Consider the following 72,089-nt stretch of genomic DNA (forward strand, 5'->3'; position numbering starts at 1 on the left):
TAGTCATAGAATTTTTATTATCTTAATGTAATAAAGAGAAAGTACACTTCATATTGCTTTTGTTTCAATATTATAAGATATTTTATATATGTGTGTTGTACGAACTCCGTTTTTATTATAAAATGTGTATATTCTGCTGAATGTTGACATTGTTTTATAATTTTATTGTATATTCGATCTCCCTTTCAATCTTGTATAACAGCAGAATTCATTTTGAACTAAATTATTTACTCGTACATTATGAACATAAAATTTTCGGTAATACAAAGTAATTGAATTTTGTATGAAAATCCAAATAAAAATCTCATTTTATTCAGACCAGAAAACGAAATTGCTTACAGCTTATTACGGTCAAGTGACCCCCGGAACTCAGATTCGTTACTAAAATTTTTTCAAATATCATTTGAATAAAAATTTAACGTTATAAAAATATGTTTTGAAAACTAATTAATATTAGAATACTTATTCTGAATATTAATGCAATTAAATTTATAGGGCATACATAAAACTACTAATGATTTATTATGTAAAGGAATCGAAAAAAAGAATGTGAAGAAATTTTTTTTTTTTTTACTTTTTCGAGAAATTTTATTATTTTGATTTTTGTTTCTACTGCCACTATTCCAGAATACATTTATGTTATGTTTTGATCGCAATTATATCATTTACCAGATATTAAGTCTATAATAAAATATAGTAAATATTAATGAGATATGTTAACAAAACTAAACGTAAATAAGAACAATAAATTACCAAGAAACGAGTGTATGTAACACTCATACTCATAGCAGATATCGGATATACATTTCCGTTGAAAAAACATAAACGATGTTCATTTATAGGGAACGCTAAAATTGCTAGTTAGAAATTCAAAATTCTCCCGAATGAAATAGTAATGTCCATTTATCCTGAATAATAAATCTTAAACATTGAATTGAATTCTCTCTTACAATTGTTTCTCAACGTTATCCAATGCATTACCTAATGTATAATTCCGAAAATTACTTATTAATTATTATTCTCAACTACAACAACTCATGAAAAACTAATACTGTTATGTTAAAATTGTTCAAAACAAAAAAACATGGAATTTTCAAATAAAATAATATATTATTGGAGACCAAAAGTGTTTATCATTAAAAATCACTTAAAAGTAAAAATTATAGCGACAATTCCGAACATTAAATTACTCACAACATTTTATGACGGTTACATTAAGAAAAGAGTACATTAGTTTTATATCAGGATAGAAAACAAAATTATATTGGTGTATTTTAATAAATATTCACTTGACCTTTCTTCTTTGCGTCCCTTTTAAGTCCTTGCATTCATACATTTACATATTTCCTTTATTTAGATTTGTTCCATTATATGTTTTTGAACTTGAACCGGGGAATGCTAACTGGAGTTGAAATATTATATAAAGCGTCATAGACAGAACTATTTTAGTCACGATTGCCATATTCATATTATACATTCCGTAGATAGAGTATTGTGCGTCCCGATATTTTATCACATTAAAAACTGCGTCCATGACTTCAAATGTTTCTTCTAGAAGACAAAATAAAAGAGCTATATAGTTTTAATAAAACTAGTATTTTCCGGATGAACTACACGTTATTTATTTTTGTATAAAACTACATACCCCCGACGTTTCGGTTACTTTTCAGTAACCGTGATCACGGGCAGACGAGATGTCTCATCTACCGTAACCGAAACGTCGGGAGTATGTAGTTTTTTACAAAAATAAATAACGCGTAGTTCATCCGGAAAATACTAGTTTCATTTAAATGAATACTCGCGAAAATCTTAGATCTCATTAGAGCTATATAGTGTTTATAATTCACACTTCGTCATTTTAATGTATAATCATTTGCTATGAGCAAGTTTTATTATTACTCAGCCATGAAAAAGATTTTAAGAAATTTTAATGTAGTGGGAATATCTCTCAAAATTAACAGATTGTTTATTTAAAAGCCATCCAATAATTCACTAACACTTGACGGCTGTTTCCAAATACCATAATATTCCGTTTCATTCTTTTGACTCACAAATATTTAATGACTATTCTATAATTATTATAATCAGAAGTACTTACCAGATACATCAATATTAAGTTTGACATAAGTACAAATAAGCTTGGTTAATTTTATTTGTTCATAGAATGTACCTGTCATTATAGCAACTCCTACCATGAAGGCCCATCCTAGAAAAACCCAGCTAGTAACACCGAAAATGCGAAGTGGGTCAACGTCCTGGAATAATAAATTACCATAGTAATCAAAGAAATTGTGTTTCAGTATGTTTCACGGTAAATTTAATTGCACCAAACGTTAATACAACGACAAGTAAATTAAAAAATAATCAAAAAATTATATAAACCTATAAATTACAGTAAGCAATTTATTAAATTAACATTAACATACTTAAATACATTATTTTTTATTAAACACTCACTGGAGATTTAATGAAATTTATAATGCTCTGTACCATTACAAAAGTAGAAATTAGAACGCTGGAAGCTCCAGTAATCATCTGAAATGTAGAATTCGTATTAAATCATATTTAAATGGATTGTTTCATTTCCAAAATGAAAAAGATTCACTAGAAAAACTTTTTAACAAGCGATTTCGTAAGTACCTACCAGAAATCTGAAACTTTTTGTCACTTGTCTGTGCTGATATAATATCATCAAGAAAGCTTTTTTAAATTCCATATGTCCTGATCTCTTATGAAAACTAACCAAATCATTGAATTTGTCCCTCCATAATGTTGTATGGAGTATAAAATCTTTGGGAAAGATTTCAGGTTTCAAATTAGCATATTTAATAAGTGCCACATTAAGATATCTGACTCTTAACGTTAAAAATGTCCAAAAAGTAAAAAAGAAACAAAAGTCGTAATACACGAAGAGAAACATTATGAATACGTTGCAGTAAATAATGATGCCTAAGTATGGGGGACTAGATATCATGATTCCAAAAACAGAAAATAACTTGAAAAACAAAATAAGCATAATTGTAGAAATCAAAACTCTCCCAGATATCACACGCATAAACTTGGTTTCTTTCGATCCGAGTAGGACATCAATGTCAATACAGTTGTTTAACATTTTTATTCCTGAATTACGGTTAAAAGTAACAATATTTATGAAATTTAAGTTCTGAACCGCATTCAGTGTGAAGAGGATTATAGCTTCAGTCGCCAAAACATAATGATGTATGTAAGACAAATTATAGTACATAAAGAATGTACAAATGTTATAAACACACGCCATGGAAAGATTTATCCACAAATATGATAGCGACTTTTTCACGATAGTCTCATTCTTAATTTCAAATCTCAGGAACCCTGACAAGCGTAATGGCAAAAGAAATCGACTGCCTAATATCTTTGCATATTCCCTTAAAAGTTTGCCTCGATTGACACACATTATTACGTTGACTGATGTAGAAAAAACCTATACCTAAATTTATTAAAGGTTTCAGGTTAGTATTTTAATATCTTTATCTGATAAAATACCAATCCATTAATGAAAAATTTTAAAACGTTTACCGTGTATTATAGTAAAGATAAGCTTCTAATAATAAACTTTGAAGTGATTTATTTATTGGGAAAAATACAGGTTATTTTACAATAACTTATTTCGTAAGACTAACATATTTCCCAGAACATTTTCCACAGTTATTTTATTATAGAATGAATAAGTTATAAATACCTTAAATGAGGAAAAATCCAAAATAAAGGGCATCTCAGCGCCGATTTTAAACTTTAAGTATTTATAAAAAGAAAACAAATTGTATCCAGAACTCTTGCTTTAAGATAACCCCATAAAAAAAGGCACCTGGGGATAAATCGGGTGACCTGGGTGGCCATAATGTGTCTCCAAAGCGGCTTATGATTTTGTCCGGAAAAAACGCTCTAACTGTGTCCATGGAGATCTAAGCTGTGTGAGCTGTGGCCCAATCTTGCTGAAACCATGCATTACAAAAAAGTTTTTTATCATGTCAATATACCGCTCGCTAGTCACTGTAACTGTTGCACCTCGCTTATTCTCAAAGAAAAATGGACCGTTGATTTAGTTTGCCGATATTGCACAGCATACAGTAACTTTCGGGCTGTGTAATGCTTTCTGGTGTTTTTTTATTTGGATTACTGGATGACCAGTAACAACAATTTTGACGATTGACGTAACCTTCGAGGTGAAAATGTAACTCATCACTAAAATAAACATTACCCAAACCTTTTTCCTCTGAAAAAATCTGTAACATCCTCTGGCAGAAATTTTTTCGCTTGTTGTAGTCTCGGTTTGATTTTTTGAACAATTTGAATTTTATATGGATGTAATTTTAAATCGAAGGTCAGAATTTGTTGAATACTTAAACGATGGAAGTTTAATGGGGTAGCATGTTTTCTAATTGATCGTCGTGGGTGCTGCGTTACCACAGCGATGTTTTCAATCGATCGCACAGGTCTATTTTAAGGGCCAATAGAATGTTTAGTAAACATTCTGTCGCTCTGAACTTTTCTACCCACGACTTCATTATCTGAATACTCGAGGCATCACTTACACGGCGGATTTCAAAGCGATTATAAAACTTGCGCTGTGCTTCACTTAACGAATACCCGATGCAAAAATAAGCATCTACTGCGTACACGCGGTGCGCACCAGACCACTGCTCATGGCGACTACATAATCCGCTCTTGTCACCAACTGAATGCTACTACTCCTCTCCCGCTAGCCCCGCGGGTTGCCGAGAAATTCATGTTTAAAGTTTAAAATCGGCGTTAAGACACCCTATATAACAAAGAAATTAGCAGTGACTTGAGCATATATTGTCGCAATATGTGAGGATAGGAGAGGAGAAAACCACATATAAGCAATTGCTATCAGAGAATAGGGTTTTCTTTTCATTTGTAGCGCTTGTTGGTGCGATAGATTGTCGGAGTGCGTTTTATATCTTTCTTTTTGTCTTATATTCAGATTCAATATCAAGATTGATAAGTTATCACGATAAATATCTGTTACTTTGTTCATACGATTAGTTCTAAAATAGTATGAAAGATATGGTACAAAACGTCCCATGCTTTTTTCATAACAATACTAATATTATGAGATATGAGACTTTTGCGAGTTTTATTCATTTAAATGAAACGAATATATTTCGGATATACTACGCGGATTTTATTATTTTAAAACTACATAATCATAATAGTTTTAAAATAATAAAATCTGCGTAGTATATCCGAAATATATTAGTTTCATCTAAAATCCTAATATTTTCCACCCACTATTATTGTTAATGTTAAAGATTATTTTTTACTTTTTAGTTGGGTTAATTAGAAAAGCATGTTTTTTAGTTTTTTTATACTACATTTTTTTTGTAAATTACTTCAATTTAGTGGTAAGTAGACTTTTATTGTGATATCTTTCGATCACATCCAAATATTTTTTTTGTTACCTTTCACTAAAATGTCTGAACTCCAACAAAATTGTTGTCGCAGTGAACGTGATAGCAAACCTTGTCCCACGACCAAAGTTTGGATGAATATAGCATATTGACACTTGAAATGAAGGCAATGATATCCCCTTCTTAAGGCGTCAGAGACGTAAACAAGAGATTAACCTATGCAGCGTCCACCGACGTGTCCGATGTCCGGTTTCTTCGTCGCGTGTGGCTCGAAGTGACCATTCATGATTTTGACCATCACCACGGTTTGCCATCTCGCTTGATCACACAGCTGTTACTGTGAAAATGTATGTCAGTTGGTCTTGTTATTTATCATCTACTTCCAACAATTTCTTTATTTCCTAGCTTATAGATCTGGATGCCTGCAGAATGCCCTACTGTGTCTCGAGGTGATGTGGTGTTAACAAACAAGAGATTTAATATGTTTTTTTAAGGGCGTCCCAGGTGTTAAATAGATTCCACCCATTCTTTTGAAATATGGATTATTTTTTAAATTTCAATAGCTTCGCGGATTAGTCTCGGTATGTACGAGTATCTGTCTTGACGAGCGAGGAATTGTGGTTTATGAAATCGAATGTAGCGCCCTTGTTTGTCCATTGTGTATTTACTCACCGCTGACTTCGACGTGCGCCTATTTTAATGTCCGAAACATGTTATTTTATCCCTATACCGAAAATATTCGTTTTATTTAAATGAATACTCGCGAAAGTCTTAGAAAACATTGATTATTCAACTTGTTTTCGCGACATTTATACGATTTTTGATATTGAAATACATATTTTGTCTTTATTACAATGACTGTTGCTTTGACGAACCAACACCAAAAGTTAGTTAATTCAGTGGAAGATACTCAAGAATTACAACGTAAGATTCAAAGTTAGGTAAAAAAAATGTCCTAGACAAAGATTGCCACGAGGTTATATTAAAACAAAATTACAGACAGTACATCGAAGGATATCGAAGGATATGGGAGACGTTTAAAACAACGCATCAAGATTTAGTGAGGCGTACACCTAAATGTAACCGTAATATTTTTGGTTATCCAAAAATTAGATTTTGTTACAATTGTTTTATTTCTGGACATTCAGCATCAAAATGTTGTGCTCCAGTGTCCTGCCGAATCTGTAATCGTCGTTATCATACTTTATAACCCCAATCAAATTACCACGGCCATCAAGAAAATGTTAAAATATATTATAGTGAAATGGAGGAATAAAGAAGCATTACAAAAGGAGACAAAAGTCAGAAAGAGTTATATCTACGCATTACATCTGAGAACTTCACAATATTGTTGGTCATGGCTATGGTCATACTTAGAGAGGAGAAGAGTCATAATACGGCATTGAGCGCTTTAGTGGATCAAGACTCTCAAACTTATCTCATTAGTGAACGAGCAGCACAAATGTTGAAGACAAGAAGTATACCCGTGAGAGTAACGATTACAGGTGTTGGAAATACACAAGTGTAAAAAGACGTAATATCAATAGAAATCGAGTGCTTAATGTCTGTGCATATTGTTTAAAAATTTGTCTCGATTACCACACATTATTAAGTTGACTAATATAATAAAAATATATACCTAGCATGAAACGTATAATAGTATTTTAATCTTTATCTGATAAAACTACAATCAATTAATGAACAATAACAATAAAACACTTTCTACGTATTAAAGTAGCGATTATCTTGAAATATTAAACTTTTAATTTATTAGCTTTATGTAAATACGAGCACTTTGATTTTTTAAACGATAACACAATACTCGTATACTTTAAAATTAGTCGGGAGTTAACTAAGTTTCGTTTCAAATTAGCCTTCCTGACGTTGCTTTTTTTTAACGAAATGAAACGTTGAAGCAAATTCAAGTTTTACATTCTTGAAAGTAGATGTAAACAAATTAGAAAATTTTTGAAAAACGTCAAAATTACGCTATATATATATTTTTTAAGCTGGTTCACTCTCACTGGAATCGTGGAATATTTTGCCAATGTCAACTTTTTATTTGATAGACAAATTATTATGTGGAGTACTGCGTTAAGAAAGCTAGAAGGAATTTATACAACGTTATATAGATATATTCAATTAAAATTGTAATGTTATGAAATAATTTAGATGAAAAACTTAGTTTCATTCAGATGAGTACATTCGAAAATCGTAGATTACATTAAAAAATGATCTTCTAAATTTTGTATGCCAAAGTATATATATATATATATACAGGAGATAATATATATAAATATACTTTTACGCGCTTCATATGTGCTCTTAAAATGGTCGTAAATTTGTTCGTTGGTCAAAAGAAGCTCTCAGCGTTCTTTCTTAAAAATGGTTTTCGAATACTCAAAAGGGTTTTTATCAAAATATATTTCATGTTTTGCCCGGTCAAATTTATCGCGATATTCTGCGGTTTGCGCCGATACGCCTTGAGTTAGTTTTAGAATGGACCTTAACGCCCTTGCTGGTTGATGACTAAGGTGATAGACGCCTAGGGCTTGAGCTATACGTAGATCTTTTATTAATTCCCGTTTTTCCCTAATTATTTTATTTTGAAAGAATTGTCTTTGTTTTTGCAAGCGTAACGATTTTGTGGTGAATATTGCTAGTTAAAGTAGTCGAAAACAATAGGTTGGAAAGTTTCTACTTGCGACTTCAATTCCTGCTTCCAGTCCGGATGCTTTAACAAGACTTTCCAAGTCGATTGCTATAATACTATGAGTATGAACTTTTCGAGTCGATCAAGTCGAGTGATACTTCATTTTCCGTTATTTATCAAAACCTTACGAGACGTTGTTGACTTCTGACAACTACTACTTATTATGTGTCCGTATTAAGTGCCTGTCAGGAGAGTATTGTCGAGCGAGAACTGTGACGTGAAGCCAACCCTCATTAAATCATTGTTGTAATAATAAAGTACCTGTATTATTATATTTTTAACATTATTCAATTTTAAAACTGTTTCTTAAAATACATGTTACAATAATATTTTAAAATAAAAACATCTTTTAGATAAATACTATAACTATAATCTTTATCTGAACTCGTAGTACTTACTTTTTCTCTATGTACAATCTCAATTTTTCCGGTGTTGATTCTCAGAAACAAATATATTTGCTACTAATGTATTTTTAAGGAGCATAGAAGCCCAACTTACCTTTAAAGTTAAAGGATGTTTAAAACCTTTTAACATAAACTAAAAACATTTTTATGATATATTTTTTTTATTCTTACAATGTTCCACTGTAATTATAACATTTTAATATCTATTCAATTTTGAAACACAAATAATAAAAGAGGTCGAAACAGTGACATTAGTATGTGTTCATAAAAATCCTAAAAAGCCAAAAGTTGTTGAACCCTATCTTAATTCCTTGTTAACACACTTGTTTTATTTAATAACTTAGTTTAACTAATTTTAAGCAAAGATAATAAAAAAATATCAAAACCTATGCAATCAAAATCAGTGTGATAAAGTAATAGTACGTCAAAATGTGACAAGCAATAATTACTTGAAGGAATTTTAATATTATTGAAGAAGATTCATAACTGTAATATAGTATTTAAAATTTCCATTTCACATAACAGGTATGACACATTTCCAGGATGTTGTCCTCACATGCTTGAAGAATTAGCTCAAGAAATTATGTATTTCCATCGGTGAATTTTGTTTTATTTTGCATTGCAACATATGATGTACCAGAAAATGCTAGCTGAAGTTGAAATGTTATGTAGACCATCATAGATAGTGTTACCTTAGTAATCAGTTGTGCATTCAAATTGTAAATACCGTAGATAGAGATTTCTGTATTCGAATATTTTATGATGTTAAACACTCCGCTCATGAGTTTCGAAGTTTCTTCTGGAAGAAAAAACAGATAAATATAATATTATTTGTATAACGGTTGTCCCGTATTATGAGAAACTTTTAAAAAGTGATGATTTAGGTTGCAAAGATAACTATTTCTTTGAAACAAAAAATCTCAAATGTTGTTCAAAAACTATTATAATACCCGCCGATATTAGTCTAGCCTTAGTTAATCTATTGGTAATCCATATATAATCTTGAGATATTAGAATAAGTAAAAGAAATATGATTTGCCAAAAATCATGTGTTATTTATAGATGATTAAAAAAACATAAATTTAGACGAAATAAATATTAAACCTTGTTTGAAATTAAAACAATCGTTTCGGTGTTTTCAGGAATTAGAAATAACAAAAGGACCTACTAGCTTATTACACTAAAAAAATTGTGTACCTACTATACTTTTTTTTTCATTGCTTTCGTTAACTTTTTTAGCAATTTTATATGTAGGAAACATAGATTGGCTTGACAAAATTTTATAGGTCTGTGTTATCTTTTATAATATCAGTTTTCCGAAAAAAACCTCAACCTCATTTATAAATTAAAAAAACTATACTTTTTTTTAATTTAAGAACTCGACTAATTAGGAAATTGATTTAAATATAATATCACATCCAAAATTATATTCTTATACATAAGAAATGTTTTTTCTGGTTCTAAATCCCATTAAAATATAACTCCGTATAGAACAAACAATAATTTAATGCAAATGATATATATGTGCAGTAATAATGTCAAAATTTAAAAGATAAATATATGAAAAACTTACCCGGTGCTTCAATATTTAATTTAACATAAGTACAAATAAGTTTAGTTAATTTTATCTGTTCATAGAATGTACTCGTCATAGCAACAATACCAATCACAAATGCCCATCCTAGAAACACCCAGCTGGTTACAGAAATAATACGAAGTGGGTGAATGTTCTGAAATTAAGAGGAATGAATAGTTACGAGGTAATGGTGGTGTCAATTTGTTAATTCTGCAAAAAATATTACTATTATATACATATGTAGTGGTAATCCGTGGCCTGTTTTAATATGAATAAAACACTAAAGAATAAGATTAATAAGATTGGAAAGTTCCGTGAGATGCAATTGATGAATGGAGATGGAGTAAATAATAAAATTTAAATTGTAGGTAAATTTCTGTAAGCCGAGTTATGTGGGAGGTTGACCTTGCACTACCCTACTTCTGGATAATCAATCTAGAATAGCTAACTAGAGCAATAGTACATTTTCCTAGTAAACAAAATATTTGAAGTTTAAAAATTCCTTCTAAAGGTATAAAATAATACGTTAATATTTGGTCTTTTTACTGTCACATGTATAAAATTTTAAAATTCAATAAACCCAAACCAGTTATAATATCAGTGTAATAGTAATACCAAGGAATAATATAACAAATGTAGTACCAACAAAGCAAAGAACGACTTTATAGACTAGTCCTGAAGGAAAGAGCCCGCTTATAAGCCCTTTAACCCAAAAGAAACTTGAATTTTCAAAAGACCCATACAAAATAAAACACTTGATTTGCATTTTGTAAAGGTATTAGGAAAAAGCCATTCATTAGTGAATATCCCACAATAAGAAAGGGACTTTTTTATAGAAATATTATACCGTTGTCTTATTAATATTCTTATTATATGGTTTTGTTCCCGTTTAGAAAAAGAAACATTCATATTAAAAAAGTGAATTTATAAACAAGCTTTTTCTTAATGCAATATCTTAGGGGAAACAAATATCTTGCCACGTTTTTCTATTATACATATGTATATATTTAATTTAAAAAAAAAATCTATTAAAGATAATATTTTTATAGGTATAGTTTGCTACCCATGCTAAATAGTCAGTTAAACTAGAAAGAGAAAATAGCAAAAAATTGTAAGCTTATAAAAACTATGAATATAGTTAACCTATTAATATAAAATTAAATGTTATGTTAAATATTAATTCAATGGTACTTACAGTAGACTTTAAATATATTATAACTGCTTGTACCATTGCGAAAGTGGATATCAGAACGACGATAAGACCGGTGATCATCTGAAAAAAACAAATAAAAAATAAGAGTTAGTCGAACTTATTCACAATACACTATAATAAGTCACCATTATATTAGCTGATATTCTTCATATGAAACAGAAGTTAATAGATATATATTACAAAATTATAATATCACATAGGCTTCACAGGATACCTACTATGAATCTGAAACTTTTCTGGACCTGACGGTGTTGATGGAATATCATTTTGAAAGCTTTCTGAAATTGTTCGAGTCCCGATCTATCTTGAAAAGTAACAAAGTCATTGAAGTCGTCTCGCCACAGCAATGTGTGGAATATAAAGTCTTTAGGAAATATTTCAGGTTGTAAATTAGCGTATTTCATTAACGCTACATTAAGATACTTCACTCTCAATGTTAAAAATGTCCAGAATGTGAAGAAGAAACAAAAGTCATAAAAGACAAAAAGGAATGTAATGAATATATTGCAGTAAATAATGATCCCTAAGTGTGATGGGCTAGAAATATTTATTCCCAAAATAGAAATTACTTTAAAAGCCATAACAAGCATACTGGTTATAACCAGAACCTTTCCAGAAATCACACGCATAAAACTAGTCTCTTTGGGTCCAAGAACAACATCAATTTCAATACAGTTGTTCAATAATTTTATTCCTGAATTACGGTTTAAAGTAAATATATTTATGAAGTTTAGGTTTTGAAACCCATTTAATGTGAGTAGTATCATGGCTTCAGTTAACAAAAGATACTGATGTACGTACACTAGATCATAGAAGATGAAGCATGTACAAATATTAAACAGAAGTATAGTAGTAAGATTTATCCACAAAAGGGATAGTGACTTTTTAACTATGGTCCCATCTTTCATTTCAAACCGAAGGAATCCTGATATACGAAAAGGCAAAAGAAATCTACTATTAAATCTCTCAGTATATTCTTTTAAAAGTTTGTCTCTTCGAGTACACATTATCTCTCCAACTGATAAAATAACAATGAAAGAATACAAGGAGTCGTGCGTCCTGGTCTTCAGTTTTACCCAAGAGAATACATTTTCTTTTAAAACATACATGATTTTTATCGGTTACTTTCATTTCATTACATATAAGTTAATTTCATTTAAGAAATATTTCTACATTGGGGCCTATTAAAAAGCGGTTATAAATCACTTTATGCTTTTAATAAGTCTTTAAAAATTTATTAAAACAATATTTCATTTCCATACAGTTTAAAATCTATTTTATAAATTGTTACATCTGTTTATTGTACTCAAATCTTTGCAGATTTGTACTTAAAATACGATCCAGCTATTGATTCAAGGTCTCCTCTGGGTTTTATTTTCTTATATTTGAGAGTCTCTTCTATTTCAATAAATTTTTATAGGAATTTTCGATTAATTCATTTTTGATAAAAAATTCAAACAAATATTCATTTCTTATTTGAAATAGTTTTTTACCACCTTTGATTTGTCAATCAGTTAACTCATTTACTTTCATTTTATTGTACTGTAGTATTATTTACAAATAGTTCTTCAGAACAATTTAAGAATGGACACAAGGAGATTTCAATTGAATCGATGATCTTTCACTGTGAAATATAGTTTTCACAAATTTAATCAAATCAAATTCAAATTATCTCCTTTAATAATTTAAGTCTTAGTAAACTCTATATAGTTGCTAATTCACCTGTATGTGGATTAGTAACTAAGGCTAGTCGCTTCCTAAGGCTTGTGAGCAGTGAGACCGGAAACAACGAGACTGAATTATCCATCACTTGAAGCACACGACATATCTAAGGACAAATGTATCTCCGGATAAACAACTTAGGATCTACCTCAATAAATGTAATGGATAAAATTTTACATTCATAAATTTACGAACTCAATTACTATAAATACACGTTTAAAAGTTTTGGAAATATATATTTACAAATTAGTATTAATACTTTTAAAACCTAACTGTGAATACCTAACGACGTAGCAAGCATAGATATTAATAATTAAAGTTGTTGTAATATCTCTCCTTACAAACATGCTACAATTAAATGATTTTTCCAAAATAATCTACAAATTATAATTACATAATTACATAATTATAGTGATTATTTTGTTACTTATTGCTATTTAAATACATTATATAATAAAATAAAAATATAAAAAGCGAGAAATAAATTTGAAATATTGAACCACTATTCAGAAAATTCCAAACTGTGAATAGGTTACGATAACCTATATGATACACAAGAAAACTGAAAAGACGTTACGATTACTCAAAATTTAACTCGCATACTAAATAATATACCCATTTAGAAGATTGCTTTAAAACTAAGCTATTTCAATATTCACATATTAAAATATTTATTTGCTTTAACAAAATTATAAAATCAGGAGCAGTCGTTAATGCTTTCAACAGATTCTTTCAGAAGATGTTATGCTAATCTGCTAAACAAATAATCTGGGTATAATATTACGGGGCAATAATATCGAGAATAATGAATAATTATAAGGGACTTAAGTTATATTTATTAAAACGCTTTGAATTCTAAGCGAAACGTTCTCGACGTTAAAATTGCTGCTCCTAATTACAGATAATTAATACAATTTGTAAGATGAATTTGCAGAAAACTTTTGTTTCCCGATTATATTGAAATTGTGTTAAGGATGTTAAGTAATTATTTTTTTATATAACTACATGAAATGTAACTTTTGAATCATTTCGCAATATATTTTGCTTTAATAGAATTAACATTTATGAACACTGCTTCGTCACAATCTGTTGCAAAAAGTTAACGAGGAACTTAATAGTCGCTCATTTCAGCACGAATTGTAAGGTTAGTCACAACATTAAAACTTTCATATGAATGAGTATATCAAATTAAATCATTCGTAATCATAATATTATTAACATAAATTTGAATTTACATATTAAATTGGTTAGAATTCTTTGTAACAAATATGCAGATGACTTACATGCTGGAAAGTGGCCACAATCAAAACACCTTAAATTTGCATGTTAGCGACCTAAATAACAAAGTCACAGAAAGAAAAAGTTAATGGGTTTTATAAACAAAAGCTAGATCTAGAACTAAGGGTAATGGAGTTAATACAAATGTAATTTTTCAAAACAATCCGAAAATTATTCCTCAGGCATTCACTCATATAAAAGTGAACCTTCATAAAAGAACAGAGGATCTTTTAAATATATTTAAAGCTAAAAAACGAAGCAAATAAAAATTATACAAAGTAGTTTTTCTTAGTGGGTTAAATATATAAATAACATTTAATCCGGGGCATATTTCTCTCATTTCAAATAAATTCACTGCATTAAAAGAAATGTATAAAAGCTTTCAGTACACAAGGAATTTAATTCTGGCGTAACTTGGCCGTCGGGATTGTGACGAGGATAAATTAAGAGATCACTTAAGTGAATTTTTTCAAAGCTCAATAAAGTATATGTTTTACAGCCTTTGAAACTTTTACTTTTTAGATAATTACCTAAAATTTAATTTCTTATCATCTCTCTGTTAAAATTAATTAAGAATATCAAAATTTAGACTAAAATTAATTAAATAAAAGTAATTAATAATGTGATATTAAAAAATAACTATATTCGCATATAGAAATAATTGAAAATAAATCTCGAAAATTTGTTCCTGAAACACTAAAATGCGACATGTCATTGATTACCATAGTCTCTTGTAACTATCCGGACTATGTAATGTAATTTAGTATGCATGTGTTACAAAACTGATATTTTGTAAATTCAATAATCTATCAAATCATAAAAGACCGTTAGGATATTCTGAATGTGTTATACTTTTAATAAAGAAAAACATTGAATGTACACAAAAACAATTTATTATGGAACAATTTTTCGGAAAAGTATTATAATTTTAAAACTCACTCGAGCTAAATACGTTATCAAAACAGTCAACGGTCAACCGAATATGAAAACTAAATGAATAAGCTTAAGGAATATAGTAACAAAACATATACGTTAATTAGCAAAAGAGCTTTTTATTATTCTTTTTTTAATAATAAATAAGTAAGGCATTATAACAGGACAACGGATTCGATCTCTATATCGTATGAAAATTCAAAATCATTTAAACATTTCATCCTTTAAAAGAAAATACTATAAACATAAAAGCGTCACGAAAAGTTAAAAAAGGAGCAGAAATTCCAGCTTCTTTTTCTATGAAGATACTCAGTTCGCCAAATCTTATGTAAGGACTTTTAAAGTAACAAAGGACGTCAAGTAGGAAAGAGTAATTATGGACTAGAAAATTCTTTATTTCACACGAAAAGAAAAACCTTTGTTTGTTTCCAACGTATGGAGCTATTCCGTATAATTATCTTTCTTTTTTAAGCTCGCTTTGAAGGTATTCCCATTATAACTTTACCGTACAATATTTTTAAACATAATAAAATTTTCTTTTGCAACTTATTTTTCACTGGGATGTTACATGTTTTTTTTTTCTAGTTATTAACTTATTACATTCATGTCATTATTTAGAAAACTTAAAAGATGATAAAAGAAATACTTTCATAACTTTAATAACAAGAATACTTTGACAAAATAGAAAAAAATATAACGGATGTTGTTACAAACGTTTGTTTCGAATTTCCAATGGCAAACAGATTTTTTTTATCACATTTTAAAACAATAATTTTTAAAAATTTAAAACAATTGCTGAGGTTTGAGATCTAGTTCTCTTTTTATGAATGCCAAACGGTAAGTTAAAATTATTCATAAATTTTATTACTAATCTTTTAATCAACCCTTTTGGTCTTACCTAAGCCTATATACAATCGACCGCAGCTTATAGTCCGGCTATACAACGTTATTTATTAATAAATATAAAAAAAAGATAGGTTTTAGAGATTATATGTTACTATCAAAAATAAATTTAAAAAAGACATACATCTTTTTACAGATCTTGTACTCAGACCAAAATAAAGCTGAACATTAAGAATAAAACAAAAAAAGTCCTATTTTGATAACATCCTTCTCAGATTAATATTAAATGGGCCAACCAAATAAATGTTGCCCTTTCCCAAAAGTCGTTAGTGATTTTTTAATTGACTAATATTGAGTGTAGAATCAAAACTACAAATTTCTTCTTTATGATCAACAGTTGTAAAATCTCTTTAATATCTCCCCAATTTTGTAATTTTTCCCAATAAGGAGAATGGCTATCTATACGATAATCACTTTTTTAATTTTTAAGCTGCAGTAATTGTTTGTTTATTTCTTTGTTTGTGTGAACGCTCCAATCTCAGGACCGTTGAAACACAGAGGATGATAAGATTTAAAAAATTTTTACAGTGTTGGATAGTCTATTTATTAAGAAAGGCTATAGGCTATTTTTTTTTACAAAAAAATTTTAAACCCGTAAGAAAATTGTTACGTTGTAACCCAAGGGGTATAATCGAAAATCTATTTATGCGTGCGCCGTAAAAAATATTGTTAATACAATGAAATAATGTACTACAAGTTTGTAGGTCCCATCAATATCTAGAAAAATATCTCCAGGAGCGTATCTCTAACTATCATAGTTTAGTCACAATATCCGCTTTTGTGTTCAAAAAAATTTCTAAATCATCTGAAGAAAAAAAATACGTTAAATGTGTGTCGTAATTTTAATCCCTATCCAAATCGAGAACTATTTTATCAAGGACATTTACGTAGAAGTAAAACACTTTTTATTTCATCCCAATTGCACATTTCGTTTAGAAGTTATCACGTGTATAAGACGCTTAGAATTGGTACCTAATAATAAATTATTTGAAAAAGGGTTTTATGAACATAACATACCGTATATTAATCTTTAGTATTTCATTGTGAACAAAACTTTCATTGAAATCGTCAAAATACTTAATTTCAATTAATAAGATCTTAGAATAGTATCTCTACTAATATTATAAATGAGATAGTAACTTTGTCTGTCTGTTACGTTTCCACGCCTAAACCGCTGAACCGATTTTGATGAGTTTTAATATAGAGATAGACGCAACCCTGAAAAAAAATATATAGGTTATCTTTTATCCCGGTCCCGAATTTCGAATCGCGACTCCTATCCCAAAACGACACTCGTGAAAGCATGAAGTGCACTTCGGATACAGTGGCCGTAGTGGCAGAAATCAACTTTGATGTTCACACAGATGGAGTCCCGGTCAAAAGCTATTTATTAAATAAATGTGATACATATTTAACAAGAAACATTTTTGAATAAAAATTTTATTCGGATTTACTACGAGATTTTACATTTTACGTTTTGGTTACTTTACAAAAACAGTACGTTTTGGTTACTTTACAGAAACAGTGATCGCGGGTAGACGAGATGAAAGTAGCTTTATTCAAATGTTTACTCGTGAAAATTTTAGATATCATTAACTCGATACATTAAAGAAGTTTCTTTTTAATAAATTCATTTATTTTCGCAACAATTTTTTTTTATTTCAACGTCAATAAAACATTTTTGTCCACAACATTATAGTAATTAGAAATAAGACACTCATATCTTAATGTTATCCAATCTTTAATTTTGAGATTTTTACATTAATTATTTCTCTCTCTTTGTGACTGACCACATTACTATTTTACACTTCTTTAAAATCAATATTAACAGCAAGTAACTTGCACATGTAATCAATTTATTAATTGCACAAAACTATAGAATTGAAGTTTTCTCTCCAGTAGATTTCCTTAACGTTCAGAATTTTCTATAATTACACTCATAGTTAGTTCAAAGAAACTCCATTAAGAAAGTGCTTCACGTTTAAGCATTCCATACAACCGACATATAAAACTAATATTATAATATGACTTCATTCATTTTACACAAATTATTATAAAATATATATAAATTACTTTCTAAGAAGTACAAATTGTGTAAATAGGAAAAATTACATAACAATACAAAGTCCAAAACAGAGTAGAGAAAATTATTGTCACCAAATCTAAGAACAAATTTTTATCAAAATTGGGTTCTACATTTCTTTATTCTAGGCATATAATTAAGGGTGAAACCAAGTAAGGATAATCTGTTTCTTAAAAAGGTCCCATCGTCTGTTTAATACATACAAGAAGATAAAAGCATCAACAATGCCATAGGAAATATAATTAGTATTTCAACTACATACCCTTTGTATACAGGGTCCAACAATTTAGTAAACGTATTTTTAATTCAATATAGAAAAACGGTTGAACAATACTTTCCTATCAATACATTAGCCAGAACTATTTTATTTTTACACTTGAACTTAAGTTCCGGTGTTGATTGTGTAACAAGAGTTGCGGTCAAGAAAGATAAGTCTGAAAATAAATCTCACTATATAACTTTGACATTGCAAGCACGTTTCAAAGAAGAATGAGATTTTTTCATCTTTAAGAAGGTTATAAAATCTTATAGCAAATAAACTGGTTATTGGCTGACAGTAATAATGCAATATGTGTCAAAAACCACCTCTCCAGTCACAGAGAGGCTTCTGAGAATGAAACAGGTCAAAACCAAAGAGTAAGGTTATTTATTTTGTGAAATGTTAACAGCATTGATAAAATGTTTAATTTTACTAAGAATGCACCTGTGATTAATATTACATTCAAAGTTAAGATTAAAATTAATGTGTATGAATGATGGCTTGTATGTATGTTGTTTTTCATATTGCATAAATATGTTTCTTTATTGGATTTTCAAAATATTAGACAATTTATAAAAAAAAGATATCGTTAATGATTTAATCGGATTTAATCGTATACTAAACAATATTGGTATTATTTACTTACGGCGTATTTCGGTGCTTATTAGGGGTAAAGATACACTTACAGCAAGTCATACTTGTTATAATCTTGTGTAAACTCTCTATAATACTCATAATTCTCTATAATACTCTTGTCTATATCATATAAAGGCCTTTCAAATATATATGAATTTCTTTCTCTCAAAATAATACCACACTTTTATTATTAAAGAATGAATTATATATATTGGTGTAGGAGATCTTCCCTTACGATAAATATAAAATCTATTTAATTATATAAGTAATTACTTTCTTTCATCTGCTTTCATCAGGAATACAAAGGAATTATATTTTGTCTAAATGTAGTTGTTCAGAATTTTGCTAACATGCTATTCATATTACTTGTTTATAAGCTTGAAATTACAGATTTTTTTGGAAACGTATTGAACGATTCTTCGATACATGAAAATTTTCAAAAAAAAAAAGCAAATAAAAGTGACAATTGGAGGATATATTCACAGATTATGTATACGAAAGTAGTGTAAAGATATCTACATATATGTCTGAATGTCTTACTCTAAATATTTCAATTTTGTGTTCATAGATTACTGCATTCTAAACACCACTTAACTGCCACGAACGATACGTCTTACCTTGCCATTGAGCTAAAACATACGCAATGTTTAAGATTTTATACAGATCGAAAGAAAAATATCATTTACACATGTTTGTGATTGTGTATTTTTTTTTATGAAAACTTAGTAAGGTGCTTGTGTCGTTTTTGAGAGGTGAAAGAAATTCCTGTCATTACAAAAAAACGAGATCTAAGACATGCGCGAGTATTCATTTAAATGAAACTAATATTTTTCTGATTATACTACGCGTATTTTATTATTTTTAAAAACTACATACTCCCGGCTTTTCGGTTGCTTTGGAGCAGCCGTGTTCACGGGCAGAGGAGAAGCGAATGATTCATCATACACATTCACGCGTAGTAAGATCCGAAAAAGATTAGTTTCATTCCTGTTATTACTTTAAATTTATGTTTAAAACTAACGATTCCAATTTTTCTATGCCAAACATTTTTTTTTTCATTTAAAAAAACTCTTTTCGAAGACATTTAGTAATATACACGTAATTGTTCAAATTTTTACTCCTATTGTCAGTTTAAGTGTATATTCCATTGAAAAGAATTAATAATATCGTTTTTGATTACATTTTTATCTACTTAATGGTTTTTCGTTAATTATAAGTAATAGACTGATATTGTCACAAACATTTTGAAAATATAATACATAATTAGAGATTAATATCATAGATAATTTTCTAAAAAGAAATATTGAATATAACCTCATCTTCATTTAATTAATATTATGTTAAATTAAAGTCAGAGCTGTACACATTAACCAAAAACAAATATAAATGTCTGACACATTTTTTCCAATATTTTATTATATTAATATTTACACTTCTTTCCCCCTATACTGTTATTTGATCTGAAATAATCTTATATTTTAGACGAAAATTCAAATCTGGTGTTTAATTTTGTAATTAAATATTTACTTCAATATAAGTTAAACTAATTCTTTATAAATTTGCTTATATTCCAGGTCTGTAAACTGTAATTTGTTTGTAATACGGTTTGTTGTTTTTTTTTCACAATTTTTTCCATCGCTTTTTCCCATAATTCAAATTGTTCTTTAGCCCAAACATCGTCTAGTCATAATTACTACTAGGAAATAAGGACGCCTTTTTCAAATATTGTTATTTTTTTCTTATTATTTTGTTTTCAGCGTATTGTTCTGTAACAAACAATAACGCTCATTACACAGCTGCTTGAATCTCAAACGAAATTTATATATTGAATTTAAGCTTTCAAGAATTAAAAAATAAAATAACAGTAACAAACCTTTATAAGGCTTATTTATAATTAACAGAAGCGTAAAGGCTTTATAAATTGCAAATATTTTTCGAACAAAACATCTTTTGTAGTGTAATTTATTTATTTATTGTTCGTTATTGTAAATATTGGTCCTATTTAGAAGTGTTTTGATATAATGTGAAGATAGTCTATACAAATAAGATGACTAGACAGAAATCGATATATCAGTTACATAGGTGACAATTTAAAAAACTTAAAAAGTTTACGTATATTATTCTTAATATAATTAAAGGAGTCATATAAACGACAGCAAATTTCAAACCTATTTGTTATTAAAGCATTAAAATTTAAAAAATATTCATATTTTCTTTTCTGTTTTCTTCACAGCTACTTAAATAATGTCTTAAGAGAAATATTAATGTTTTCCAGTTTCAATATTGTACGAGACTATTTGATTTATTGAACTGTTTTCGTCGAAGTTTTAAACGAATCCAATATCAAAGGCTTCACTTTTAACGTCAAAGGCTTTTCTTGTATTAAAATCAATTATAATAATCTTCGTTTGTTGTATAAAATATTTTGTACAAAATTCACGATTAGAAAAGTAGAAAACAAATAGTTATGCCGCGAGACAATTTTACAAACAGTTCTAACACAAAATCTATTAAATTGAAAGTCGACCAAATTTCTTGATATAAAATAAAAAAAAACTTAGTAAGATTAAAATAAAACTATACATAAAAGTTGTGACATGCATTGCAGACACTTTTATCTCATCTTCTAACGAGTAAGGTTAACATAAAAAAACGCAATTCCTATCCCTAAAATAGCTTTGTATATAATGAAATAAAAATGATGAACAAAGAACATTCAAGTACGTTCAGTTATTTGCACTTTAAGAAAGGAAAGGAAGCGATGTGGAGCTGTACGGAACGGGGATAATGTGTATAAGGATTTCTTCTCTCAGAAAAGTATAGCTAATAGTATTACAGTTTTATCTGTCGACGCTTCGCTTCCAAAGAATTTTTGTGCCCATAAAATTTTTACTCGGCTATTACGTTGCACGTCAAATAATCAACGTATTTTAATATGATATGTACGTAACTTAGATAAGAAAATTAAAATTTTAGAACTTATGCAATAACTGCTTTGAAATATTTATTTTAGTCATTTAGTTAGTTACATTTATAAATTCCCTGTCTTCTAAGAGTATTCGCTTTTTATTATGAAATATTGTATGCAAATAAAAAATTGACATTATTTGGCAAGTAGCCTTGAAGTCTAGTAGTACTCTTAACTCTTGTTAGTTATATTTATAATTTTTGATATCAACACAGACGACCGAGTTTTTTTTAAAAGAAATTATTATTGTATTTTACCATATAAATTTATTTGATTTACTATTACAAATAAATAAAGTAAAAATTTATTCTATATGGAATTTAGAATTCATTTCTGTGTAGGAATTGTTGAACATGAGACAGAGATTTTTTAAATTATAAAATTCTTACATATGAATAAAAATATTGATACTTAGACCTTCCTCATTAATAAAAAGTTCATTACATTAATATTTATTTAAAACTGCTCACATACAAGTAAATCCTAAATTGTTCAACGCACACTTCAATTCTTTAATTTCTGTATTTACTCAGACATGTTATTTATATATAATGCCTACAACAGCGTAAACGTGAGAATTCAGTTTACAATAGCCTTTATTTACAAAGATAATATTTACTTGAGGGAAATTTTCTATTAGAAAAGGGTTGTTTTAGTTAACATAATATCGAGAATTTTCAAGCTCAAAATGTAGCTCCCAATATACTGTTTTCCTCAATAGAAATCGGTTATCGTTTTCATCTTACCGAGGTTACGATAAGGCTGAGGTATTAAAAGTATATAGTTTTACAAGTAACAAACTATATACACATATATTCGTCCACCAGAACTATCATAATATAGTATTTTTTTGAATAAAAGAGACTTTTCTCCATTTAATTTAACCACTTAATTGCATAATTATTGACAAAAAATGCCTGCAATCATTAAAAAGCAGAGAACTTGTAATCTTACACTGGTGGACCGCCCTTAACCAAAAAACAGATAATAAACATAAATACCTATAAAAGCTGGTATATAATTCACATGGCTAACGTCATATACATACCCTAAATGAAATTAATGAAATCAAAGTTACCTATAATATTACATTGTTCTTAAAGTACAACTAAAAAGAAATGTGAATATAATGAGTTATTTTGCTTCATATTGACGTAATACCGAGAAAGAATTATAAATAAAATTAATTAATTAGTTTCCACTTTTCAAAAATATTTAAATATTGCCGAGATTAAGTATGCTTTAAAATTCAAACCAGCTCTTATCAACAAATTAGAACTCTGCTGTTAATGAAAGTATATTATAATGTCCTCATTTAATCTAACTATGATTTTATAATAATTAAATCACTTAAAATTTAATTAAACCTTTCAGCAAAATTATAATTGTTTGCTATCGGGCTAACTTCGAACTTGAGAATATCGAAGTAACAGATTCAACGTTGTATTCTGTGCTTAAATACGTAACTAAAATTTATTAGAAGATTTATTGTAATTAGTTTAAAATATATTGTGGGGTTTTTTAAAACACGAAAGAGATATTGCTATCACCGAAATCCATGAAACTAGTACATGCGTTTTAATATTTATGCCTAGATTTTAATCTATAATACGAAGAATTTCATTTTAATTCTACTTATTTTAAAGATAACTCCCGATTATTAATATCTCGTGCAAAGATTTATCGGTTAAAAACGGAATTATTAATTTTGCATGTTGTTAGAATATGTTCATTATATTATATTAATATCTGCTATTGTTTTATTGATGATTTAAAATTAATTAAATCTCTAGTGTTAAATTTAAGATATCAGTTAGCAAACATGTTATTTTATAATTAATTATGACTTTTTTATCGTTAGTAAATAAGCATGTGATGCTTTAAAAACAAGATAGTATGTTTTTTTTTTTATTTTAACCCCCCACGCAAAAAAGGAATGTTGTTAGTTTGCCATCGAAGTCTGTATATATGAGTAGGTAGGTAGGTAGGTATATATGTGACATCGTTTCTTGCAAGCGGATCGACCGATTTTGATACGGTCTTTGTCATTGGAAAGTCAGCTCCCGTGCGGTAGTTCTTAGCTACATTTGGTTAATATCGGCCCAATAGCGTAAGTGTATCAGTTCTTCTTCAAAATGATGTTAGGTATTTCTGGCGAAGGATCACTCAACTAAGTGCTTCGCACTTGCTAGTATACATGAGTTTGTTTTGTTTTGTTTTTGCTAGTATACTTGCTAGTATATATGAGTTATTCATTAATACTTCATGAAATGTATCAATATATTCAACATAAATGAGTATAATCGCTAAAATGACAAAATCCACGGTTTTAATTAATAATATTTAGTTATTTCACATAACAGTGACAAAACGCAGTACGCTCCCTGATACGTTTTTGAATGGGAGGCCACTTTCAAAACATGTGTATAAAGTACCGCTTGAAAAACTCGTATAGATTTATTATTTATATAATATATTTGTTGCTTATATTAAAAATACAAATTTAATTTAGGAAATATAACAAAATTCGGATTAAAATTAAAACATCAGTATAAAAAGATATACTATTTTATTTTATTATATTTTATTTCATTATTCCATTCCAATCCATTAAATTCCATTCCATTCTATTCCATTTTATTTTATTTATAACTAGAAAAGATTGAATCCGGATTGAAATAAATTAATATATGTATATTTAATGATATCTAAGATTTTAGCGAGTACTCATTTAAATAAAACTAAGATTTTCGCATGTAATCAACAAAGAACACGTAGTACACCCAAAAATAATAGTTTTATTTTATTATATATTTAGTTGTTTCATACTTTCAATAAAATTAAAAATATCAATATTAATTGGGTCTACGATAAAAATCTACATGCTTTAATATTGTCTAAAACTGTCTCTTTTTTAATTACATTTTTATATTGTATTTTCATGAGGGATAAATATAAATCTTGTTTTTATTTATAAATAACTTGAATAGATAATTTTAAAACTTATATGTATCATAACTAATACATTACAGAAAAATTAAGTTTTTTTTTTTTAATTCTCTCTAGAGATTTAAACTTGTTAACTTGTATCGTCTAGACAAACAACAATTATAGTTACTGAGAGATTTTATTTTAAAATCTTCTCTTCAAATGACAAAGGTCACGACTACAAATTAAATTCAATTATTTTTTTAATTAAAAACTACCAAAAACCTCATTTCATTTTGATGTTAAAATCAAATCACAAGTATAAAAGAAAAGAGATCTCAGTTTTGGGAGAAGTGGTCTTAATTAATTCCTTTCTAATTCTGTAATTTCGTGAATGAGTAAAAAGTATTGAATTATTTATAAAAAAAACTATCTGGGATTATATCTCTTTATTAAAAATAAGCATTTGAAAAAACATAGTTATCAAAATTTTATTTAAATTATATTTTTAAAAAGAAATGCCTCAGCTGAAAAGGGAAAGAAACTTTGAAATATTAGAGAAAAGTATGAAAGAAATTAAAATTTAAAATATTTTTTATGTTATTGATAAGAATTATATTATAATAACGATCTCATAATACTTTCAAACGACCATTAAATTATTTAATAAATAGTAATAAAAACTGGTACTGCAAATTAAAAAAAAACTAATCATAAACGTCCCATTCCCTTAAAGTATATGAAGTGAAAATAAATCCAACACCACAAATAAAATAAACTGAGTTTGGAAGTTTTATTAGTTATTAAGACGATATTTTTTACTACATATCTTTCTCATTTTATTATCCATTCACGCGATCTATCTGTAGTTAAAATAAACCTTAATAACGTGAAATCTTCCAACAGACCGAAACATTTATTTACACTTTAACGACTTACAACATGGAAGCCAATTTCGTGGTATTTGATAAATCGCTAAATTTCCGGCTTTTGAGAGGACACTGAATACCTTTGAAAAAGGTCGCTACAACAATTACCTGTCCAAATGATACCCGTGTCAAAAACAACCGTTAACACTTCAAATATATTATAAGAATAGCCTTTAAAAGACTAAATTGGCCGGTGTATTTTATATTACACGTGTTGTGATACACCATGTTCTGAAAGGAATTCAGAGATATTTGAATCGAAGGCTGCATGAATATTCAAGAGTATACGTAGAGTTTACGTCTGTTTTGCACCCGATTTGGCTCGAAATACCCAAATATGATCCGAGGCTAAAGCCTACCCTATGTCCCATTTATATATTGTTCTCAACATCAATGGTATACTATCTTCTATATCTTCCTTAAATATTCTGTTATTTAACACATCGTTAAATGATTATAATATTATATTCTTCAATCCTATTGTATTTAGAGTTATGATGCTGTTCATATCTTCAACAACACAATCAAAGCTCAGTCTAGATTTCTTTCGGGAGAGTCTCTAAAGAGCGTGGAACACGCTATAAACCTATTATCAAGATCTGTTCCACTAGAAATCTCAAAAGATTCAAATCGCTTACCACCTTTTGATGAAAAATATTTCTCTATGGTTTTGTTTTATAGTTATTTGATTTCGTCAAAATTATAAAATGTATGGAAAAAGTGCAATTTAATATGATAAATTTTAACTTCTAATCAGTGGATTTAGTAATTATCGTGAAAACAGAGACAGACAGAGGCAGAAAAATTACATTCATAATTTCCCCTTTATTAATACTTCTTATGCCACCCTAATTTGGTTTGTGTTTATACAAACATATAATTTAGACTACCAATTTTATAAATATTTTGCAATTATTTTTAAATGCATAGTAACAGCCCGGAAAAAATCGGATCCTTATTCCCTAGACTACTGGCAATAAATACCCAGACAAAAAATAAGAGGCCTCGTTGTTTTATAAAACTTTGTTCCCAAAAATTTGGTAAATCATTGACACAATAGTTTTTGTGCTTTTAAAGTATGTATAGTGCATAATTCACAATACATTTATCTTTTTCTTCTTGAATTTAATAAATTTAGATTTTAATAAAGATCCAATTTTTTTGTCACCTTACGTTATTAAAATTCATACATATTATTTGGAAATGGGTACCTGCCTTTGTTTCTAAAAACATATTTTGTAACTGTTTGCTGGTGCTGAATATTTACATGACAAGGTGTTTAAATATATTTTTTTATCCTATAAATTTAATTTTCTACTAAAAAGAGTCATTTGATACTCATTTCTCGACAGTGAAACCAAAAACTCCGCCTTCTTTAATAACTAATATTAAATTCAGTTGCAAGGTTTGATCCTAAAATGTAACAAAAAAAAATTTTTTCCAGAAAGGAGGTTTTGAAATTGATCTGATAATAAAAATTTATGTTATGACACTTTCTGAATTTTACGGCGTGTACACTTTGGACATACGTTGTAAAAGATGAAATGTATGAACACAGCAGTCACCGTAATTGTATTTTGTAAACTGGCACTTATGTTTAAGAAATAATCAATGAATTTTAGTATAAAGTGTTTTTAGTAAAAATCTGTTCTGAAAGAATTACATGAACAATATATTTATTAAAATCACATTTTAAGTATAAAAGGTTTATGCATTTTAAAACAAAAATTAATTTGTCAATGTAGTAAGTCAATCAATACTTCATTATTATTATTATGAAGGAAATGACCTGTTCTAAAAGACATTTTCATGTAATGAGATCTAAGATTTTCGCGAGTATTCATTTAAATGAAACTAGTATTATTCGGATTTACTACGCGGATTTTATTATTTAAAATTTATACATTTTCATGTATCGTTTTCAATTAAATAACGAATTTCACTAGATGTTGTAGTTGTTTTTAACGTGTCGTATTTTGTAAAAACAAAGATATATATTAAGCTTTGCAATGGCAAAGTACATATATCTTCTTCGCTTATCTGTTAATCGACGACATAATTTGACTTTACCCTTTATTTGAGTTCAAATATAATCGAAAATATGTAATAATCGACAATTGTTTGAAGTAAAGATTTAAATTCAATTACAGGACATATCTTGTGCTTTAATTATTACGCAATTCTGTTATTTTTTTACATCCAATCTTTTAGCAATCCCAGTATATAAAAGTTACATAGCTTTCTACATATTAAACCAGTTAATTATATAAAAGAGCCTACAAATACATCTCCTGCCATTAAAAAGCTATAACAATAGGAGTTGATTGTATCCAAATTGAACGGTCAACGCAATTTCGACGAATGCTATCCCTTAATTGGAGTGATTTTCTCTACATAATATGCTTTATTTAAATTTTATCTTCATTGCAAATGTATGCTTGAAATGAAGCAAACATTTTAATTTACGAATACAAGATATTTGGTATAATAGCAAGTTATTTGCCCACAAAGTAACATTAATAAATTTATTTTCTTTTCGGTAATATTTTAAAATCTAGAGCGCGGTTTTTAAATTTTTGTTATATATTTTTCTAGTTATAATTATTTATATCAAAGCCTTCACTACCTAGCCGATTTTTATTGCAGTCACAAGAATAAGTGCACCCTTATTCACATTAAATTTTTTTTATGAATGAGCTACAAATATTTATAAGTTTAATATAACATGGAGAAATCCACCCTTTTTTAAAGTGAGTTATTAAAAACGTACTAAAAACAAATAAAAATGAGAGTAGCTTTAATTACTAGTGCTGAACTCAATTACGTTGTATATAAATTAGGACATAATACAAATCTTTATATATAAACTAAAAATAAAAGATAATTTTTAGTAAATTCCGTGCTTTGACGAACTCCCTCATATTTGATATATGCATGTATGTATATGCAAATTTAAAATTGAAGTGGTTTGGTTACGTTTATGATAAACACCTTTTCAACCAAGTTTACATTCAATGGCAGAAAATAATAATCAAAGTTTCTTTATCAATAACATATATTTATATTAAAAATCAAAGTAAGCTTAACCTACCAAGTTCTTACTATATATAATTAGTAAAATCTTAATTTAAATAAATATTATCATACAACTTTTGTGCTTTTTTCTCTTTAAATAACATGAAAAAACGTGACATTTTTATTCAAAGAATATGCTCGCCTACAAACTCTTCTAAAGGCAGACACTGGTGACTAGATGAATAAAACCTAGCCTTTGTTTACAAAGTAAAATTTCAAAGTGAAGTCGAAATGGCATACACAGATAATAAAGCACATCTACAAAACATTTCCACTATGGAAATCAGATAATCGGATTCTATTTTATGTATATTTACAAACTTAACATTTCTACAAACTAAATAGATTACAAAGTTCTCATCGATAAATTTTATCGTCATGAGGTGGCAAGCTTATAAAGTAAGGGGCTGGAGGTGGAGCTGCCATATAACGTACTGAACCAGGCCCGGATTGCACTTTATGAGGTAATGTTGCTGTAGACAATGATGGTGGGGGTAAAGTCGCTGCATATCCAGGCCAAGCTGCACCCCATAATTGAGCTGCCCCAGCACCGGGACTATTCGCTAAGGGCCCTCCACGATAAGATGTCGAAGTCATACGTAAACGCACAATACATATAGCAACAATAAGTATTGCTATAAAAGCAACAACACCACCTACTATCCCTATTATCAAATTGTCATCATTATTAGAAGTGGCAATTCCGATAACAGGCGCTCCTTTAGGCTCTCCTGTTGCTTTTGGTCGATCATGCGAGGGTGCCACTGACCAGATAATATCCGGCTCCACTGACGTTTTATGTACAAGTCTTGGAGGTGATGTTGTAGCAATACTACTGGAAGAAGTAGCTGTAGTTCTCTTTCTAGAATCACATGAGAGCTCGTCGTCCCCTATTTCAACTATTAAATATCCTGATAAATGGTCGGGTGAGTGACATCTCACACCTTGAATACCTACGGTAGGTAACCATCTCCTTAAAGCTCTGGCGTTACAATCACAACGTATTGGATTAGCATCTAGCCCAAACATAGACAAATCTGCACGACGATCATCAAGAGCTACCAATAATTGTGGCTGCAGTGTTGTCAATGAACTACCTCCTACGTCGATTGTAATTTGTGAGGAACGTGGCAAAGGAAACAATAGTGCTGGAGGCAAATTAGTAATGGATGTATTACGGAATCGTACAGTGATTGAAGGTGCTTTTAAACCTGCAAGTACCCCAGAGGAGATTGTCTTTAGTCTACTTCCTCTTAAACCCAATTCTTCGAGACGGGGATGTAATGTTGAATGTAATTGGTCTGGGCCAACATTAGTATCTTTTACTTCGACATCTAATTTTTCCATTGCTAGTACATACTGTAGAGCTCCTTGAACATCGAAATAACCCAATCTTGGATATCCATATGCGCGAAGTTCTACAAGATTTGATAGGGGTCTGAAAGCATTCTTTTCTATTTTGGTACATTTTTCTAGATTTTCCATATTTAAAAATCGAAGTGAAATTAGTCCTTCAAAATTACCTTCCAATACCATTATTATAGGATTATTCGAAATGTTTAACTTTTGAAGATTTTTTAATTTAGGCCAGGATATAGAAAGGGAATTAGACACATCACCGATCTGATTAAAGGAGAGATCTAAAGATTCAAGCATAGTGGTTCTTGCGAAGGTCTTTTCGGGTAATTTAGTAATGTTGTTATGAGATAGATTTAATCGATATAAAAACGGTGTCTCCAATTGTTTAACATATTTTATCCCGGTGCCAGCTAGATTTAATTCTCTTACTGTTTTTGGTTCTGTTAGGACATTATCTATTGTTTTCTCTGATAATGGGTTGAAGGAGAGGTCAAGTTTCTTAATATTGACCATTACGCTATCTTCTGCGGGAATATCTACGATTTCATTATAGGATAAATCTACTGATGACACAAAGAAATATTGTTTTTGCAACGCTTTTAACGGCGCATGTTCAAATAAATTGTGACTGAGAACTATTGATTCCAGCATATGGAGCCTTGATCTGTCAAATATATTATCTGGTAGTTCATATAGAAGATTTCCTGCTAAATTCAAAAGTTCTAATCTAATGAGACCCTCGAATAACCGATCACCTAAACGATCTATTCTATTGTAAGACAAATCTAAACGCTGAATCTGTGTAGAATTATGGAAAGCCATTTCACTTACGGATTCGAGTTCATTTCTTGCTAGTAAGATCGTACGTAATTTAGGCAGTCGAGCAAAATCTAATTCATCGACATTTTTCAAAACATTGCCCGACAAATCTACTTTTTCCAAATATTGCAGGGTACTAATAAGTTCTGCGGGGAAGAAATTGAACTGATTATTAGCAAGCATTATTTCTCTTAATCTAGGATGAATCTTAAAAGAGGATGGAAATAAGTAGCTCAGCTGATTATCTGATACATCTAAAACCTCTAAGCTGGTCCCAGTATTAAAGAATTCACCTTTAAACGCATTCAGTTGATTTCCTTTCAGAGATAAATATTGTATTGACATGACATTTACAAAGGCAGGTGTTCTTATTGTAACTATGTTATTGTACGAAAGGTCGAGATGAGTTAGGTTCTTAAGATTCTTAAAAGTACCTTCCGATACTTCTTGTAACAAATTATGTGATAAATATATGTATTCCAAATTATGAGTCTTTGAAAACAAATTAACCGGCAATGCTTTGAGTCCAACATGGCTTATATCTACGGATAGAAGTCCTTCATTATAATCGAAAAGATTCTGTGGCAACACATTAATATGTAAGTTATGACTCATATTAAGGTGCGTTAAACTCTTTATTGATTCGAATGCGTTAACTGGTATCTCTGATATTTGATTTCCAGATATATCGAGAAACCACAGGTTCACAAATTTTAAATATTCTCCAGTGAATCCTAATATTCTGTTTTGGCTGAGAGACAAAAATTCAAGCGTAGTCTCTAGACCGCTGAATACGTCTGCTGTTATCGAATTTAAGAGATTTCCAGATAGATCTAAATGACGTATATATTTAAAATGTTCAAAAGCAGCCGGGGGCAATTCCCTGATAACGTTTCTAGATAGAACCAACGAATTTATGCCTTCGGAGACTGCCCGTAAAATATCGCTAGAGAGCGCTGTTACTCTATTAAATCCTAAATGAATAGACGTCAGACTAGGCAATCGAGACAATGCAGCTGCAGGAATAAGTAAAATGTTATTGTCCCTCAATAACAATGTTTCTAAACTAGTAAGGCCATCGAATGCATCGTCCTCCACCTGAAATAAGATTGATCGAAATTATTACAAATATTACTAATTCAGTCAATATATTTCATTATTATACTTTTCTATTTAACCTACATATTTTACAATATACTTACAGTACGTAAAGAATTCACACCAATATCAAGATATTTCAATTCAGTTAAACCAACGAAAGTTCCTGGTGAGAGTTTTACTAAATTGTTTCTGCTCAGATCCAAAACTACCAATGCTGATAGAGCATTAAGGTGACTGTGATCCATGTTCTGCGAATAATAAATATAAAAAAAGTTATTATATTTGAATATAAGAACATAAGTTTAATAACTGTCGAGCTTCACAAATTAGAAACATATACTTCAAAGTAAATTTCAATATTTTTAAAGTCTTTCAAAAACAGATATTTAACTATTAATGATATTTTTTAATTAAAACAATAACTATATTAAATAAATATAATTAAAAGTGGATAATCGAATCAATGAAATCAGGTTTATTTAATCCATTGAATGCTAAGAGGTTTCGTCTCATTTAAAACGACTGCCCGGAGAGTCGGGCTGACGCTGGAAAGACAGTTGACGCTGGAAAGACAGATGGCGCTGGAAAGACAGATGACTGCTGGAAAGACAGCCGAGGGCAACGGCCTAGCAAGCCCAGCCCGGGATTTACTAAGCTAAAAGTCCTATTAAGAAAAATACCCCTAGGACAGTCCGAGAGGGGGGGCGAAAGATCTGTCCACCGGTCGATGTAAACGGCGAAAACGGCGCGAATACGGATTTGAAATGCCCTACGTGCGGGAAAAATTACAAGAGACGAGCCTGGTACATTAAACATCTAAAAACACATAATGGTGTTGAAGCACGACAATCGTCGGTAAGTTCTTCAACTTTCACTGCGGATAGAGTTGACCCTCATGTATCCCATGGTGAACCATTAACTGGAAACTACCAGGAGTCCATTGACATCCGGACACGTCTTAGCATTCCAAACATGAAACAATCGACTTGGAAAGTTCACGACGACAATTTAGCGGACCTGTTAGAGCATCCGGGCTCGAAGCAGGATTTCAACTCGCGAGTAGAAACTTTCCAAAATACTATTTACGACTACTTTAACGAGCAATATCCACCTCGAAATCATTACGCTCGCAAAAATAAAGACAATTCTTTCAAGATAAAAATGAGGAGGAAAAAACGGGAATTAATAAAAAATCTACGTATAGCCAAAGCCCTAGGCGACAATCACCTTAGTCATCAACTAGCTAGGGCGTTAAGATCAATTCTAAAATTAATTCAAGGAATATCGGCGCAAACCGCAAAAAATCGCGATATTTTTGACCGGGCAAAACAGGAAGTAGATTTTGATAAAAACCCTTTTGAGTATTCGAAAACCATTTTTAAGAAAGAACGCGGACAGCTTCTCTTGACCAATGAACAAATTTACGATCATTTTAAGAGCACATACGAAGTGCCTAAAAGTGTAAGACTCTATGCGGATCCCAACGATCAAAAACCTGGAATTCCTCGTTTCGATTTCCACGGCATCCCTCCAACGCTAGATGAGATAAGTATTCAGATAAAGAAAAAATCGTCTAAATCTGCGCCGGGACCCGATGGTATCCCATATATAGTCTTTAAAAAATGTCCATCGGTTCGTAAACATCTCATAAATATATACGATAAAATCTGGTCAAGGAAGCAAATCCCGGAGTGCTTCGGGAAAGCAATTTTTGTCCTCATTCCCAAAAAAGATCGAGTCACAGATCCGAAAGATACTAGACCGATAGCCTTAACAAATACTATATCCAAAATCTTTTTCTCAGTTCTACAAACGAGAATGACGCGATTCATGCTCAGCAACAGGTATTTTAGGCCAAATCACCAGAAAGGGTTTTTACCCGGAATTTCTGGCTGCCTAGAACACAACACTTTGCTGTCGGAGAGTTTAAAAGATGCTAGGAAAAGCGAGAGGCAAATTACAGTTTGTTGGATAGACTTAGAGAACGCGTTCGGGTCGATACAACACGAATTGATGCTATTCGCGCTAAGATGGTACAACTTTCCGCCCCTAGTTACCGATATGATCGCGTCGTACTACTCAAAATTAAAGTTTTCTATAACAACTAAAGAAGGCCATTCAAAAACTTTTAGTTACAATGTAGGACTATTTCAAGGTTGCTGTTTGTCTCCAATTGTATTTAATATTGTAATTAACATCTTAGTAGATAAATTAACCAGCAACGAGAAAAAATGGGGGTATCGGTTCAAGTTTAATAATAAATACACGGAATCCATTTTAGCCTTCGCTGACGATCTCGCAATACTGACACGTAACCCCAAACACTGTCAAGTACTATTAGATGAAGTGGATAGATTCTGTGAGTGGACCGATGGATTGAGGACAAAACCAAGTAAATGCCACTGTCTGTGTCTCGGTAGGCGGAGTACAAGATACACCTCATACGATCCGGGATTATCGTTAGGCGGTCAATGCATTTCTACGGTTACAGAAAATGCACCATTTAAATTTCTCGGTCGGAAGATTGATAATATAGGTCGTACTCCATCTTTAGAAGGTATAGTAGATAGCTTTTTAAACGATCTCAACAAGGTAGATAGCCAACAGATCAGTAACGTTAAAAAAGCTTGGATCTATGATAATTATCTGACTTCACGTTTAAATTGGCCTTTCCTCGTTTATGATTTCAATAAAACCCTTTTGTCAAAGTTAGATGCAGGCGTCATAAAGATGTTGAAGTTGTGGCTCGGGCTCGCGCTAACGGCTGATTCATCGGCTTTATTTAGGGATCGCAATAGTTTTGGGATGAGTCTAAAAAGGCCATCGGAGCTCTACAAACACCTAAGAGTTTCCAAGAGATATATCCTGGGGAAATCCCAGGATGACGTCGTTACATCGCTCCCAAAAGACAAAGATGCCCCAGAGCTAGAGTCAAGGCTTCAATTCCACAAGCAGTTTATGATAGGAGCGCAAAGTAACAGAGTAGGGTTAGGATCAAGTAGGAAGGTCCAAGATACGGATATATTGAAGTCTTTTATTCGGCAAGACGAGAATGATAAATATAAGATCCATGCAATAAGTTTAGAAATGCAGAACGAGTGGTTAGACATAGGAGATTTTTGCATCCCATTAGCACTAAAATGGCGCACCTTAATCCATGATTGGTCGCCAGCATTGCTAAAATTCTATCTCAATGCGTTCCAGATGACTCTCCCAGATCAAAGTAATTTAGTAAGATGGGGTAAAGGTACCGAAAAGACTTGCTATATCTGTGGGAGGGCAGTTGGAACTGCTAGGCACTTGTTAGTGGGATGTAAGGTACTCCTCGATAGCGGTCAATACTCGCGTCGTCACGATAGGGTTCTAGAAATCATACGTGAAGCGGTTAGTCTTTCGGTAGCCAGAGCGCAAAAGGAAATAACCACAAACGAGCGATCAGTAGGTTTTGTGAGAGAGGGCACTAGGGCTATAAAAACAAATGTCAAGCCTTACTCCATCCTTAAAGCGGCTACTGATTGGACTATAATGATGGATACGTATGAAAAACAATACAAAATCCCCGAGGATATTTGTGCGTCGGCCTCCAGACCAGACATATTTATGTATTCGCGAATCTTAAAGCGCGTTGTGATGATAGAGCTTACGGTTCCTTGGGAAACCAACATCCCCAAAGACCATACCATCAAGGTCAACAAATATTACGAGCTCACAAACGAACTCACTCGAAATAGGTTCGTCGTGGATTTGTACGCGGTAGAAGTGGGAGCGAGAGGTATAACGGCTAAATCTCTCTACAACCTGCTAAAAGACTTGGGCCTGTCCAGAACTCACATCAATTCGTTCTTGGAACGTATTTCGAAGGCAGCCCTAGTAGGTTCTTTTCAAATATGGTTAGGTAGGGAGAGGAGCTTGGACAGTGGAGGTGAGCGTTTAACGCGCGTTAGTTAGGGGCCCCTTAAACCTACACCTGGGTCGCAAGTCCCAGGCACTGTTGAAGCTCCACTCCCTGCAACGCAATGGACCCGGCACCCGCACGGTGAATCCATTGAATGCTAAGAGGTTTCGTCTCTGTAATATAACGAGTTTATATTTACCGTTATCATATTGCTGGACATATTCAAATGCTTTAATCCGGCGAACAATTTAAGTGCAACTGTCGGAAAATCGCCTATAAAGTTTTCCGACAAATCCAATTTCTCCAAGTTCTCTATTCCTTGAAATACGTCACTGTTGAATTTGGACAGTCTGTTCCGTCCAAGATCCAGACTCTCTAAACCTTTCAAGCCTATAAATGCTCCTCCTTCAATCGTAGATATCATGTTCCCATGCAAATCTATTTCTTGTAACGACTTTTGAGATATGAAAGTTGCTTGTCGTATTATGCCTAAAATGAACAATATTATTTATTTAACTCAATGTCGAATTAATAATATTACATTTTAGATGATATTGCACGAAAATTAATCGTTATCTGATACATGTAAATTAATCAAGTAACAAAGTAATTGGTATCCTAAATGGAAAAATAACTTACCTATTCTATTTTCTCTAAGCGAAAGAACTTTTAATGACTGTGGCCCGTTGAGAGAAGAGGATGGGACGAAATTCATATTGTTACGGTTCAAGCGTAAAACCTGAAAAAAATAATTTATTAATTTAAATTTTAAAAGATGTTTTTAGAAATTCAAAGGTAATTTTCACGTTTTTCTTTGAGGGCATCATATACTGCGACTTATATCAATAAAGTTGTTTATTTGTCTTCTTATTATCTAATCATTCATCATTCTTCAAAAATTTATTCTTTATTAAAGAAATATTTTAAAAATGATAAAGCTTTATACCTTGAGCACATCGCAACCAATTAGGAGACCTTCTTCAAGTCCTCTTATATTATTTCCGCTTAAATCCAATTCTTCCAACGCTGGAAGATTGTGAAACTCGGCGGTCGAGAAGATTGGATTCAAATTGTCACCGAGGAGATTATCTTCTAAAACTACTTTGGTAATATTGCCTTTGATTCCCGCTAACAAACGGTCAGGCAACCGACGGAGACTGTTATGAGAAAAGTCCAGCTCTTTTAACGGAAGACCGTAAGATGAGAAAATCTGCAAAAATATGTTACATTATTAACTTTTATAATTATAAGAAAATTTCTCTTTCTTAACTTTATCGTAATTTAAGGATATTATAGATACTATGTGTATTTAATTATTTTTTTTACCGACGTGTGATATTTTAAAGTCCTAGTTTTTGTTATTTATGAAAAAAAAAGCAGCAAAGACCTATGTCGTTAAAAATTTTATACAAATACATATATTCTATGTTTTAATTAATTTGAATTTATTTATCCAACTCTTTACAATTTCTATAAAAATAATAAAAAAAATCAAGGCACATTACTATGTTGGAAGCTAAATTATTCGCCATAGGCTCTGTTATTGTAGCTAGCTTTATATAACAGCATTTTTAAAATTTAATACGTATCTGATAAAAGCGATCACCATAAAATTACGTAAAACCCTGTTTCCCAATATTCGATAAACGTATAAACCTCAAATCTATCTGTCGTTTATATAACACCTGAACGAACGATTCCACTTCGATGCACGTAATACGTCCCCAATACGAATGAGCGTATGGAAACGAAATAGGATATGAAAATTTTATAATACAAAAGAGCCGTACCCATTACGAGTAAATGTAAAAGCAATTGTTTAAATTTTAACTTACTATAATTTTACAATTGAAATAAAATACCTTTTTAAAAAAAAAATAAAGAAAAAAGTATAGTTTCAAATAGCTTTTCCGTGGTAGCTTTTAAATATTGTACTACTAAAGGTTTTATATTACTACTAATTGATTAATGATTTTTCTTATTTCTAATTTGAAACTTCACATTAAATAAGAATTATGATTTAAGGAACGATTGCAATTTTCGTATAGAGTTTTTAAAACAATAATTTATAATAATAAAAATTCGGAGTGTTTAAATTGTCACACAAAAAAGTAAAGTTACATGCAAGTGTTAAATTACCTTTATCATAATTTAAACCTAAAATTGGCTTACCGTCGACATTAATAACATAATACATTTATATCATAAAACCACATGCAACGGCCATATTTATTATTTCAATATATTTACTACAAGTATTAATTTTTGTTGAAATAACTCATCGACGGGTTCCGTATATACGAGACGAAACGACGCCGATGTTCTGTGGTAATCAGATCATGAATCGCGTGACATCTATGATAGAAATCTGATCACCGTTTCAGCGGATATTTCTTAATTGTCAGTAGCGAGACCGTCAATGTTACACGGAAGAAACAAGAGGCTATATAATATTGTATAAACATAAGATATTATACACTAAATACTTTCTTATTTTCGTTGACTTCTTTTCGTCAACACAGAGTTTAATTTATTAAAATATAATTTATATCGTAAAACTCTAATTAACACGTAAATAAAAATTGCAATTCAAACATTTTCGTGTTTACAGCAAATCGTTGAAGTCGCAGCGGTTGCTGATCCAAATGACTAATTATTATTTAGTTGTTTCTACATTAGCGAACAAACCTGTGTTGGTAATGACTGTTGTCCAGCCCAACGTTGACTGAACGAAACTATGGGGGCGCCGTAAGGAAGTGGTGGAAAGTCACCCGCGAATACCACGTGGTCACAGTTCATCAATATTCGTAACTGCAATGCTCTGTCGACTTGAACCCTGCACCGACAAGGGTACCGAAGGTCATCGTTCAACTCTGAACACGGTACCCATGGTTGCTGACTGATGACGTACGGCATGAAGAGTAATAGAAGAAACCACATTGTAACCTAGAAGAAAAAACAAATATTATTAGCACTGATTCTCAACATTCACCTTATATTGCTGAAATAAATTAATTTTATAGAGTATATTATAATTTATGTACCATTTTACCCGTTGAATATAATACCAAGGAGTATGTATGTGTATATAAAATTGGATGTTAACTTTTACGCATTTTAATAACAACAAAATCTTATGGATATATCAATTTGCATTTTATTGTACGAAATTGCTATACTTATACGCTTTATGGGCCTTTGATGTCTTATCAAAGCAATTCAAACGAAATTCTACAAATCCTCAGTCAAAGGCAATTTATTCAAATTGATGAATAATATAATATTGTATTAATTTCCTGATTATAAAAATATTGGCAAGGGAATTACTTAAATTATGTCATTGGGGCCCAGACGGGTAATTATATCTTTAATTGTATTTGATTGAATTGTTTATAAATTACTATCAATAATTACTTTTTAATTGTTTTTACTAAAAGCATTGTATATTTAAAAACTCCTTTAAAAATGGACTAGTGACAGGCTTCAACTAAAAGTAATCAAAAATACAGTAAAATATTTATCCGAGTTTTAAAAATTGCTTTTACAGGCACCTTATTGGTTGTTAAAGCGAAATAAATTTAATGACAAACTGAAAATTATTAAATTCTTTCGAATAAGGCACTAAATTAAAAATATTAAATGTTAACGTCAGTATTATTTTTAAAAGGAAATAAAAAATTCGTATCACGTTCCACCGATCGTAATGAAATTATTTCAACGTCAATTACAAATGAATACTTTTACAAATAACAATTATTTAAACTGTAAGAGTCTTTTTGATGACGCTCTTTGGTGAAACAAAAAAAAATTAAATGTTTATTTTTATATAATAATGAAAATTATATATTTTTAAATAATCATTAATTTTGAATACATTTTTTTTATTCGAATAAAATAGTTATGATTTTTTTTTGTTTTGTTTAAACGAAATAGTTATCAAATTTACAGGCACAAGCAGCGTAGAACGGGAAATACAGTAATGAAAACTCTTTTAAACTTTTAGACCAAAATATTAAATGTTTAACTTGACGCTTTGTATTATTTGTTAGACGTACCCATGTGGCAGAACGTTTGAAATATAGCTTAGATTTTGTTGTATAAATTAACACTTAAATAGGAAGGTATAATACAAAATATTATTTTATCTATTCACTATCTTTACCTTGGAAATTTAGCAACTTTCTCCCTTGAATGCAATTACCTATCGTATTTTGTGTATGAGATTTTTTTCGAACGTACTATGAGAGAACAGGAAAATTATCTTTAACGAGGTAATAAATAATAGTCGTTTTCAATCTTTTATTCAGTTTCGATTTGTCGTACCAATTTGATACTTCTACATGAAACAATGACCCTGTTCCTAACTTTGTAGACAAATAAGATCAAACATATTGCGAAGTAGCTCAGTTGTTAGGCATTTGTTTGCGAAGTTAGCACTCTTTGGCATTTACGATATTGGATATTGCCTTATCATTAGGAAATAAAGTTTACGACACATTATTAAATATCTTCGAGAACCAATATAATGATCTATAATAAAAAAAATATACAGCCGTAAGATTTTTAATCGATTTTATTGCATGTGACCTCAAGCCCAATTGATTATTTTGATATTCTTCATGGGAGTCAACAATCTGTTAAATTTTTAAAAATAATATTAAAAAAAAAGAATAACTTCACGAAAAAAATTAATTAATTTCAATGACATAAATAAAATTAGAATATCTGCTTATTATTTTACTTTCTCAAAATATAACAACGCAAATTATTCTGGATATAACAAAAGATCTTGCTGAATATTTTTCTGGGAACAAACAATAACAGTAAAGTTCAGAAATTTCTTAAATTTGTTCAAGAAACAGTACATCCAAAAACAACACAGCTTGACTTTTGAACCTCTCCTCTTTTAATAAGCTAGAAATATATCTCCGTAACCTATTCATATATTTTCGTTCGATGATACCATTTTTTTAACGAAACTTCTTTCTAATTTAATGTCAATTGTAAAATACTTTGATCGAAAATATTAAATTTAAAGCTTTACGTAAACTTCTATGAACTCGCATACACCTAAATTGTTCTGAATTCCTACATGTTATTGCCTGTCATTCGTGGGCACACACCGTTGGTTTTTCCACGCGGTAAGCGCGACATTTATGTTGTAAATCATAAATTTCCACCTGCTGTTCCCAAATTTTAAATTTATTTTTGTTTGTATTCACATAACAGATTTTTCAATATTAAATTTCACAGTAAATACACTATATATATATATACACGTATATATTATTTTTTTAATTTGATTGTAAAGTTATATATATATATAGAAGTTATATATATATATATATATATATATAAAGTTATATATATATATATATATATTAAGCTTTATAGAAAACTTTATAAATGTATATTGCATTTACTTTATACATTAAAGCTGAATATTAAAACAACCCTTCTTGAAAACTATAAAATCAACTCTTCAAAAACATCTCACTGATAGAAAGCAGCTGCCTGGGGTTGAAATTCTTTACCTTGATATTACCTACTCTTTATTAAGAGAACTTTAAATTAAATATAAAATACAAAAACATCAATTTAATAAATGACTAATAGTAATAAAAATAATAAATAAAGTATTTACATGATTTTAACCATATAATGTATATAACTGCTTATCTAGTTTTTAATAAAAGTCTTTTTAAAATTAACTCAAACAATCTGCAACATCAGCTTACTTAAATATGATTTTATCATTAAGACTAGACACCAATAAAAATTTACAAAACATTATACGTTGTACTAAGGCTTTCTTTTAGAGCTTTATAGTAACTTGAAAATAATGACTGTAGGGTCATTACGTAATGAAACTTATGAAGATTTTTGTCATTCCTGTGTGTCTATTAATTATGCCTTATATCAAAAACTATAAAAGACCGAGGCTGATCAATTTGATTTATATCGAAATATGTTTAGAATATTTTATGGAAAACAAACGAATACACAAACAGACTCTCACATTTATTTCATATATCGTCTCCGTTTTGCTTTTTAAATGCATAACTATTAAGAAATAATTACAACAACTGTAACTGTAGAAGTTGTCAATTCGTCTCAATAGTTGTAATGTTTTCAAACGTGAATCTTAGACACAATTTTATATATAAATACATACATATAAATGAAAAACCTTCAAACTATTTGTGTTCACGTCGATGCACTCATGGTAGACAGATTTCATTTCCTTCAAAATATATCCCCGCGGTAAACGTGATCTGTTTAATTATCAACATACTAATGAGATTTAACGAACCGACCTAAGCCTGTTAAACATTCCTTGATATATTATCTATTGAATAGATAAATATTCGTCATCAAGTATATCTTCAAAGTCTATCATTCTATATATATGTATTTGTCTTGCAAAATTGGTGATGAGTTACCCGTAACGATTTCGCGTGTAGCGCAACATATATGTATGCATGTAGCACCTGAAATAATTCAAGGCATTTTTTTTTATCGTTAAAAAAAATAAAATTCTATTAAATTCAAAAATGAACATTAAATTGAAATATCAACTGGTACTTTTCATAAAGATTTAATAACATAATAAAACTAATAAACAATATTTGAATGAATTCTTTGTTAACATAATGATACCTTTATATTATATTTGCAACATCCTTAAAGCATAACAAAAGAGAATGGTTGCCCTTTTATGTATTTCTATTAAAATATAATTAAATATGAATACATTGAACATGAGGTTGCGCTTTTTTTAATTGAATTAACGTAATTTATGTAAACAGATGAAAGAATGTAATCATTTATTGCAGCGCTCAAAGATATTACGAGTTAATCTTACGAACGCAACGAAAGACGGTATTGTTTGAGTGAAATGATTTCCATAATAAATTAATTAATTTAAAAAAAAAAAAAAGCTAAAGAAAGTATTTCGAAATGTTTGATTACGCGGTATTGAATATAAAAATGGATATTAAATATTATTATCTGAAATAGTTTGTATTTATATTTATGACATATTTTAAACGACATAATTTTTAATGAAATTTTCCATTTAACATACGTATTTGCACAGAAACTGTTACATACATTTTTGCACAGAAACTGTTTCCTGATAAAAATATAACATTAGCCGTTTAGATAACACAGCTGAGGTAGAAACAAATTAAACTCGGAGCACTTGCGGCCTGGCGAGTACAAAGTTTTTGTCGTTAGCGCTCACTATAACCGTTTTGCAGACATTAAGCGTTTAAATAAATGTATGACTTTTATCTCCACTGTTAAACAAAGCTGCTGGGAAACATATGTTTTAACTTTTAACTTACGGCTGATGATTTAGAAAAACCACTGTAGGTTTTATAACCGGTTGCCGATTTATACATTTTTTTATTCAGTAACTTCTTTATATAAGAATAAAGAAAACTGTATTTCGAATTCAGTATATACAGCATTCTGCTTCCGTGTAATGCATATTACATGCACAATTTACCCATAAACAAATGGAAAATTTATCGATAGCTGAATATTCCAATCACTGCTGCATTGACCGATATTGTGCAACTTATCCGTAAAATTGTTCATCTCATTTACTTCCAATTTTCCACATTGTCTCCCGCATATCCTTTATAGCGTTCGGCTCGATAAAACTGACGTCAGAAACCAAAGAGGTTGAATTTATGAAACTTAAATCCTCTATCTGATTGTTTTTTTTTTTTATTGGTCTATTTTAGGAATTGTAGTCGAATTTATTGAAACCTCATAGGGGCTTTAAATGGCCAAAATATAAATCGAATTAAACCAAAACACGATATGGAACTTTTACTTCTTTCAGTCTATTGATAATTTTAGTCTCAGAATATCGTCAGTAATTTATTTCTCTTTCATTATTTACATTAACATAAAAAAAAAAATGTATTTACAATATTACAAGACAATAACTATTCACTACAACTTATAGTTATATAGAACAGTGTTCTCTCAAATATAGTATTAGCAAAATATATGAAAACGTTTGATACTACTGAGCTATACTACAAATGACAGGTACCATCTGCAATTGGTAGATGTGAAGTAATCCAAAGGACTTCCAGTAGGAATTAGCTAGAACGGTATTATAGTTCAAGACATTCTCTTTACAAGACATGTCATCATCTGGGTCTTTCCTTTCGCTTCTTGTTAAATTGAATTGCAATATTGATATTAATTAATAAAATTGCAATTTATCAATCAGATTAGATTAATAAACAATCGATTGATGAGCAATTATTGCAAAATTCACTAACACGAGAGGATTATCCCAAATACGGATTACGATACGTCCTCATTTAGCTTAGAGCAGTGAAGCAGACAGTCGGTAATGGATAATTAGAAAAGTTAGAAATTTAATTTGAATTCCCAAGTCTAAATAAAATTTACTTAAAGTTCTTTGAGATATTATATATGTATAAATATATAATATGTTATATTTATACGAAATCTATTTGATGTAAAATTAAGTTCATGTCAGCTAAATGTCTTGGGCCTTGGGCCTGTCCAGAACTAACATGAATTCATTCTTAAAACGCACTTCGAAGCCAGAACTAGTAGGTTCCTTTCAAATTTGGTTAGATAGAGACAAGAACTTGGACAGTGGAGGTGAGCGATAAACATTTTAAACGCCCCTTAAACCTCAGGCACTGTTTAAGCTCGTCTCCCTACAACGCGATGGACCCGGCACCCGCACCGTGAATCTATGGAATGATGAGAAGTTTTCGTCATGGTCGCCGTTGCCATATCTATTAGAATATGAAAATCGCAACAGCAGAAAAAAATACGGCCTACTTAAATATGCGAGCGAGACAAAGTGGTTCGATTATATATAGTATTTTTGATTCGATTTTTTAAAAGAATCAGGAAAAAAATAATTCTTAAGTAGAATGATGGTATTAAAATGGCTTGTCGGTTAAATTTGTTACCTCACAAAATGTTAAGTTTGAGCATTATGTTACGAACGCAGAATGTAAGTGCTTAATTATGTTACATTATTTGCAATTAATTAACCCGCTTCTGGTAACAGTTAAGAATATTTTAGATGGTTTGTAACAATGAGGAAGTTAAGTTAATTTGAACTTCCTAATTGTTAAAACAAAATATGTATTCTCTTATGACCTAAACACACTGTATTGTGTCTTGCATAAATAAAGAACGAATTTATTTGCTGGATTTAAAAAATCAGATAGAAAAAAACAGTGTTCGCAATTAGTTTTTAGTATAAAATCCGTTGACAAATGCATATTCAAGCTAATGTGATAATTATGTTAATAAAAGATGATTTTAAGAAGTACGAATACGTATTTTAAATGTACTTTTAAAACATAGCTTAGATATTGCAAGTCAATCTTTTCAAACTGCAGTGAAAACATATGGTATAGATGGGTTGCCAAAAATTTCAAACTCCGATAATTTTTGCTTACAGGTGCATACATACAAAATAGAACCTAGCTAAGTTATCTTCACAAACGTTCCGTATTTATTGCATTTGAGGGCTTTTATTACGGTTTTTTTATACCTCGAAAAATTTCTTATACTTTTTAATAGAATAAAAATAATTACGATTATTCATCAAGCGGCTTTATAATTATTATGTGTTATAAATAAACTTAATTTTAATGAAATTAAAAATCTATAGACCGATATTAATATACTACCATAGTTTATTGCTAACAATGTGTTCGTAGTGTAAAAAAGACAATAACTATTAACCTACTAAAATGTAGTTTAATTTCGAATCTAAACCAAAGCAAAAGTAACATGAAATGTAGTGAAGATTACGGCCACGCAAAGTGTTCCAGTGAATCTTACATAAATGTGTACCGTTACACAGTTACCTCTCAGTGCCACATAACTCGGACTCGAGAAAAAGATTACCGTTCGTTCTCAGAATAATCTGTCCTTACACATACTTTAACTCAAAAACTATCTATCAGCCTTTACAGTTACTGTGCTAATTATTCGAGATAGCAAGAAGTTGTAGCGTTATTTTTAATTAAATTTTCATAGAATGTCTTATAAAACTCAACTACTGCTTTGTTAAGTAACAACGCCATTCAGGTCGAACGAACCCTAACAATTGTTAAGTTGCAGACGCTCTTGTTCTACGTTAATAGCTTCAAGTTGGTGTTCAGAGTCTTATGTAACATAGTATTGAAAGTTATTTTTGCTTATGTTCCTTTGCAATGTTCAAATTTCTAATATTATATGATATTCTCATTGTTTCCACTTCAGTAATATCCCTAGTATGTGTATAAAAAATAAATACTTTGTTTATAATATAATAAACTGTTTTAATGTTTAACAAGATTTCATTTATGTGGAGTAGTTAAAATGGGTTCTAGCACACACATATAAAAGTGTGAAACAAACCATCACCACAGAAACCTTAGATAAGGCACAGTTGATTATACAACAACAATCTTGGTGAGCCGCTAGCATAATAACGGTATTTATTCAGTTTAAACTATTGACCTACTTACAGACCCGCACATTTCATATTACTGTACAAATGAAATTATAATAACCGAAATGATTACATTAATTTTTTAATAAAATTCCATTAAATAGACATACCATTAATATTTGCATGACCTCAAACAGCAAAAATGTTTCTTATATGGATGTATCTAGGGTATAGAAAAGTGTAAAGAAATTAATTTAGCTTGGTATATAAAATGTACGTATAATGACAAAGCACTTATATTATGTTCACAGCAATAAAATAGTCCTAAAACTAAATTAAATACGCTAGGATTCGTGACCAAATCGATCAGTAAATAATGTTAATAACCTGTTACTTTTACACAGAGACACTTCCGAAAAATCATAGTTATATTATTATTATACACACTTCATCATTGCTGAACATTTTAAAACATAAAAAATAAACAATTAATTTATGTATATCTCTATAATAGAAGTCAAATTTTAATGCTGAATATAATGATAAAGTGTTGTGCAAGCTCACGACAGATTGTTTGTACTGCCATTTAGTACTGTAATGGCAACCCATTCGTCTGTTATGACCCGTTTAAACTAAACCGATACTTTAACCTTGTATTCCAATTGAAATAATTTCGTCGTATTTATTTTCTGTATTCTAATCATTACTGTAAATTTGTTAAATGACATTGAAAGACATTACTGTCTCTTATATTTGAAACTTTTTTCACTATACATAATTGACAGACACGGTACATGAATAAATACTACATATAAATATCGTAAAACCAGCTGCTGGTTCTATATATGAATAAAAAATCACAGTGCCATTTATATTATAACAATTAAGGCAAATTATAAATGTCCTTAAAATCGTTTTCATACCTAAACATCCTCTTTTTTTACTATTATTGTAAACTGTGGTAGGACTTCGAAAAAATTTTTCCTTACGGCACGAAACAAACATTTATATGTACAAATACAAGACGAAACAAATTAATGACTCCAGAGAGAAGATACTTTATTTTTCTCAACCCGTATCGAGAAGATTTGTTATTCAACAGTAAAAGATACAAACACTTCTTATTTCTAAAATAGAGTATTATTAAGGATTATATTTTAAGAAATATTGAACGCATGATTTTGTATTTAAGTCCTTGTTTTAAGAATATGTGTTATAAATATATCACAAGGACAAATAAGCAGACGTGTCACTTAATCACAAGTGACAAGTTTCCGCCAATGGTCACAGGACATTCCGATGAGCTGTCAACGGGTTTCTGATATAAGATGGGAAGATATTATGTATTCAAAAGGTATTTAATATTTTTAAAAGTAAATATAAGGGTTTTTGAATAAAATTGCATGCTTTACATATATAATATATATCTCCGCCTCATACATTTAATGCATCCATAAAATATGAGAGTTGAAAACTATTTATAGCATCAGTCTTTTGGCATCAGTGTTTTAATTATAGAACGTACTTTTGAAATTTTATTTTACTTTAATTCCTTTTTCAAAAGTAGATCAAACGAATATCCAATCTAAATTCAAATATTATATGCTTTAATAACTTAAACACTATAGTATACTTAAAATAATTTGATTATATTATACAACAGTCAGTACAGTAATATTAAGGAGACCTTGTAAATACATTCTAATGTAATGCGGAAAAGATTGGCCTTTCAAAACAGGATTTAGTTTCTTGTTATTAAATACTTAAGAAATATTTAAGAAGAATATCTAAATTATCCAAAGACAACCCGTTCTAAAATTAAAACAAATTATGTAATTACTTAGTGTGAATATGTTTTCAAATGTCTATGCAATAGAGCGACATTAACTCAGCGTATGGCCCCAAGAAATAACGTTCACAAAGGTATTTGATCACTTCCCTCAAGAATTTCTAAAGCAACCTACCAGATTTCCCTTTGCCATTTTATTTTATGACTATGATTTATTTCTTGGATTGACTGTGATTATAAATCGTTTATCGGAAAAAATTTAAGAGTTCTGAAACCACCTTATCGATAATGAACCTATAAGATATATTGATATCTTTCATTGAAGTATGACAATATATTATTTATTGTTCACCCTCAAATTGACAACTATTAGAATTATAGTAAATAAAAATGTACAATCTTGGCGGTATTAAAGTAAGTAACACGTCTGCCCGTGATCACGGTTGCTTAAAAGTAACCGAAACTTCGGAAGTATGTAGTTTTAGCCAAAAATAAAACACGCGAAGTATATCCGAAAATAATTAGTTTCATTTAAACGAATTAAACTCGCGAAAGTCTTGGATCTCATTAAAGTAAGTAACTATTGGCACTTTTTTATGTTCATTTGATACATTTTTGCATGTCTTTTATTGTTTGTTCTGATTTTATATATTATCAACAATAACTAATCAAGTCTGTACCATCGATTGATTTAGGACATACAGAGAAATTGTTTTATTTACATGAAAATACAAAAAAATAGGTGGATAACGACGATGCTAACTGCTTGATTATGTTATGATTTATTTTTAAAACGTTTTCTTTTAAGTATAGTGAAAAAAAAACGTTAAACGATCTTTGTTAAATGTGATTATTACTTCACATAAAAAAAAACACCTAAAATCACATTTCATTTGGTTTTAAACATGAATAAGTAGGGCATTAACAAAACATTGGCAAGTAAATGGAATCGTTTTGTACAAACTTCTATCTTTTCTCAGAAAATATTGTTGCCTCACTGGAACAGCTTAGGTGGTTTTAAAAGCCTACAATGGGAGCAAATATTATCATTGAAGATCAAGCAGTATCGAATTAATGTGTTTATTGTATTTATATACATTTAAATTTTTATTATGGTCATAGACAGACAAGAAACAATGTTCTATACGTTCATAATCCTTATCCAGTGGTCTTAGTATTGTTAGAGGAATTCTACTAAATGAAAAAAAAAATAAGTTGACTATTTTGACTATTTCATATATATATAGATATATATGAATGTATGTACATATATGTACATACGAATGTAACAGAAGATTGGGTAAATGTCTGTTACAGCTCATGTCTATCCAGAAACGCTGACATGAAATCACCGTCAGAAGCATCACTAACATAGGCATATATGTAACAATAGAGTATTTATTGCGTACCTAAAAGCATTAGGTATAACATTATAATTCATAAATCATCAAACGTATTATTACTTACACTACCTAAGTAACAAAAGTGAGGACGCGACAATAAAATAGTTTTTTACGTATTCAGGACTATTTATTTCATGAAAATGGAAATTGTATTCAGTTCTTATTTTGCCATTGTCAGGTTAGACGGAATCTTTCTAAGAATTTCGTTTTGTATTGAATGAAAATAAAAATGATAAAACATTGCTGATACAAAAATAAGATTATTGGTCTACAATGTGTTTTTAAGACTATAGTGTGTAACTTAATATCGTTATTATTTTAAAATAAAATAATTTAAAAAAAGAGAAAGAAAAAATTACCAATGTTTGGCTGTGGTATCATCAAAAGCCCTCTATGTGGTAAAATTTTTGTACGTCTTTACATATAGAATAACTCATTTAGTTATTGTATCCCTTTTTCCTGCAAACATTTTAGAGGTACAATAAAATATTTATATTAAGTTATAGCCCCTTTAACATAAATCCCGAACTAGAAATCCCGAACTGTAATCCAAAATATCAAAGGGAAGAGATTTCCGTCAAAACAACAAAACCTCAGAGGTACGAAAGGCAACAAATTGCCAATAAAGTGTTGCGTGTGTAAGCGTTTTGGTTAAAGCTGTAAATCCCCGGACAGCAGCCATAAATCCATGGAAAAATATCGGAAAGGCTTAATATAGTTACGTCGAGATCCTTTGGAACATCAACTTTCCAGTTGGGAATGATTTTTGACGTGTATTTTCTAAGTTACAAATGAATGAACCGCTTAGTTTCCTCTCGTTTATACAGCGGGCTCCGATTGGCAGTTAATAAAATAAATGTTAATGTATGAAGTGTACAATCATTTTACGATTTAATGTTTTTGCAACATAAACATTTCTTTTCAATTTTCGATGGCTATAATTAATTTTTAAGTCAAATGAAATCTAATAATTAAAAAAAAAAACAACTTAACACAAAATGGTCGTATTCAAACTAGATAGAAGTTTTTCAAACTACTACTGAACAGAATTAAATTGTAACACATAACATTCTCTAAACTACGGGACAGTTAGCACAAAAAATATAGGTTATAAATAAGGCTTGATAAGACTGAAATAAGATAGAGGCATTGCCAAGCTCAAGTATCGAGGTCGACAGCCTCCTACGTAACTTAAGCAGGCCACTGATATATAGATAAAATTGTACTCAACTGGCACGTGAATACTTCTCTTCCAACAATATATTATGTGTGATCAATTTGTATGCACCATAAATTTTATTGCTAATAACTAAATTTATTTTTTTATTAAGTAAAATCTTATTCACAATATAATACGGCGTTGGACTAATTTAAATTACACACATTATTTTCATAAAATATTTCCTATCAATACACTGGTGTGTAATATTTTTTACTCGAGATGTTTATTTTTGATGTTGATTGTATTTTCTATAACGATTAATACACCTAGAATTTTATTATTACAAACCTTGTGGGTATACACCTTCATAGTGGAATAAATTTTAGTTGGGTACTACGTAACTAAGAAAGGTAAATAAGTTGTTATTGACATTCAAGAAAATATCAAGAGAGTTGAAGGATGAAAGTCATTATTAAAACAAGTAAACTGAATTCTTTCTTCATCGTATAACACTTTGCTATATAGGGTATACTTATGAAAATACAATAGTAAGTGAATTGTACTCATATATTTGACATTAATGTTTTACTTCACCATTACGTATATAAGTAACGATTCATGCCAGAATAAATCCTACAAAATACACCTTTTGTGCAAAATACCGTACGTGAAATTTCAACGAAAGTATAGCAATTAAAAAAATCACCGGAGCGTAAATATGTTGCCGTTGAAGGCAATCTCGATTGATTGACATTTCGAGACCAATATGAACATACTGTATATTAGAAGGACATTTTGGAACACATTCCCAGAATTCTTATCATTTTTACAAAACTTCTATTCCTAAATAAACGAATAACTTCTATTCTAATAACTTCTATTCCTAAATAAACGAATATACTATCATAATATTCCCGTCTCTTCTATCTTTATAGTACGCTTTGAAACCCGGTTGTATTCAATGTCGTGTGAATATAGTATTCTTTCTAAAAGGCATAGAAAGTACACACTTTCACTATATATATGGCATTTAATCACCACGTATCATATACCTTAAGCATGATAGACATTTATTGTTTCAAAGTAAAAAAAAATGTACTGACTAAATATAGATACATAATTTTTATTATATAAATTCGTACAAAATTTAAGAAGACTGCTTAATAAATAGCAATCAAATAAATTGTCTCATCAGACAGAATCTTCAATTCGTTTATATTTTATCACTGTAGCTACATTGTTCCCCTTTGTATTAGGGCTAATCAACACTGATGCCAATGACAGTGTGTTGTCTCTTCCACCTAACAAATTCTCTATTTTTACGACATACAATAAAGCCATGATATATAGTATTGTAAGACGAATCCCTAACAAACAAACATTTATATTATTATACTCTTCTGTATATAATTTCAGCGAAGATTATAAAACAATATAGAAGGTTCAATGTGAATTTAGTCTTAAGTATAAACGCTCGCCATTTACAAGATTTGATCAGATTTCCGAAACCTGTAGGTTCTCAGTATGACTATACGTATTTTTCGTATTATTCGATAAGTGGAACATAAAAATTGCCTCAGATTCTGTACCCTGAGATAATTGTTTGATACGTAACAATGGCTTGTCAGGAAAAGCTTTGGACATTTTTTCTTTTCCGTGTATTATCAAATTTTGCTTCGTAATGAATTGGATGAACATTCCTATTTCGTTATTCCCATATTGAATTAATATTATATGATAAATTGTCTAAGTTCTTCAATTTTTATATAAGTAATGTTTATGGGACGATTATTTGACATATTAAAGTGTTTCCAATTAAACATTAGCGAATAAATTATAGCAAATTTTAATAATTAATTACGACATTAATGATATACAGTGATAACATACAGCATCATATTAGAGTTATTATACCGTTGTCATTACATCGTTAATAGATTTAAATAACTAATTTTGATCATAAATTTACTATTATTATAACAAAATCAGCCCAATTGTTAGCTTCACTCATCAAATATAGAGTCGAATAAAGTCACGAATGAATTAAATTTTGTATCATACAATATTTTATTTGTGCATATTTAAAAAAAATAAATCGAAATGTTAATGGAAACTTAATTAATGTTATTTCATACCTTCGTAATTAAAAATGTCCAATCACTCTAGGAATTCATTTATGTAACAATCATTTAAATAAGCAATTTTAGTTTCTTAGATAACATTCAAATAGTTTATACAATACAAATGTTTACAGACCTGCAAATAGAGAAGATTTTGTTATATACAGTGTTACTTTATTTTATTTTGTTTAAACATTTATTAAGTCGATCAGAGTTATATTTTAGCAGTCACCACAATATACCAATAGTCAAGTTAAGGTATACGTATATATATTAAAACAAATGCAATTAAATAAATGTTTTTTTTTTTTAATATGTATTTTTTTATTCTAAAGACGACTAATTTGCGTGACGGTCTCACCATATTTCAAGTCACTCTCAAATATTTTTACAACAAATTAATCAAATCAAATCTTTAATTCGTTCCTACGGGCCTGTTAAATATAATCCTTCTTTTAGCTTCACTGTAGTCGAATAATGTTACATAATCAGATATTTATAATAGCAAATTTTGTTCGTGGTCATTAAAATATATCGTTAACACCATCGAGCTGTTATAGTAACAACACTAATTCACAAAATTCGTTACGGATAATCGACAACTACAAACATTACATAATGAAATAAATTGATAGAAACTAACTAATACTAAATAATTAAACTATTATTCTAAGTACAATTTAAAAACCGAATACGAAAAAATTCTTACGTAACATAATCGTTTAGATTATTTAAATAATAGAGATAAACAAACATTTGTTACATAGAATTAAAAACTTTTTGCTAAATAAAAAGAAAACTATAAACGAGAAACTCTATTTGAAAATCTATAATCTTAATGAAGACAAGATTTCGAATAATCCCATTGAACATCTGCCATTTAGTGGTGTCAACTCTAACTGACGTAGCTTAGCACTCAGTAAGCAGTTCGTGTCAGGCAGGGTTATTCAGTTAATCGCTTCCTAACCCAAGACAGCTCTCGTAAACCCTTTTATAGCGATGTTACCGCAACTCTTTACAAACTTATATGTAACAAAATAACCCCGTGTTTCGTATTTCGAGGAATTAAAACAAACCTCTCGCTAAATATCGATGTTATTAATAACATTTGTTGATTAATATTCATGTTTATAATATCTTCTTCCCGGTAAAACAGTTACAAAATAAACGTTCTGAAGCATTTATTAACAAAGAACGAGTTAATAATAATATTGGTTTCTAAACGCAAAATTCATGTCCTAATTCATGATAATAGAATTGACGAAGGTCGCTTTAAAAAGTTTTTATATTATAACAACCTCGTGATGTTCGTTTTATTCAAATCACACTTAGCAGCTGATTGTGTAAAACAAACTTGAACTATTGTACCAGCATATACAGATGCACACATACACGTATTTGACTATAACCATACAGCCATTGTTATTTTGAGTATACTGAGATAAAAAAGTTAAAGTTATTCTTTTTGTAATATTCGTAGTTTTTCGAACGATTCAATTTTTTTTATTAAGGGATATTTAATATACTACTCAACACATACAAAAAAACAGTCCACAGATAAAAAATAACTTAGACGATTTTTTTCAAGGTATGAAATTTAAAAATTATATAACTTTAACGCTAGACTCAAATATATATGGCCGATAACTTATAAATCAAGTAATATAAAGTTGGAACCAATAAAACAAGTTGTATAGTATACGTTACATCGCTTTTATTTACAGAGAAAGTGTTTGTAACCTTATTACTTGTGTGTATCGTTTAACGCCGACAATTTCAACGTGTTCATTCATTTATATTGAAAATATTCAGAAATTCCATAAAATATTAATGAATAACTCAATTTTATTACATGTTTAATAACCCCCAACGCATTTATTTTTGTCAGACCATTATACTGACAAGTTAATTGAGACATACGCTGGTAATACTTTACATGATTTTACATGGAAAGAGCTGAAACACTTATATTACTGGGCCGATATTAACCAAACATATCTAAGAACTTCCGCAAGGATACTGCTTTCAAATGAAAAAGCCGCATCGTAATCCGGCGATCCATTTTGAGAGTTACGATATCACAGACAGATAGACAAACATACATAAAGATCTACATTAAACTTATAACATCCCTCAGTTAGCAGTGGGGGTTAAGAAAACATTAAAATATATGTGTATGTCGAAACTTCTCCCTAACGCTACACGTTATAATTTAATTAACCTCTAAGTTAATGAAGCAAATAAATTAAATACTGGAAAAAGGAATCATTCATAATAGATTATTCATTAGATAGTTTATCCGGATTATATTGTAACAGGATTGCAAAACATTCATTGTAACAACGTACGTATATTGTGAACGTAGAGCCACTGTTGTTTGAAGTTCCAATGTTTTTAGATTAACTTCTGAGCATTATGCATTTTGCAGTTTGCATTACCTTTAAAACTGAACGGTACGGAAGTTGAGCACAGCTGCGTCAACACAGCCAATGTGAGGTTGAACTTTATCCTGCAAATGAACCGTTTGTTTTAAAATTAAGCCCCATTACACATACTACATCCATATTCAAAAGCTTTTGAATATTCTGTAATGTTTTTTAATTACTGTAATGAATTACCTCTTTAATCCTGCTTAAAAAATCATTCGGGGAGTTGGTTATAAAGGACGAAAGACTTTTGCATTAAAATAAGAAACAGTACATTTTGTTGAGAAAATCCTACGATTTATAAAAACATCCGTCTGCCATTATGGCGCCCGAATGAGGCTGACGTTGAAGTATCGACGGAACTGAGCTCGAAGGTAACTTCGCAAGCACAAAAGATTTATTGTTACGTATAATGTATAGATTTGGTATACGTTCAGATATTAAACTACAATAATTAAGTGTTTACATTGTTATATATATATATATATATATGACAGATAATGTTGCAGTAGGTATTGCAAAAGTTTTGCACTACATAGTTTTAAATTAACAGCACAGTGTATGAATATTATATTGTATGAATTTTAAGCTTCTGAATTGTTAATGTATCAGTAAGTTATGTATTGTATAGTTCTTGATTATTTTTTAGATAAAATATGTAATAAAAATAATAGAAAAGTACATTATATCAGTATATAGAAGGCACAAACTGAGCATGGCAAAGTTAGAGGCCTAACTCATCAATGATCATCACTATCAATTCAATTTGATGATCTAATGGAATGATGGTTTTAAACAATCCTCTGTTTAAACCACTAGTAATTTAGTATTACTGTGTCTGCACATTGAAATCAACATATCATTTCCTAGAGAATGTAAATTGTACTTTGATTATACTAACATAGTTCCTGCTTCATTTGTTCGCCAACCAACCATCTATTTACCAATACGTGTTTATTGTTAGCATCACATATTTTACACATATGATGAAATAAAAAAAAACAATATATTAAAAAACAACTATTCGCAAAATCACTCATCTATACTTTCTCGTAAATAATTTTAATTGAATAAAAAAAACAGAACAGCTGTCTTTGAATTAATATTGATACATCTGAAATAATGAAAAAGATTTTGGATAAAAAATATAGTCATGGATCAGCTAGGAAAAAACCCGTACGAATATTCTCTAAGCACATCAAAGTGACAGTTCAACGAGTTGTTTAAATAATATTTTTTTATATTTAAAATAATATTCTATTCTAATTTAAGTGGTAAAATTTTATTTTACATAAAAATTATTTTATATAAATCTCTCGCAAAAATCGAACAATTTGCGAGCATCTATAAAGTCATGCTCTCATAAACGGGAAAACGCTGTGTATATTATAAAAGCTTAACGCGAGGAATTTCATTCGGTTTGTCCAATTAACATTTTTTTTAATTTTTATTAAAATAGTCGGTTTTAATTTTAACAATAAAAAACAGCGGTATGTATCACGATATATATTTCTATCTCATTGACTCTAGATAAAAAAAAATACTCTATTTTAAATAAAAGTGTAGCATAATATGAATATTTTTTTTATATTCGTCTGTAAATTTATTGTAAAAAAAACTTACTGATTCTATTTTTTTTAATATTATTTAATGATAGCTTTAATTATGTAAATCTCCGTTCACTAGTAATGTACATATATCTTGTGTTTACAAAAAAATAGAAACTCGCCCATACAGTTATTTCAAATATTGATAGAACATCTCTTTCGTTTATGATCGTTAATATTTACAATGGAAATTAACTTAAGTGACGATTTAGAAAACTATTTACACAAGTTTTAAACGAAAGTTGTCGTCGGCATATTGTGTGACATGTATTGAATATAATATAATACATATTCTAATATTACATGAAAGACTATACACGTAACTCCAGTGAAAATACTTGAGACGAATGAAATGTCTGACGCTCTGTAAGTTGTAACGCTTTCATCGGCAATTGATTAAGAAGCGTTCCGTTGTTTTTTATCTTCTGACATTTCATTACTAAAACCTTCGGTTTGGAATGAATGAATGGAAATGAATGAATACAACTTTTGACAGTTCACAAGTCATTCGTATACGTATCGTATTGTGCGGAATGTATGGAATTAAGGAAGAAAGACTGTTTCCAAATATGAGCATGATTGTCCTGGTTTATGATTGTGTGATTTGTTTCATAATTTAAATTAATTTAAATCCAGATACAGCTGTTGTAATACTATTATGTGCGTAATAAAAATTAATACACGAAAATAATTAGGTAAAAACTTAATAAATTACAAAGTACACAGTAAATGTACAAAGTCAGAAGTGCCTCGTTGGCTCTCGATCGATTTAAGAGTCATAACGAGTCATAAGAGTCACGAAAGACCTTTAAGACTGGGAAAGATCTCTTAAGTTTTATTTTTGAGTAAAATTTTGTTAAAGAAAACAAAGTTATGAAAACATTGTTAGGTTTAAAGAATCTCGTCATTTGCTTATCAGGAAAAAATAAGATAATTACAAAAATAAATACTTAACTTATTAAGAATACTTCAATAACAAGTGTCATATAATTATTTTTAAAAAAGGCTTTTCTTTGTGTAACTTTCACTAAATATTACCATAACAATATTTACAACTCGAATCAGTTCACGAAACTTTTGAAGCATTCACATTCAGTAATATTCAACACAATGACATATTCGTACTATGAAGCCCATTTCTACGAATGAGATATTACACCCATTTATGGTAGCTATGTGGATTTCCATCAGACAATAGCTGGGATTTGTTGATTGTTATTTATATAGTCTCGCGATATTATGATATTATTCAAAATGAATTACCAAGGTTGACACTTCGTTATTAAAAGAATCGACAGGGCTTACCTATATTTATAAAAGCAATAAAAGTAATTTTAATATATAATCGATATTACGACTTTGAAAATAAATTGTGACAACCCTATAACACATTTCGTAGCTAATAATGAACCACTGAATAATACAAAATAAGGTTCTCGTTTAATTTCAATTAATAAAGTAGTTGGTACTTTGACTAAGTAATTGAAACTTCAAAAGGCGCTGCTGTCTAAGAGTATTTAACTTGACATCATAACTTATTATTAAAACTCACAGGAGCTTTTCACTCTGTTACTTCGCGTCGTTGCAACATAATTTAATGTACATTAATTATTATTATTTGATATTATTTTTCAACTTATATCAAGAAACGTTACTTGAATTGACCACATACAAATCCATACATACTTACATGTAGGTACTTACTTTTATATATAAATTCACTTGTTATACCTTAATTTTTCCTTAACTTATAAGCATATATACACGCAGCTATAAATAGATATTATTTACTCAGAATCAAGTTTGAGGCTAATGGCTATCAAGTAAAGCCAGCTCACCGACGAAAAAAAAAAAAAGAGCGCGTTAACCTTTGTGGTTTCTATTTCAATATGTTTTTTTACCTATTTACTTACAAATAACTTAACATTATATTCATTTATTTACATCAAACATCAAAGGCAAACATATTCTGAAATGCACAAGTACTTATCCAGAATCACATATTCAGAACGTTTTATATTCATCTCGACTAAAAGTTTACATCACATTTAGTATAAAATTCAAAAGCTATACAACTTGCCTTTTCACGCTGGCAACACACTGAAACACTCTCAATATCACTCATAGCACTGTATCACTCGAATAAAATCACTCAAACATGTTCACTTATTGTATGTAGTTATAAAGACGGTATGCGACTCAACCGTCGTCTGCGCCGGCCGCGTTGCGACTTGTCTTTACCGTTGTAGAGTTGTAAGTGGGAGGGGGTGACACATAAGATAAGACCTTGAATAGTTTGAAGATATTTATATAATTACCAATTACAGAACATTATATTTATATATAAATATTTAATTAATAACCTGAATTCTTTTACTCATATTCTATACTAACCTAATTCATTTAAAACCTTTTTGTTACATCAAATAAAGGCCTTGGTATGCAGTTCGTGAAATGCGTTAGTCACGCTAAATACCATTCAAATAACAGCATCTTATCTTAATATAGATATCATTCATCCATTTTTATACACTTACATCTTTAGAATAGTATAGTCTATAGAATTCTTTATGATTATGTTTTATTTATAGTGGAAAAGAAGATAATTAATTTGTTTATGTTTCATTTTTTTTTAAGTTTTATTAAAATTATATTTATTTATTTAAATATTTCAATTCGACAGTTTGATATGGTTATTACTGCAAGTCGCTGCGCGTGCGCAGCTCACATACGTGAAATTATTTACATACAAAAGACATCAACGCGAGTATTACAAACGCAAAAAAAGAAACATTATCGTAGTAAATAAAAAATATAAACAAAAACGCTTACAGCTAACAATAAACTACCATCTATTGTATTTTTATTTAGTATTTTTCATATAAGTATATTTTATTTACAAATATATAAATAGATAGTTGATTTTAGGTTATAAAAAGATAAGGCCAGTTTGTATTACCTTAGTTCCACACTTTGTGGAATATTTAAGTATCTATAAAGACTCACTAATCTTTATAATATTTATTTATATATAGTTCATATTTTAAAACTTAAGAAATTTCTACTTTTATTATATTCGAGCATATCAAATGCTTATTCCTTCATAACTTGTTTTCCTAACGGCTTTATACTTATTTGTAGGCAAAAACAAGTTTTCTTAATTATTTTATCATATTTGTCAGCCTTATTGTTTCAAATCCTTAAGTTTTAAATCACTGTTATAGCAATTAAATTTTATAGATTGTAGATTTATCAATCTTTCACAAACCGTTATTCCCTCGTAGGTCAGAACGTTATAATCTTTTGTTACTACCAAAAAAAAATAACCTAATTCTATTAACTACTTTTTAACAACGACTTTATTCGCGTTTTTGTTCGTTTTATGAACCTAAAACCTTATCTTTTCTAAGATTTCCATAAATACGGTACTGGATAGTTATTTTGGAATGTTCGAGTCATAAATGTCTTATTTAAGCTTAGTGATATCTCAATAATATCAAACCCTTCTCTCGTACAGGACAAAAAATTAAAATGCCAAACGCTTAATAAAATAGAACGAAAAGTTTCTTATGCTTGTAAAATTTTAAATGTGGTGTTACGAGTAGTAAAATTTAAATCCATAGCGATCCATCTTAAATCAGATATTAAAAGGCTTAATCCAGATCGAGTTGCCTACATTTACGGAACTTTTGGTCTAATAAATTGACGGACTCAACTAAACAACATAATTGCGAAGTTTATGTATAACCAAGTTACCTCTCGGATCTATTTTGTGTTCTCCTTCCTTTAATATATTTTTAGTAATTTTGAAGATTTCTTTAAACAAACCAAAGAAAACGCATTTTTTCACATCTGTTGCTTTAACGCCAAACCATAAACAATTCCAAGCATCACGATGTGTAGAATTGAATGATAGACTCGTGTGCGTGAAGTTATTACCCGTGATGAATTATGCTTTCCTGACTGTGTGCTGTCTCTTTTAAACCAAGCACAATATTAAGAAGACAGACAGAGATAGGTTATAAAAGTAAATTCCACTACTTAATAGTCCGTGTACAAAACACGCAGCGTGAGAATATGGTGCCTGGTGGTTCGCTGGCGTTCATGCGTAAACATAATAATTGTCATAAAGCAACTAACTAGCTCTTTATATTATAGTTTTTACTGATATCCTTACTTATACTAGATTTATAAATGGTCGATGACCCTAACAACGACCAAGGCAAAGACTTAAACGTATTCCGTTTTATCTATATATTTTTTTTTTAAATTAAAGAACAAAAAAAGTATTGCAAATCTATACAACGAAATGCTTTGACATTTAAAGTTCTCGTAGCAAATTTTCAATTTATTTATTACTAGATTTAGTAATTATGCAAATTACTATGAGAAATGTTTAGAATTATGACTATTAATTTAATTGACATCTAATTTCATAATTGCTGAATGATTAAAAAGGTTACAACGAAATTCATCCTTTTTATAATAAAGAAATATATTGGATCCATAATAAATATAAATATATAAATTATCATAATCATGTACTTTGTTTATTAGTTATAATTATAATAATTATTTCTTTAAGTATTATGTAATAGCCGTCAACATAATTGATTGCACGGTTATAAACGTTATGTAGTATTTCCTGTTTAAAATCTGGGATTCTTTAAGTTTCCATAGGGAAGTCATGGTAGCAGATACTGCAGGTTACAAATATTAATTTTTTTTTATGCTATGGCTTCATTCGCACGGAAATCGTGGATTATTTTGTAAATTAAAATAGTATCATTTTATAAAATTTCACATCCTTTTGAAGGTTTAAAAAAATGATAATGGTAAAATAGTATTGAAAAAAAAAGGAACCCTTAGACATTTTTTACAATTCAAAGGAAAAATTTTTGAATGAGGAATAGTCTTGTTTACGTATTTTAAAATATTAATTAAACATCTACGAATAATAAGTGATATCAATACAATTTAAATTTGACTATTTATAATATCATTAAATTAGAAACATTTTCTGTGTTTACCGTTAAAGTTGATGACTTCAAGACAGCGTTACATTTTTATACATTTATTTTATATCAATTTCATCACTTGCTTGACAGGTCTTTAAATGATTATTGCCGTCAGAAATTTCAAGACCGTAATTTATACTCATAACAACTAATGATCAATTTCACATTCCAATTTTAAATAGCTTTAAGTTGGAAGAAATCGCCATGTTATGAAACAGCTAGTGGCCGTGAAAGCTGTATTACAAGGGTCAATACCTTTAAGTTTTTCATATCCAGAAAGTGATAACTAATAGTGTGTTTTATTAATTACAAAATATAAATAGCAATTTCCTGTTGTGAGTGAATTTAATTCTTTTATTAATTATTTACTGACTACGTTATTGTAATTAAATTTATGAATTTCGTAGTTGTTGTTTGTTTCTTTTCTTAGGCACCAATTAGATTCGAGCTCTGTTTTCCCATATGCATTATATTCTTCTTTTTATATCATAGGTTTTATTTTACAGGTTTACTGCACAAGTACCTAATTATAGCAATTATTAACGTTACTAAATATAATGTTATTAATACTATTCTATAAGTTTATTTATCAATAATGTGTTACTCAAAAAGTTATCACTTAACTATTAGAGTCGTTCAAAAATACTGACAATAAATTAACTCACACCTACCGTCACGTCACGTTGAAGCATTAAATTATAATAATTAGTATTTAACATAATCGGAAATATTAGTTTCAGGTGGTGATTCTTACCAGCTTTCTTTTTTTCAAAGCAGTCATAATAAGAAAAACTCAAAATTTAGTTACCGAATAACTAATTTAAAAAATTGTGATTATAATATGTAATGTTTCACTTTTGAAGTCTACTTATAATTAGTGTTATATCCATATGTACCATACATTAAAACAGTTTTTTTTAAATATTTAATGTTAAGGCTAACACAGGATATAATGTCACTGTCAGATATCATGACATTTGACAACATCTTGTTTTGACATTTTAGAAAACTGAAGAACTGTTTTGGAAAAGAAACCGAAAGGCGACAACATTTATTAAATTTAACGATTCCGCAATAATTTAATTTAAAACATTTTATAGTCAAGAGGCGCTTAAAGAAATGAATGGCCTTTTAAGATTTTGTTTTTAAATTATATTTGTTTGTTTTCACTGTATAATTGGCGTTATTATAATAATACAAAATGTCAGCTTTATTAACAGCAGATTGGTTTCATCTAGATTCCTATTACAGGTTTGTAATGAGATTATTTTCAACGTTCGCTTATTTTCTGCTTTAGTTTCCAAAAAATAAATCAATAAATTTAGATGGGATTTCTTAAACTTTTCTCTCCTATTTCTAATGTCAGCTTCATTTTCTGTTTTAGACTATTTCGTTCATTTTAAAATATCAATATTATAGCTCATACAAACACTATAAGTGATGTGTATTTATTATAGGAAATTTGATTTGTATAACATGGTATGGTCAATGGACGAAGGCCTTGGCAACATGATTGTTAGTGGAGCACAGTATGGAGGTCCTATTGCTGTTGTTAGAGACAGAAAACAGTTTGTAAGGATTGTGACGACAGCTAAGCCCGTCATCACTATATATAACTGTGTTGGGAACATTATATCAAAGATTCTGGTAAATACATTTTACTTACCCAAATGAATCAAACTTAAATATGAACATCAAAAATATCTTAATAATAATGAGAATAGTTTTAAATACTAATTTGAGGATAAAAATATTTAAAATTTTGCATAAACAATATTTTTATTTTGATGTGAGAATATTAAAGATAATCTGTATATGGTTTTGCACAAAATCATCATACAATAGCTTTGAAAAAAAAAATGAATTTAATTATTGATTAAAGTATAAATACACTGGTAATGATTTAAAATAAAGGCTAAAGTTATAAAAACTATTTATAATAACATATTTTGTTTCTAAATAGCAGTATATAAATTTTATTCATGTTCCAGTGGAACAATGGAGTTTTAATACACATGGGCTGGTCGGACGGTGAACAGCTTCTATGTATTCAAGAGAGTGGTGATGTTTTGATATATGATATGTTTGGGGCATACCAAAAGACATTCAGTTTAGGGCAAGAAGTTAGAGATACAAAGGTGAGTACATTAACTTATACTAGAAGTTAACAAATAATCTTCTGTAGAAGAAAAACTATAACAAACACATGTTATGTAGTTATATCATTGACATATAAATATATTTACTTGAAAAATTAATTCTATAAACAAGAATGTAAGTTGGAAATGAATTACAGTTAGTCATCCCATGGTGTTGGTGAATGTAAGAAAGGTTTCCCTTTATTACACACATATATATATTAAATTTAATATGTACATTAAAATGGTTTTTGTATAATTATTAATTGAATATTTTTTTTTATCGCACATTAAAAAAAATATAGATGTCCTCTTTGATTGTGACTACGAAATCATATTATCCTAAGGTTGTGGGAACTGAAATGGAAATGCAATAATATAACAAAAACCATTTTATTTACATTTGCTGTGATCACACAAAAATTTTGTTAACATTTCTGAGGAATGAATATAGTTATTGAATAAAAATTAACTGCCAGAAATGACAATTAATTCTCATAGGTATTTTTGACCATTTCCTATTGAACCTTAATTCATCAACTCAATGACATCTTCAACTACGAATAAACATCACTTTATTATTTCTGTTAAAATAGATTATATATAATTATCATTTGTCAATACATTCTAGTACATAAATTTTTTTGCTCCAGGTCTGTAAAGCCCAATTATTTTCAAATCCCCACGGTAAAGGCCTCGCTGTCATAACAACAACAAACCGGATATTCTTATTGAGTAATGTATCTGAACCTAAAATAAGAACAGTGCCTGAAATACCTAGTGAGTATACAATTAATTTATCCTTATATACTATATAATATATAGATAAAAACCTATTTTAACGTAGTATCCAATAAAACTTTATTAAATTCGTTATATACATGTCGGAGTAGGGTCCAAACAGTGTTTTTTTTTTTTAAAAAGTGACGTCAGGGTCTCAGACTCTTGAAGGTAACCTCGTAAACGATTTAACGAACACCTTACTTTGAAGAGGTCCGTACCCTGTAATCTGTACTGACGCCTCTATTTATACCAACCAACACTGATTGTTGTGACTACACTTGCACAGGTGGCTCCGCAGTTGGTTATGCGGGTGACACCTGATAATTTCAACTACCCTCAATTATTAGCTATGCAAATCATAAGAATCTATATATATATATATATATATAGATATATATATTGTGCTAAATAATCAAGACTGAACGACAGAAGTAAATATAAAAAAGTTATCCGCCTACATTATATTTGAAACCATATTATTATTTATCAATACCTTCAAGTATAAATAATTCATAACTATTACAGTGGAAAAATATGTTTGATTATATTTATTATGTACCAACTAATAAATACATTATTTTATAGGAGCGAATGAACCGATCAGCTGTTGGTGTGTCATCAGTTCTGATCCACGAGTAACACCAAATATTGCTGTACTCGTATGTAGGGATAAGGAAGTATATAGATGTCAGCTCGGTGAATCCAGACCTATACTTATGGTAGGGCTTGTAGTTATTGTATTATATATATATATATATATATATATTATTTATTTGGCTTATCTCTTTTATCATATTTAGAGTAATAATTTTTATATTTTGTGGCTTTTTATTTTGAATAGTGTCATTTCCAGTTACTGTGTATGTAAATACTTAAAGATAAAAAAAAAAGTGTTGGTAAAATATATATTGAAAAAAATAACATTGGTACTAAAATATGTATCTATATTTATTTTATAAACCTTAATTTGTTAAAACTAAAGTGACAAATAAATCACATTTAAATCATCCAATTTTCATATATTATATTCTAATAAGGTTATCGGTCAGAATAACTCCAATATTGTGGTTGAGCCCTTATTTGTAAATATTAAGCTAGATATTAAGACATATCCAAGAATGAAACCGCGAGTCACAACTAAAATTAAAGTATTTCTCTATGTTCCAGCGACCGGATATAACAAATGCCTTCACCCTAATTCTAACAATAGTGCCATCAGATAACGGTCGTCATGTAGCACTGTTCACTGACTCTGGTTTCCTTTGGCTCGGATCATCAGACTTCAAGAGTAAATACTGTGAGATTGACACAGAGTATATAAAACAACCCAAAGAGTTGCTATGGTGAGTGTAATAGAATTTTTTGTCCGTTTGGGACATAATTATACCTAAATTAATTTTGATTACATCCCACAAGATAATTTAAAAAGTTATAAATATATATATATATATTTATATATGTATTATAAAAAGTAATGTGATACGAGCTTTAAAAATATTGTTATAATATATACCTATTACAATACAACCTTTACAGGTGTGGATCCCAAGCAGTGATAGCACATTGGGATGACACAATGTGTATATACGGCCTTAATGGGACATCCGTGAAGTACCCCTACGACGGACCCTTCCACCTCATACAAGAAAGTGACTGTGTGAGAGTTATATCGGAAATGACACACGAGTTGATACAAAAAGTACCAGTAGTAGTGGAAAAGATATTCAGGATCAATAGCACAGCGCCTGGATCGTATTTGGTTGAAGCTTCGAAACAATTCCAGGTATTCATTATATACAGACTATATAATATTATATAATATATTAACATATTGTGCTAAATTTTCAAGCGACTTCGGTCGCGTGAATTTCTGATCTCAAAAGAAAATGTTGAAACGAGAGTTATGGTAACAAATATATGTCGGGCGTGATCTTGCGAGATCTACATATAGTTTCGGATGTCAATTCTTTCGTTTTTTATATGTATGTACTAAATCCTATCCGGACGTCAGAGCTACATCACTGTTCAGTTTCGATAGGAATAATAATGAAGTAATTCAAATTAATATCGTTTGTTTTAAAAAAAATGCAAATAGTAGAAAGTACTGTAACACAAATACCTACCGCATTAGTGAGTATCGATAAAGCCTATTTTAATGTAAATTTTACATTTACTGAAATTAATCACACCAAAATTTATAAAGTACATTCTAACTGCTAAATTTAACTATCTGCTTGCCAACGTCCATACCACGTTGAATACACCGGTTCTCGTCCGATCACCGAAGTTAAGCAACGTCGGGCGCGGTCAGTACTTGGATGGGTGACCGCCTGGGAACACCGCGTGATGTTGGATTTTTATTTAATTTTTTAAAAAGCAATATTATATTATAGCGATGATATGAAGCATTCAAAGCAAAACTTTTTAATTAACGCTAAAAAAATTAGTCTTTTTTTTTTTAACCTACTTAAATATATAGAGGAAATAGTATAAGTTATTACGTTTCGTTAGTCTTTGTAAAACGTATAAATATTTTTTTAAATATTTAATAGCTTTCACCCTAAAGTCCACAGTGTTATTGAAAGCATGATGGAATAACTATTATATCCTGAGACTTGTTTTATTACAGTTTTAAAGATTTTTAGAGTCCGTGTTAATTGGTCACATTATTATGGATTATTATATGTCCTGACATAAAACAAATGTATAAAAATCTTCACCACAGTCATGATAAGTTTCTCTTGCTACAAATTACTACAGATTAGAAAAAATTTAATTCAATTTTTATATGTGGCAACATTTAATATATTCATCACTAAGTAATTAAAAATTAAATAGCGTCGCAGTCACCGCGCCGATGAGTACATTCGTCTGGTGAAGCCAGATCTTGCCGCTGCGGTTCAAGACTGTATAGACGCGTCAACCTTCGAATTCGACCCTGATGTCCAGAAAATGTTAATTCGAGCGGCACAGTTCGGTAAAGGCTTCATCAGCGATCCGCTTCTGACGGAGCATTACGTGGATACATGTCGTTGGCTGAGAGTGCTAAATGCTCTACGAGGGGTTAGAGTGGGGATACCCTTGACTTACTTGCAGTATCCTTTTTTATCCGACTACCCGCCAATAGACTTGTTTTTGTGACATACGCCAATGTCGTGATCTCTCTATATTACATAATATATTCGATTTTGCCGTGGTGTAATAAAATGTCAACCATTTATAAATGTAATATCGTCTACATATTTGCTAAAGTTGAACACATTTTTATCTTTTAATTACGTAATCTGTTATTAAATGTGAAAAAAATAATAGAGAATGAAATAAGTTAATGAAAAAATATTTGTGGAAAATCCGTCTAAGGAATACTAATTAAATCCTTAACTAAGGACCAGAGCCCAACATCTTGGGAAACATATTCTATTAGATAGATTAATATGGCGCCGACTGCACTGTCTCGCTGAACATATAGCGTCGTATCTGCAACTTAAAGACGGACAAACAAGGGTGTTATCACACTGGGCCTGTTATAAGGTAAACATTTTGCAATCTGAAATTCTCATATCATATGTATGCGAATAAACCCTAATTTAATATCAGGTAACTCAACCCCACTTGGACAACGAGAGTGCTGCGAGGGAAATAGGAGAGAAATTGAAAAATATCCCTGGCATATCCTATTCAACCATAGCTATGAAAGCTGCTGAGAAAGGTCGAAAAGCGTTAGCCATTAAAGTGAGTATTTATATAGGGTAAGCTAATAAGAAGTGTGATTTTCCAAAACAGCCTTAATCTGTACAAAAAAATCGTACAATTGGTGAAAGTCCTGTATATACAAGTATTTAATAAGCAATGTCTTATCCATGAAATACGTTCTTATCCCAGATCTTAGAGTACGAGACCCGCAGCTCTCTCCAGGTGCCCTTATTAGTGTCACTGGGCGAAGGTTCCTCCGCTCTCATGAAGGCAACCGCCAGCGGTAACACTGACCTCGTTTACACCGTCCTTCTACATCTCAAAGAAAAGATGGGCAAACACGAGTTTGAGGTGGGTCTGTTCAGCCAAATCATTCAATAATACATTTAATATTGATTATTACACAGCCATGCGCACACACACAAAATGAAAATATGAATTATATGAGCTCACTCTTGCATGTTTCTCAATACATATTGAGGTCTCATCTCAACTCATCCCTATCATAAGGTATAGTCAATTAATCATCATCGCGACCCCCAAAGAGGTCATCTCCTGGTCAGTTGGCAATAAATGTCGATTGAGACGTAACATGTGTTATATAAAATATATATAATATATTTTCCAGCTGACGATAGTGAACTTCAAACTGGCTCATTCTCTGTACATAAAGTACTGCGCGAGTCACAACAGAGAGGCTCTGCGGAAGGTTTACGTGCAGGAGGACGATTTCCACGGACAGGCGACCACACACGTCAGGGACGCCATCGAACAGAGCAATCCCGGAAGTGTAGAGGCATCCCTGATATCCGCCCGGGAATGTTACAGGAAGGGCAGGAACGATCTCGGTAGGTGTGGGCCAACGTCACAACACATGACAAAAAATATTATAATGACTCTCAAGATGTTATTCCTTGACTGAAGTAAAATACGTACTTATTGTATCGTAACGGCCTTTTTATGTAATTTTTCGATACCTGATAGGTTTTATTGAAAATGTTTATTGTTATGGCACACAGTGCGATGAGATGGAGAGCTCGTAATAAGATGGAATAAGTAGCTATATTTATTAACAATATTAATTTTGTTTCGGACAGCTTGAGAAAAAATATTATTTCAGTCAGTCAGCCGGTATATGAGTAGAACAAATTGTGAGAGTAAATTTAATTAATTAAATATATTTAATTTTGTATTTTTTTTAATTCCGATTTGATTCAATCTGACATCGATTCAGAATGATTTTAGAATAGATTCCAGGTTTCTGTATGTGCAAGAGCATTTCGCCATTTTAACGTAACAAATACTTATGAATTACGGCTTCTTAAATTTTGCAATGACCCAACTTTTCATAGCTAGCACAACTGTGAGAGAGTGAGTCATGATAAATAAGTCTATAGGCATCAATTACATATTTTTTCCTGAAACTAAATAAATATCGATTAATTCTTCGATAATTTTCTTTCAAAATCCTATTTCTTTTGTTCAGGGGTTTCGATATGCGAAGAAGCTCGCAAGCTCTGCAAGCAGCAATCGAGTCTGCAAGAGACGTATGGAGAGAGTTTTGTTGGGCTCTCACTTCACGACACCGTGAAGAAACTTCTAGAACAGGGGGAAATAAAATTGGCTGATAAACTGAGATCCGAATACAGGATGCCGGATAAAAGGTGATTTATACGCAAACTAATATTAATATTATTAATTACATAACTTTAAATATTATCTCGATGCGTCTTAATATAAGTGCGGGAAATATTTTTAATCTTCACCCTTAATACGTGTTCGTATCATCATACTAGGTACCGATAGTTTCGAGTTGTCCAATAATTTTTCATACACCTGACAGTATCAAAATATGCATATTAATGATAAATTAGAAATTGTATATACTTTATTTGAAACACAAACTCACAGTAAGGAAACCGTTGTAAAATATAAGGCCTAAAATCAATACACGCACTTTAGAAAAAGCATAAATTCTATACCTGAAGTATTTATATTCTAACAACCAAAAAAAAATGTTAGCGAAACATTAAGAAAAAATCTTATAATATATCGTTACATCTGTTGTCAATATTCACCAGGTACTGGTGGCTGAGAATATTAGTGATGGCGGATAACTATAAATGGGACGATTTAGAAAAGTTCTCCAAATCCAAGAAATCACCGTGCGGCTATGAACCGTTCGTGGACGCTTGTCTCAAGTACGGGAAGAACGACGAGGCACTGAAATATCTATCGAAGTGCCGGGACGACATCAAAGTCAAATATTACGTCAAGGCCGAGTGAGTGGTCGTAACCAAATAAGGAATAAAAGTCGTAAAAAGTTTTGATTTTCATACCATATCTTACACTTTAAATAACTGCCTATAGAGATACCTAGTTCTTTTTAATACACTTTTAAGCGTATTTTCATTATGAGCTTACATTAAAATATATCTTAATAATATAAGAAAATGTAAATATTCCAGGTTCTATGAAGAAGCAGCTCAAGTAGCATTCGAACAAAAGGACGAGAGCGCGCTTTTGTTCGTACAAAATAAATGTCCAGTGAGGGAGTCGACCAAACACGCAAAGATAATGGCACTGCTCGAACAGCTTGCTGATAAGAAATAATTATCATACACATACATACATAATAACGAGTTATCAATTAAATTTATTTTATGATAGTTATCAATAACCTGATATTATTATTTGCAAGTTCACATCAATTGACACTACAAAGTGAACACCATGTATATAAGTTTAAAGCAAATGTTGGTTCTCAGTTTGTGCATTTCACAAATATGTATATTAAAATTTGCTCATATATTGCTTCGTGTAATCTTAATAGCAGCCTGTAGTTTTTAATTCCTCTATGTGATGTAAACGTATTTAATAAAATAATGTTATATGACAACCTTTTTTGTTATTAAATGTACCTACCTACATGGAACATAAATAAAATAAAAAATATAATTTAGGAAATAAAATGGATAATACAAATTTAAGAAATTTTAAAAAACTGAAATAGCAGATTTATACAGACAAAAACTCAAACAAAATATTTGTAAAAACCTAATCACTTGGTTGTATGAACAAAATACGAAGCATATACCGGGTTAGTTTATTCGTTATTATTAACATAAGCCAGTAAGAATAGTTTATAAAATGTAAGCTAGTGTTTGTACGTTCAGAGGTATATACATATAACTTTTTTTACACTGAACAGCGGATTTCTTGTATACCAAATATTTTTATTAATAAAAAAATATAATTTGCTGCCTTTTTGTAGCGTCAGTGCAAA

The 72,089-nt window shown here is 29.8% G+C and overlaps 2 protein-coding genes and 1 non-coding gene across 4 annotated transcripts; 2 read left to right on the top strand and 1 right to left on the bottom strand.

Annotated features, from left to right (window-relative positions):
* Positions 1-28,993: 28,993 nt before the first annotated feature.
* LOC116769208 (protein artichoke) lies at positions 28,994-59,406 on the bottom strand. 2 transcript variants are annotated; one of them, XM_061529254.1, is made up of 7 exons: positions 59,252-59,406; positions 38,894-39,151; positions 37,152-37,415; positions 36,845-36,944; positions 36,405-36,694; positions 32,412-32,558; positions 28,994-32,307 (listed from the first exon to the last, which is right to left on the bottom strand). In XM_061529254.1, the coding sequence occupies exons 1-7, from the start codon at positions 59,294-59,296 to the stop codon at positions 29,389-29,391; spliced, it is 4,023 nt and encodes a 1,340-aa protein (XP_061385238.1). In that variant the 5' UTR covers positions 59,297-59,406; the 3' UTR covers positions 28,994-29,388. The 2 variants fall into 2 exon arrangements, with proteins under 2 accessions (XP_061385238.1, XP_032516138.2); XM_032660247.2 differs by lacking the exon at positions 59,252-59,406 and adding an exon at positions 55,577-55,649.
* Positions 59,407-63,199: 3,793 nt separating this feature from the next.
* Positions 63,200-71,702, top strand: LOC116769061 (vacuolar protein sorting-associated protein 16 homolog). Its single transcript, XM_061529135.1, has 15 exons — positions 63,200-63,440; positions 63,647-63,836; positions 64,181-64,327; positions 64,981-65,107; positions 65,696-65,829; positions 66,278-66,453; positions 66,647-66,893; positions 67,949-68,205; positions 68,503-68,641; positions 68,708-68,842; positions 68,993-69,154; positions 69,432-69,651; positions 70,290-70,467; positions 70,885-71,085; positions 71,272-71,702. Exons 1-15 carry the CDS (start codon positions 63,391-63,393, stop codon positions 71,414-71,416), a joined length of 2,508 nt encoding a protein of 835 aa, XP_061385119.1. The 5' UTR covers positions 63,200-63,390; the 3' UTR covers positions 71,417-71,702.
* LOC116769353 (5S ribosomal RNA) lies at positions 67,347-67,465 on the top strand. Its single transcript, XR_004353457.2, has one exon. It is a non-coding gene; the product is annotated as a 5S ribosomal RNA (ribosomal RNA).
* Positions 71,703-72,089: the final 387 nt, after the last annotated feature.

This window comes from Danaus plexippus, chromosome 5 (assembly GCF_018135715.1).
Source record: "Danaus plexippus chromosome 5, MEX_DaPlex, whole genome shotgun sequence".
In the NCBI taxonomy this organism is placed as follows: domain Eukaryota; kingdom Metazoa; phylum Arthropoda; class Insecta; order Lepidoptera; family Nymphalidae; genus Danaus; species Danaus plexippus.

Bases quoted from the DNA above. Each gene is read 5' to 3' on its own strand.
- LOC116769061 (XM_061529135.1), top strand. From the start codon at position 63,391: ATGTCAGCTTTATTAACAGCAGATTGGTTTCATCTAGATTCCTATTAC. The intron at 69,155-69,431 runs GTGGGTCTGTTC...TATATTTTCCAG, and splicing joins TGGGCAAACACGAGTTTGAG to CTGACGATAGTGAACTTCAA. The intron at 71,086-71,271 runs GTGAGTGGTCGT...TAAATATTCCAG, and splicing joins AAATATTACGTCAAGGCCGA to GTTCTATGAAGAAGCAGCTC.
- LOC116769208 (XM_061529254.1), bottom strand. From the start codon at position 59,296: ATGAGTGATATTGAGAGTGTTTCAGTGTGTTGCCAGCGTGAAAAG. The intron at 36,695-36,844 runs GTAAGTTATTTT...TGTTCATTTTAG, and splicing joins GCTTAGAGAAAATAGAATAG to GCATAATACGACAAGCAACT. The intron at 32,308-32,411 runs GTAAGTATATTG...ATCTTATTTCAG, and splicing joins GTGTGAATTCTTTACGTACT to GTGGAGGACGATGCATTCGA.